Genomic DNA, 72,089 nt, shown 5'->3' on the forward strand with positions numbered 1-72,089 from the left:
AACTGTCCGGGCCTTATTTCTAAATTGTAGTTCCGTATTCATTGAAATAATGAAATGATATGTTATCTTTCAATAGTAAAACCATCATAACTACTTGAAATAAGTAATTCATTCTCTCAATTTTCATATATGGATCTAGGAAGTTATTCGACATTTTTTTCGATGGCAAACTTCCAAAGTTTATAATTCAATGGAATATAAAAAAGTAGTTTATTTGTGACAGGAAATACGAATTAGACCCGAATCCGAGTCAAACATTTAATTACTAGTCACTGGCGCTTAGAATTAGTCTCTAATTTCAGTTCATTTTTCCATTCGACTTTACTCGTACTGTGGGTCCTGGGAGACAGGGTCTTTTATAGGCTCATTTCATGCACAAGATTAAAACCGACCTTCGGGATCTGGGTCTCTGGTTCGTTAGGACCCTATAACACTGGGTCTCCAGACTGCGGGGACCCTGGAACACTGAGGTCTCGGGTTCGCTGGGGAACTGGAACATTGGGTCTCTGGTTTAATGGGACCCTGAATCACTGGGTCTCTGGTACGCTGGGACCCTGGAACACTGGTTTCCTGGCTCGCTAGGACCCTGGAACACTGGGTCTCTGGTTCGCTGGGACCCTGGGAACCTATACCCTTGATATGTCAACAGCGTACAGACAAGCTAGAATTTTACAACTTTGAAATTTTACACCCCATCGTCAGACAAAAAAATTCGAGTATATGACACTATCTAATTTCATAAACAAACTTTATTTATTTTACAAAACGAACTTAAAACTGTAAACATGAACTCGATACAAGCAGTGAATATCAAGGACGACACACACGAACAAAACCAGACATAATAAAACTAGTAAATGTTGATAAACTTATGAATGAAAGAGAGATTAATGGTAACTATCGGCTCTCAGTATATTTGAACTTTAAGACATAGAGATAATCGCGATGAAGCAATCCGAGCCCGTGTTGTCAAGATAACAGAGTCCGAAAAGCTTCCTTGAGCTAGTAGTTCATTTCAACGTTTCGACACTAACTTAATAGTATTCCTGAACCTAAATCCTTCTAAAATTGATTAAACACTCTGAGTCTGTGTTGTAACGATAACATATAAAACAAGTAAAAGAGTGAAATTTGATTGCAACGTTCTTGTTATCTTCTGATTTTCAGAAAGGCGTCGAAACTTCGAAATACACTACCAGCTCAGGGAAAAATTTCGACTCGTTTTTCTTTTATATTGTGGGCTTATCGTACGTAGATATTGAACTTCGGGTGGCCTTCATTACTCTTAAACCCGTGAAGACCAGCAGCCTAGTGATATATCGAATTATTGAAGATATCTACTACGTAGTTGATGATACATCACTGAACTGATGAATTCCACAGGTTTGAGATTCTATCCGCTGTGCGTATGAGATAATATCACTACAGCCATGAAATGATAATGAAATCTCACTTGTATCAAAGAAACGTGTATATACTAAACGAAATGGCAAAATATAATATATCTTTTTACAGCATGCCACCCACGCAATGAGGGAAGCAATGTTTTTAGAACTATTCTAGAACTTTTAATCTCATAACTTTGATCCCACTGTAACTACGGTTCATGGCCAGGTTGCACAATGAGGACTCAGATTTAAGACCAGTCTTTGACAATAATTATTAGTTATATGGCCAATCCGACAAGTTGGGACCAGGCAGTCTTAAATTACAAATGCAAACCTTGGCACAGGGTATGGCTGTCTTGACCGATGGACTCCGTTGTTGAGGCCAACTGTGTAACGAAGACTTTACCTAATGCAATATTATAATCAAATCTATTTACAAACAATCCTTAAGTTGAGAATTCTACCTTATCTCTTTACAGTAGCCTTATCCTTATCTGATAGCACGGTTTTCAGAGTCAGTATATGTCCAAAGATGTCATGTCCGGGTGAAGGCTTTTTCTTGGCCATAAGATTGATGAGCTGATGAGCCAATAAAAGTCTGTTATGTTGATGTCATATCTGAGTGAATGCTTTTACATCCTAAAATTGGTCAAAGGCGTCTTCGTAAAACAGGCCTCCTGTCCAAGAGGACCAATCTTATAAGTACTAAAAACAACCTTTCTATAAAAGACGGCCATAACCATAAATTCCTATAAAGAGATCGATAAGATGTCTTTTCACGCGACCCTTCTGATAGGGTGGCTTATCTTTTCACAGGGGTATTTGATGGTTTTGGATTTCCGGAAATTTTGGAGAATATGAACGCATAGGGGAACCTATGGAGTTAGCCACCTTTTTTAGATATTCCTGATGAAATGCTGCATTGTCTACGTATATTTTGAACGTGTTTCACCTCATAGACCAGTTCACAAAACATGAGTTCAGTTGTTCATACGCGATGACAGCTGATTCCTTCGCTTTCAGATAAAGTTTGTTTTCAAAACATAGAATATATACAATATTTAGATCTAAAGACTAAACTACGAGTTGACGATGATTAATACGTCGTTTGGGAGGGGGGGGGGGGTGGTGGGTAATTCGCAACTTTAAAGATAACACTAAATGATATGGGTGTTGGTGTGTTAAAATGATGAAACGTTGTGTGATTAAAGACTTTCTATTCCGATTAACAAGATTTTAACTGTTGTTTTTGCTTTGTATTTTCTCTAGGAGTGGGACGACAGGTTGGCTGAAACGGCTCAGAGTTGGGCGGATAACTGCACAGGTTGGCACGATACAAACAATAACAGACGAATTCAACCGTTTACTAACGTCGGGCAAAATTACGCGGGTAATTATGGAATTGAAAAGTACGTAATGCCTTATTCGTTAAAATAAAACCCTCAAAAGAAACATCTATTCTTATAGAATATGGCGGTAACATCCAGCTAAAATTACTATTCTTCTTTGAGCAAATACGTATGTAACAAACAGCAAATTCAGAAATGAAAATACTTGTCCAGATCCGTTTGAGGTACCGGTGATCACCAGTACAAAATAATTGATATTTTGAAGTTCCCAGGGCCGAGTTGCACATTTATGACTTAGGTCAAATGTAGAACCAAAATGAGCCAGAAGCTTAGACTGGTCTCAAGTTGTTAGATCGTTTATGGATCTAAAATCAGTTTAGACTGGTCCTAAGTTGTTATAGAACCAAATTAAGCTTAGACTGGTCTCAAGTTTTAAAATGAGCTTAGTTTGGTCTTAAAGTTGTTACATTGGCTATAGAACCAAAATGAGCTTAGGCTGGTCTTACGTTGTTAAATTGGCTATGCAACTAGCCCCATGACGCCCCGTGTATTAGACTAAATTTTAGTAGATAATTTCTATTCGGTTTTTCCAATAGAGCCATCGAATTATGGTTTGAAGAGGGGAAGTCATATCAATACAATTCAACAGGACTCGGGGAATGTCTGGGTGCAGCTTGTAATCAGTATTTACAGGTAAGAATAATAACTAACAAAACCTAAACTACACGAATTCTACATTAACAACTCGAACTCGTTGGAAGTCTGTCGTATATACGTAAGTTATAATAGTGGTCATGTTTAAAGCCGTCTAACTGAAGTCAATTACGTGACCGTTATCATCCTAACAATAAGGCACCTTCTAGGTAAAAACAGAAAGTAAAAAGATAAAAACCTAGCCCGCCTCGCCTACCCGTGACCTCCAGCCCCGCGCGATAACCATCAGAGCACTTGATTGTAGTGACTGATAACGTGTGTGTGGCCCAATCGGTGCGGTGACCACTCTGAAGCGTATATTTATTAACCGTATCATTCCAATGATAAAATGCTTCCTGTTTTAATGACTATTTCCTGTGTAGCTGATTTGGTCCGGAACGAGTAGAGTTGGGTGTGGTTGGAACGTCTGTCCGGACAGGAAGATATCAATGTTGATATGTAACTACGCACCAGGGTGAGTATTACATCAGTATCAGTTTTACCAATTGAAAAGTGAATCCAAAGGAAACTCGGGGAAAAAAGTTTGAGGCACACCCAGTTGCACAAACCCACACACACATAGAAAAAATTCCAAAAAGGTCATATTTATTTTTTTGAGTTGTGGTATCGTTTATCGACTATACTAGTGCCACTAGTTTACCGAGTTTATCAGAATATCGAGAAAGCTAAATTCTTGATCCAGTTCCACAGTGTTGTTGGCTAAGATTTGTTTGAAGGCTTTTAAAACATCGGAAGTCGGTTTCCCATGGAGTCAAACTTGTTTTCACTGCTCGCTGGTTCCACAGTCTGGCGAAGACTCATCAGTTAACTCATTGAAAATAAACAGAAATGTGTAACTGAGTCCAGAACTGAGTAACCGAGTCCAGAAATGTGTGACTGAGTCGATAACTGTGGAACTGAGTCCAGTTACTGTGGAACTGATACTTACTGATTCATCTCCAAATTATAATCTTCCTTACAGAAGTCATACGGGTTACGCCGGAAGTGGAGATCCACCATTTTTAGAAGGAGAAGCGTGTTCGGAATGTCCCGAAGGGCACCCGTACTGTTTAGGGAATGCACTCTGCGGTAAAAGAATAATCTAGTGACATTTTTATCAATGTTCCGAAAAAAGCCCGAAAATCTAGAACAGTTTTTTATCCTTGATAAATATTTATATTTTTATAAGCGCTGAGAGTTTATTTTTCCTTGATCGTAAAAGTTTTAGAATATTTTTAAAATGATTTCATTTGACAGATGTTTCGGTTCTCAGATTTATGATGATGATTTATTCTAAAACCTGTTGTTTATATTTTTTTTGCAAAATTTTATTCCAGCTTCTAAAAGTGCTGTGAAAAATACTGACACTAAATCAGGTATGACTTCATTATTACCAACCCAGTTAACTTAAGAGTCAAAGTCTGATCGGAACTGTGTCCTATTTCACAAAAAGCACCATCAAGAGAGACTCATCGAGGCTGTAAGTTTGAAACCCACTTTATACAGAATCTGAAATATTAGAATCGAATTTCATTTACGTATCAAGAATTAGAATCAAAATATACGACGTGATAGTGGGTTTTAAACTTTTTGTCTGTTCTGCTCGTCTGATTGAGGCTATTCTACAATTGAGCCAAATTAACTGCAAAACTTTATTTAACATTTGAACGCTATCCGGGAACACTATGGCCCTCATAATTCAAGAGGACGTAATCTTATAACTGTAGCATGTGAAGCTAAATCTGATTTTTTTTTTGTTTGTAGAATGTAAAGTGATTCCTTGTTTAAACGGAGCTGTTTTTGATGATGAAAGCTGTTCATGTTTGTGTCCACCTGGAACTGGAGGGGTTTACTGCGAAGGTAAATTCGAGCTCGAATCATCCGAATAATCCCGATGTGTTATCTCAGCCGTTCGGATGAACTCGGAATACCGGAATGATCACTATGTTTACTCTCAGCCGTTCGGATGAACTTGCATATCCCGAACAATCCCGATGTAAAATCGTATTTTGCTAATTTGATTTCATCATCTTGTTTTATAGAATCGTGTAAAGATCTAAGTGATAAATGTATTGAACTGAAAGATAAACAATGTTCCTGGGATTCGCAACTTTATACATTCATGTCTATAAACTGTAGGGTATCGTGTGGTTTGTGTGGTCAGTATCGTCACCTGCTCTACCCCAACTCCCTGCCCTCCTCACTCCTCACCTGCCCTACCCCAACTCCCTGCCCTCCTCACTCCTCACCTGCCCTACCCCAACTCCCTGCCCTCCTCACTCCTCACCTGCCCTATTTCAACTCCTTGCCCTCACAGACTCCTCATCTGCCTTCCCCGACTTCTCATCTGTCCCACTCCCTTCGCATGCCACCACCAACCCAACACCCCCTTCAAAATAATAACTAAATTTTAAGCTGTTATAGTTCATTCAAAATTGTTACAAGAACTCAATTCATAAATATCTTCGTCGATACGTCTAATCGTCGATTCACTTGACTTCCTGTAAACTATATGTTGTTGCTTTTAAAAAGGTAAAGTGAACGGTGAATTCGATTCTGTCAACGCTGACAAGATTAAAACCAATGTCCGCCTTATCAATAAAAGTAAGTGTAAATGGAGACACGTTCTCATGACGGGTTCTCAATCTGGGTTTAATATGACTCAGTTAACGTATTGAAGATGAACTGAGTTTACTTCTGAGCTGAATCTCAATCACTTATAACCGGGTTACGGGTGTTGGGAAATATGGAATTGGGTCCTAAACTGCAGATCTGGGTCCTAAACTGTGGAACGGGGTCTGAGTCCTGCTGTGTATACAATATTTTGAGCCTGATTTTATGAATTTGTGTTTCAGCTGGAGATTTTGATTTTGCGGAAGCCATTAAGAACGCTAAGGGTAGGTGAACTAGACGTTGAATTAAGATAACAACCAAATCACTAGACTAAGTTAAGATGTTTGAAGTTTAAAGCTTACGCTCATTCCTGATTGTCACCTCTTTCATGTTATATTCATATTCAGATGAATGCATTGATAAGTTTCCTGGTAGTTTCTGTTCTCGTTGGACCGAACGTGGACTGTGTAAAAGTGCCTCGATATTCATGGACTTCCATTGTTCTAAGTCGTGTAAACGATGTAAACTGATGCGCGAACCTTCTGTCGTCAATTACGGTAAGAGAGAGATTAAAGTGCGCGTTAGAACTGGTTTCGTAATCCATAATTATTAAAGGTGAAGATTTCTAACCACGTGATTTCATGAAATATAACACTTTATCTCAGTCACGAATCGTGATGGGTTAACCAACGCCAGTTACTGTGTTATGTCTCCCAGAATTCTAACGATCAAGGCCTGCCACATTGAAGACAAAATTCACAGTGATGAAGATAATGGCTTTTAGATGGCTCATCACATTGAAACGTCATTATTCTCTTAGTTTTGAAAATGGCCCATAGAATTGAGTCTGAACGTCAAAAACACCCTTAGTTTTGAAAATGACTAGAATAGTCAAAACATCACTACTCTCTTAGCATTTGAAAATGGCTCTGAAATTTACACAGAATGAATAATATTACCACGATAAAACTCTGCCCATCGATGATATTGATTGAACTTATTGTTTAACCATTTCCTAAAGGTGAATGCAAGAATAAACATGATAACGATAGACAGTGTGATGAATGGGCTTACTACGGACATTGTGATAAGAGTCCAACATGGATGAGAATATTCTGTTCCAGATCGTGTAATTCATGTCAAAGTTAGTAGAATTTAACTATCAATTCTCTGGGATATCAAACCAGGTCTTAACAATCGACCGGTTATCAAACAACTATCTGAGATATCCTACACACTTATCCGAGATATCAAACCAATTATGTGAGATATGAACCGTTCTCTGAGATATTATGATTTGATATCATGTCGTGAAAATTTGGTTCATAATAGCGCAAGTTTTATTCATTATCGTAGAACTTGGGAAATTATGGATAGATTTTATTTTAATCTGAGTAGATATCCGAAAATTGCAAAATCTCAGTTTCTATTGCACTTGTTGTCTTACTGTCGCATTAGTGGATCCACAGCGGGGAAACCTCGATTGCCACAGTTGACTGTTAAGTCTTTGGTCCAGTTCCGCAGTTCCGAGTTAACATTTGACTCTGAGTTAACTTATTGAAAATATACTATGTTAAACTCACAGTTAACTCTAACTCACAACTGTGGAAGTGGGTCCTGATTATTTTATTCTGGAATTTCAGCTTACAAAGTCGGATCGTGTGACAACCAGTACGGTAACGATGCATATTGTAACGCATGGGCGCTGCGGGGAGACTGCGACACTAGTGAATACTGGATGAAAACATTCTGTGCTTCAGCTTGCGATAGCTGCAGCTGGAAAAAACCACAAGCAACAACAAGACCCGCCGCTGCGGTGACATCTGGGCAAAATAGGGGAGGCTCCGAAAAAGCTACTTCACTCGAAAGCGCTGACATTATGTCGATGAAGGAGCTCAAAGCGGAAGTTGGAAATGAAGTCGACGTCGCTGAAGACAAAAAAGGAAATGACATTGCTATTGACACCGGGGATGAAACGGAAAAACAGGAACCGGAAGCTCTTACGAGCGAAAATCAAGAGAAGGCATTTGTACCGACGATAGAAGAAAAAACAAGAGATTCGAATAAAAATGTTGATAAAATCAAATCTTCGTAATAATCACATTGTATTAGTTTTTGTAGTTTTGTAATTGATAATTTTCTACAGTTTTTTACAAACTTGGAGAAAGTTTCGTAGCGAATTTTACCTAAGTATACACGATATATTATACTAGCTGTATAGATGTATAGTTAGATATCATAACTCAGGATCCAGTTCGACAGTTCTCGTTTGACTCTAATAGAGCTAAAACATCCGGGAAATGAACTTATGTGTAATGAAATCTGTGGGACTGGATCCAGCACTGTGGAAATAGACCCAGAACTGTTGAACTGGGTCTTGAATTGTGAACTGGATCCAGATTGTGGAAATGGATCAAGAACTATCGGACTGGGTCCAGAACAATGGTACTGGATGCAGAACAAACTGTAGAACGGAATTATTAGAATTAGATTATCATGTAAAAATTGATAATTCGGGTTACAAATCATCCCTTAAGATAACATTTTGTTATCATGAATTTCAGTGAAAATATTCACGAGATTATGTAATGCGATAGTCCGAAGTGTTTTTACAGTGGAACCTCGTTATAACGAATTCGGATACAACGATTCATCGGATATAACAAATATAGAATTTTGTCCAAAGTAAGACGATTTGGCTAATTTCATACTGGATATAACGAACTATCGGTTATAACGAATATATTTTCTGGTCCTGTGAAGTTCGCTGTAACGAGGTTTCCACCGTACGGAGCCCCGGAGGTGACGTGGTGAGAAATAAATAAATATTTGTTTCGTTCGAACGAAAAGGTTATTGCGTTCCCACGAAAATTATTTCGTTCGAAAGAAAAAAAATAAATATTTTTCACCTCGTCACCTCCGGGGCTCCGTACCACCGTATTCGGCTCGACATATACGTTTATCAAAACCGACCACATATAAAATAGTCCCATTTGATTCACTTCTTTCCATCCGGTGAAATATTTCGAGAAGCATAATTTGTACATATATGATACTGTTAATGTGTAGACATTTTTAACTTTTGTACGAATAGTAATCAAGTAATCGAATTTATGAATTTTTTTTATTTTCCAAGTCGTTGTTCAGAGGGCCTAAGGATTGTTTGAAAACGGATTTTGTAATTTCAGCTAAACAAACGACGTTTAACTAAATAGGATCCATGCTCAAGGAATACCGGAGACAACTTGATGCGATGTTTCATGAGCTTAAATCAGTGACAACGACGATAATACATAAAACAAAGGATGGGCCAGAACATGCATAGAGATGAGTTAGCTTGGTATCAAATTAGATGTGAAAACAGGTAGCGCTTTATATGTTTACAGATTTTATTCGAAATTTCGAAATTTCGCTTCTAGAGCATAGTAGCCTCGGTCCATCGGGTAAATGGGATAAGATACTCGTTTACCCGATGAACTTACTACGCACAAGTAGCGAAAACTCGTAATACAATCTAATCTGCCTACTATACAGTGCTGCGTGTTTTCACGTTTGATTTTAAAACCAACACACCTCCTCTTCGGAATCTTCCGAGAAATTGATACAGTTCGTGATAACGCCCCGACCATGCTTAATGCCACTGCTCACTTAACAACAACATGTTCAGAGACCAAATTTGCTCAATCTAACTCAAATTCAATGAAAATACCATTCTTTATGACGCCATATTGTTCATCGGTCTCAACGGTGGCGTTAAAAAGGACTTTTACCGTAGATAGCTCGAGAATGGAATTGATTCGAAACGTCCCTAATAAAGGTTGATCACACGCTACTGTCTGAATGCTTCAAGTACCGGTAAGAAATGCCACGACCAGACTGCCATCTCTTACCCAGTCATCAAAAATACCCATTACCATACCCATTCTACTCCTTACTGGAAATCATAACGGTTTTCTGTAGACATATTGACGTATTTACCAAATCACGGTCAAGATATTGATTACATAATTTTGCGCGTAGACTCGGGGGCTATCGCAGTCACTGGTCAAATTAATAAATATTAGATTGGTTTTAGTTGTTTGTTTAAGAGCAATAAAGCGAACCCGGTCGCGACAGACGCATTAATATTGAAGAACATCAACAAATCACTAGTGGAAGAAATGCAGAAATGTCTTCTCACAGCAGACTGGCAGAAAGTTGTAATTGCCATCTGGGATATCAAATATTTACAAGACGAAAAATCACTGACACTGAAATGAAATCAAGATTATATCCAGGGGCCAGTTGCACAGTCGTGACTTAAGTCCAAAAGTGGTCTTAAATCTTAAAACTGGTCTTAAATTGTTAGATTAGCTATAGAACAAAGTTGGTCTTAGACTGGTCTTAAGTCTAAGCCATGACTATGCAACCGGCCCCTGGGTTTATATCCAGTCGGTTCGGGAATCTAGGGTTTTTATTCAACTCTAATTAACTAAACATAAGGTCTCCGACCCAGTTCCTCAGTTCGAGGATCCAATTCCACAGTAAGGTTCAGGATCCTGTTCCACAGTCTGAGATCCAGTTCCAAAATTCTGGAATCAGTTCCACAATCCTAGTATTCACCATCTGGAATATTGTATTCTTTGAGTTTGTAGTTTATTTCAACGTTTCGACTCTATCCCATTAAAAGTCATTTAGTCATCTTCAGGAATACTGATATCTAGAAATTAAACTAATAAACTGTATATAGCTCTAGGAAACCTTTTTATGCTCGTTTTTCGTATTGTATTGTGGAATTTTACCGTTGATATGGACATTAGTTAGAATTTGGTTTTATTCGAAATCATTCTCGGTCAATATTTCATCGTCTTCGGCGGAAGTGAAAATATTGACGTCGCGCCATCGAAACATTATTTACGCGAACGATTAGCGGCACTCAGCAGCAGACGGCAGGTCACGTGATGTCACCATCATCCACAAATGGGACCCGATCACTCTGAGTTTAAACGGGACAGACGACAGATGAACATGTTAACCGACGCGATTGTTGTAACGGTATTGCTACTGTTACCTGCGGTAACAATGGCTCAAACGTTGCACAGAGGTTTCACAACGCAAGAAAAACAAAGGTTACTTGATTTACATAATCTGCTGAGAGCTAAGGTGGCCACAGGAAGACAAGCTGGTCAACCGCAGGCGGCTAATATGATGGCTATGGTAAGTGTCATTAACTTTCTCGTGATAACTTTTCCAACTTTTCCAATAAAACTATTCGATTGATTCAAATCATACAAATTCTAAGATCGTAAAGATTTTCACCAAACATTTCCCTAAAAAAATAGAATAAAAACAAAAAATTGAGCTCTGAATAAAATGTGAAAAGAAAATATGAAATGAAAAAAGAAATTTACAGTTATCTGAATATAAACCAAGATATAATAATAACCTGATTAGCTTAAACTTCATGGAATAAACTGATTAAAAAACTCATATTCAACTATATATATTTAGGTTCTACAAAATTCGTATTACCTTTTTAAATATAGATTGATAGAGGCAGGATAAAAATGATCCCGAATAAGCAAATTTATGGGAAAATTGATGTCTACTTGGGTTCATCAATGGGTTCGAATCAAAAATGGTCGAAAACCATGAACACGTAGATATGAAAAATCTATAGAAAAATCAGAAATCGCTAAATATGTCCCTAATTAGTACTGTTGATTGCAGTACATAATTTGTCATCATCAAAACATCGCATCAATGCATCGGAAACAAAATGATGACATTACGAATACTGTTAACTTGACCTTTTTGACTTAATTCCAAAATTACCCATTTATTCGTCGCTATTTGGCCTTGTATCGAGGTTTTGACCCCTTTGATTATTTTATGATGTATTGTACTCTCTGCTCTACGGGACTCGAGCCCTTTTGTTGATAGAAATGGGTGGGTCATCAGTTCAAAGTTTCCCTATCTTGAAATAATGATGACTGTCCCTTTTATCGTCTTGTTTATTTGATTGATTTATTTGGAATTTCGGTTCCACTCGGGGTTACAAAATCAAATTTGAAACAATCAAATTTGCACTTAAAACGGCACTCTATTCAAAAGCATTTTAGTTAAGTTGTCATTTCTGTAGGCCCTATGCATATTCTGAGTCATCTTCACCCGTCAAGGGATTCGAACCCACTACGCTAAAGCTGTTCCCCAAACAAGCTGGTGGAAGCGAGTTCGGGAGTGATACCGGACTCCTGGCAAGCGAGGATGATTGTGAGTTGAGAATAGGAAAATAGATGGTACAATACGTAGTCTGACTTGGCGGTTAACTGAGTTGACTACTCCTACCGAGTAAGGAGATATTCTTCCATATCTCTAAATTACGTTGATCCGACATCTAGAAGATCTACGTTTCTAATTTAAGAAAGGAGTTTCCAGTGTATTTCCAGTGTTTTATCATTCTTTATTTCAACAACGAATTGAAAATTAGAAAAATACGATGGTTTTTCCAAATAAAACTATAGTAAGGAACTAAAACCGGGTCGGTTAACCGAATTGACGGGTACAGAGTAGGGGTAGGAGTCTTCTGTAACATCGTATCTTGGCCAGTGCATAAAGATTCTGTATTTAGAGATCTATCTATAATGCAGGAATGGGATGATCGTCTGGTCAGATCGTCACAGAACTGGGCGACCCAATGTCAAGGTTGGCACAATGATAATCGCGACAGAATGTTCAAACCTTACCCTCACGTCGGACAGAACTATGCTGGCAACTATGGCATCGTCAAGTAAGTCTGTTTTACTGTTAAATCCTTCCGAAAAGATGGCTGCTTGCATAAATCCCCATATGACATCATCAATCAACCATGAATTGACTTAATTTTGAAAATATTTAATGTCAGATTCTATGTTCATGACTGCGGATCTAGTTCCGGATTGATGAGGAAATTTCTTATTGGGTTGTGAAGTTTTATGAGTTTTTGAGGGAATTTTACACCTATCATGAAAGAAACATCGAAATAGTTTTTTAAAAATCAAATCGTCCATATTCCATCAGACAAATATTATGATTATCAAACAGCATTAAGTCAGTCAAACAAAATCCAATCAATTTAGAACCATTAAAATTCCCCAATGCGCAGAATAGATTCTTCATCTTCTGCTGTTGTATGAATTTATCGGATATTTCCGTGACTAATCGGGCATTTTCGTGATACAACTCTTTCCAACTGTTAGATGAGAAATAGATTATTATCGAACTCAGGATGATTTAAGCATTTTTCTAAATTCACTTTGGTTCCGTTTATCGGAATCATTAGTACATAAATTAGTGTATCCCGGGGTGATTAATCCGAATTACACCCTGGACATTAGATTTAATGTTAGCTTTATTAACCCCAGGAGTAGACTTTGGAATATGTTTATTACCATTAATTACAATTGATAAAATTAACGGGATTAGATGAAATTATCAAAATCGTTGGCAGATTGTGCTTAAGTGCTCTTTATTGTATGTTTTAGGAGTATGAAAGTGTGGTTTGAGGAGGTGAAATATTTCCATTATAACACGGGTTATTGCAGTAAGAGTCCGTGTGGACATTATACACAAGTACGTATCGTATCTTACCCTGTAGGACTATCACATTCATAAGAATCCCAGTTGTCTGTTTAATACGAGACTTATTCTACTGAGAACTATGATAATCGACACAGAATAACAGTCCACGTGGGTCCCCAGTTAACAATTGTTATCCAGTTCCACAGTTCCCCGTTTGGGAGACCTCGATGGTAAGGCAGGGGCCCTAAATCCCCCCTGCAACAAACCCCTATACATTCACCAAACTAAACCCTCCGAAATTTCTATATTTTGTTTATGTTTGTATACAGTTGATTTGGTGGAATTCGGCACTGGTCGGCTGCGGTTATGATGACTGTAAGGGAAGAAGAGATATGACAACACTTTATTGTGACTATGCACCGGGGTATGTAACAGAAATAATATGGACTTTCTCAACTGTTCAACGACCGTGTTAGAGCCAGGCTTAGATCATTTTGCTATAACCAGTCTACGTAACAGCTCACGACCAGTTCTATAACCAATCTAACAGTTTGAAACCAGTCTAAGCTCGTTGGTTTCCAAGACAAGTGTCTGTCTGATATCAGTAAAGTGAAAAACCCACAATAAAATGAAAAGAAATACTATATACATGCAATAGAATCTGACGTTGCTATGAGAATTCTATGAGCCATTTTCAAAATCTGATTTTTGAGCCGAAACGTCAGATTCTCTTATCGTGTTTTTTTTTCATTTCATTGTGAGTTTTGACTTTGCAGTCTTTACAGCCCAGTTTGGTTCTATAATCAATCTAACCCCTTTAAGACCAGTCTAAAGTTAAGCACACTTTGATTAGGGCAAGGGATTTAAAGGAAATTTAACAACTCAACATGAATTGATATTCGAATTAACTGAAGTTGTTGCTAATGTTGTTCAGAGGTAACGTGATGGTTGTCGGGAAGAGTCAACAAGAGAAGCCATACATTGAAGGACCACCTTGTAGTAAATGCCCGGATGGTTACGGTTTATGTATGGCTGGAGCTTTGTGTGGTAAGATATTCCTCAAAATTCAAAAATCCTGCATCCGCCCCCAAGGGTTCCCCGTGGTAAAAGTCTCCAAAGAATGCTTGCCGAAATGTTGTTTAAAATATTGATAATATTTTGAGTATGGTATATTTGTCTGTTTTGTAGCATCAGCTAAAGCTTGTCAATCATCGAAAACTGGTTGCGGTAAGTGAGTTTGATATCTCATTTTATAACCGGCATCACCTACTTAAAATATCAATTATCATTTCATTCGAAATATCAAATATAATAGAATTTTCATTTTGATATTTTCACACAGAATGTGGAATTAAATCGTGTCGAAACGGCGGAGTCTTAGATTCCGTGAATTGTAAATGTAAATGTTCGGAGAAATGGCAGGGAAACCGCTGTGAAAGTAAGTTTAGAATATTTTGCGCCCTGTGGCCTCTTTTCATGGCGTATTTGACCCACATGCTAAGATCTAGTTCGAACTCAATGAAAGTCCGTGTCATAAATTGATTGTTTGATGTGAAGTATAGTCTAATTCTGATCGCAATTTGAAATCTCGCTTTTATGTTTTTTGACGCACTTTTACTAGTTAAAATGATTTCATTCAGAATTCTATCGTCCGTAATTAAATACTTTATGCTGTAAAGTGCAGTGTTTCTTAATGTTGTAGAAATTAGCGCTTTGAAACATAAAATTTATAACTATTATGATGCGTGTATTTCACAGTACCGTGTGAAGATAAGATCACGTATTGCGATCAGTACACTCACCAGTGCAGCTGGAATGCTAATATGTGGCTATGGATGGGACAAAGTTGTCAGAAAACATGTCACAAATGCGGTAAGATAGAGAGTTATCCTTCCAAGGGTCACCTCCTGGGTCCGGTTTCATGAAAAATTTCAAGTATAATGGTTAAGTCTGAATTGTTATTCTCAATAAAAACACGAACTTTCTCGTCAATTTAAACCCTGTTCGTCCAGAGATATATAATGTACGTGGTGTATACTGAGCTCAAACCGTCGGGGTAGGGGTGTCTCAAACCCCATCTTCACCCGTCAAGGGATTTGAACCCACTACGCTAAAGCTGTTCCCCGAACCCCTTGACCTCACGAGTCGTTGGAGTCGTTACTAGCCGACCAGAATCCGGTCGTACCAATCACAGCGCTTGTAACAAACCGTCAGTAGACTTTTTTTGGTTTTCCCGTTAAATTGACCAATCAGCGAACGTTTTACCGAACAAGGAAGTATTTCGCAAATCGATATATGACGTCACGCGCAACAGCGCCAGTAATAAAATCACGCTTCGTGAGGCCAGGGGGCTGGTGGAAGCGAGTGCGGGAGTGATACCGGACCCGTGGCAAGCGAGGATGCTCAAACCCGCTCGGAACTCAAGTCTCCCCATCACCCTCGCTTAACCAAAGAAAAATGGCCAACCAAATGCTGGTGAGCGAGGATGCTATCTTTTATACAGAACTTCAGTCACTTTATTTAGAAACGACTGTTCTGTTGTAAATTCATCTTATGAACCATAATTTTGTATGAATTGAGCCAAATATAAAGTGATACGCCTGTAACATGTTATGCTGGTAGACGCACACATGCATATATTGAATTACTATTGATGTCTCAATTTTGAAGGATTTCTATTTGTTGTTTGATATTTTCTAGGCCCAGTCAAGGACGACAATACTTCAAATAGAGATGGAATCAAAACTAATGTCATCAAATATTCAGGTAGTTGTCCCAAGCATTTTGTAAAATGGATCTGTAGTCTGTCGTTATCAATGTTCAACAGAATTTGATATGATGACGAACCATCCAGAAAAAAAACATTATGGAAGCCAAATTTTCTGTTTGCCTTTGAATTTCTTACATTTTTTTTGTAGGATCTGGAACCGGACAAAGCACAGATACAGACACTACAGAGGACAATAAACGTAAATATAATGCATATACTGATCTTATTACTGTATATAGGATAACTCTAGGTTAAAAGAACTGAAATCGTTTTCGATTTCTTATGATATCTGAAAAGTTTGGAGGAGCCGTGTTAACCTGATAAACAATTTGATAAAGAAAAAGCAGCTAGTTCTGAAGGTTAACTGATTTTATTTGAAAGACGAGCTTTAGCTACATTAGAAGCTTAAGTGTTGTCATTTTAGCGATTTTGGCCTAATATTATCCGCGTGATCGCGGCTCTAGTCCCTCAGGTAAACAAGATCTGTCCTAATGAAGCTACTCTCTAGATTTTAGTTCATCCGGAGGTCTCACTCGCTAAACTACCGGGTATACAGTAACTAAACCAAAAATTTCCAGATTTAAACATTTTCGTGAAACTGGACCCTCTAGTAAATGAACTTGATTCTAATTTACCCGATGAAGCCAAAATGCAGCATAGTAGCGAAAGCTCGTTAGTTTCGAATAAAATCGGTTACTCAACACTGTAATTACCCGCGTGCTCTTCGCGGTAGTCGTTATCATTATGATAACTGCTGATTTTCGCACCGTTTCAGCGACAACTGGTGGAACCGAAAACTGCAAGAATACATATTCAAATAGCAGAAAATGCGACGATTGGGCTAAAACAGGAGAATGTCAGAAAAATCCAGTCTGGATGAAAACAAACTGCGCAAAATCGTGTAAATCTTGTAAAACAGACAGCGACAAATCTAACGGTAAAAACTGCAACATCATCTCCAGTCTCTAAATCTATATTAGTTCATTACGCGATCGATCAATTTATTTCGTAACAGAGATGGATAGAGGGCGATGACAATGTCTGTGTCTATAAATAAGGTTCATATAGTCTTGTCCTCGATCTACTTTCTTACAATCTTAGCTCGCGCAAGAAATTTTTATGTTACCCCTGCATGCCCGGTAGACCACACACGTTTGATCAGAAAATACGAGATCTGCGAAATCCAAAATGGCCTACAAGGACACTTTACACACGTGGTACGGGCCCAGTGTCTGATGTTATAGCTTTAGAATCAGTGGATCATGGCCACGAAAAGAGAGTCTTTTTGACGTGTCGCATGGTTACCCTGCCATTAATTACATCACATTTCACGCTCCACGTGCGCATAGAACGCAAGACTGGTTGCCTCAATTCTGCGCCACCTGCATTCGCAGTCAGAATAACTGAGACCGAGGTAGAGACAAGGCAACCAGTCTTATAGAACTCGAATTGACCATTTTGAGGGTCGTATGGTGTCCGATACAATCAACTAACTATTTATTTATCGACAAATTGTAGGACGAGTTTGCATCAACAGATAATTCCAGTGTCACCGTTTAACTATGTTGATCAGTATGACTTATATTTTACAGGTTGCACCGATATTCACAATTCATCTGCTTGTTCCGCCTGGGCTGCTGATGGTGAATGCGATGCTAATCCAATCTGGATGAAAAAGAATTGCGCGTCGGCTTGTAACTCGTGCTAAACCAATTCCCGATAGAGGTCGTACATGTGACGTCATAGTTTGTTTTCCAACCGGGGTTGAAGATTACAAAATCGAAAAGGGGATTTACAAATTTCGGGGATTTGTCAGATTGTAAATCGCTACCATTGTGTTTTCCAAGCAATATGGCGGTAACATTGATGAAAGAACATGTATTGCTATACGACCCCTATACTGCTGCGTCTCACACAGCAAGGTGCCTTGTGTATCTTGATAATCATGGACAGATTCATGTTGAGTTTAAACTGTAATCGGTTTAAAATGCAATTAATTGTGTCCATTAAAAATTACTTGTGAGACATTGTCAATTGCTTTTTCTTTATAAATTCGTTCTAACGTTTTAAGGAATCGGTAAAAAAGGGATATTTTAGGACAAAATGGCCATTTTACCCAGTAGCTGTCATCTTACACAAATCAGAAATTTTTCGATTTGGACAAATAAACAATAAAATATTATTTACTGAATGTAACTGGCCCACAGTTAATACGGGTTAAAGTTGTATGAAGTGAATCAAACCATCAAGAAATCAATGGTTATTTGACAGTATTTCGGCAGCGGATTTTCACACAGAAATATGGACGGAAGTGTAAATATTGCAAATGCGAGAGAAACTGTTACAAGCATAATTGTTGTACGTTTCGATTTTGTAGTTTTCTTATCAGACGAAACCATTTTTGAACCCCTGAATAACTGAAATAACATAATTTGATATAATGATCAACGTTAGGTATAACGATAATGCTATGATTATGGTAGAAAATGTTCCTTGGTGATTATAGTAATATCCGAAATATTGGTCGGTAAAATGGTGTACCTACAAGTCATTTCAGGTGAGAAATAAACAAACAGTGAATTCACTGCAGTAATTATGATTGTAGTGAATCTAGCAAATCTCAATGTACATATCAAACGAGATGTGATCGGGAAGAACACAACTTCTGCACGTTCTAGAGATATTGCTACTATCAACCACGTAATTGCAGCCAACGAGCACCATTATAATTTCACAACTGATCAGTGAATTAATGATGAATATAATTCTATGTCCATCTTTAACGTGCAAGAGAAAAAAACTGTTAAACAGGCATCAGTGTATAATTGATGCCAAAACGTCGAAGTAAGTACAAAGTGAATGAAAATTGAAATCAATGTTTATTTGTCTGAACTATTAGCGTGGATTTTCATACAGAAATATACACGAATTTCTCGTCCCAGTAAAAGATAAATGTAGAAATTCACCACATAGTTACACACATGAATTTGATGAAAAATGTCATAAAGAAATTCTTTCTGTTCCGGTGAGATTGGTAAATATGTAGTAACCGTGGATGGAAGTGTGATATTGCAAATGCAAGTGAAACTGTTACAAGCATTATCGTTGTGCGTTTTGATTTTGTAGTTTCTGATCAGACGAAACCATTTTTGAACCTCTGAATAACTGAATTATTATCACCGAATTAGATGTTATAATTGAAGTTAATGGTATGATAGTATGGTAGGTATCGATAATTGAGAAAAATGTCATTTGGTCAAATAAGTCATAGTAACATCCGAAAAACTGGTCGGTAAAATGTATCGACATAGCAGGTGTGAGATTTGTAAGCAGTACATTTACTGCAGTAATTATCAATATAACAAATCTAGCGAAACTCGGTGTACATATCAAACGAGATGTGAACGGAAAGAGGACTACTGCCGCACGTTCTAGAGTTATAGCTATGATCAACCACGAACTATTGCTGACCGCGAGTATCATTACAGATCCATGTATTTGACAACTGACCAGTGAATTCATGATGAATATAGGACCGTCTTTAACGTGCAAGAGAACAAACTGTAAAACAGGCAACAGCGTAAAATTGATGCAGAACGTGAAATCACTGAGAGACAAAACGATAAGATAGTTAGCGTAAGATAAACTGCGGAATCTGCGACTTATCATTATCAGGAAAGTGGCTGAATTTCCGAAGGCTCCAAAAAGGAACAAGATAGGCAAAATGACCAGTGACACTGTACGGTAGATTCCAGACTTGTTCACCACAGACATAAGAACCATGTAACTGCAATAGGTTCGACCGATTTGCCGTCTAGTAGAATTCATGATTTACCGTTGAAGGTGTGGACTGACTTGTCCCAACGGACTGATGCTTAATCAAAAATCTGCGCACACAGGGAAATTGTCTTGTTTATTGAAGCCAAGAATTTATTTATTGCATTGAAAAATCAATTCTCAGAAATCAAACACAGTTTACTAAGATTTGTGAAAGTTATTGTTGCATGAAATTCAAATGTAGCTGAAATCACATATCAATATTCGTTATACAAGAATTCACACGCAATGTAAATGGCGAAATTGTGCATACAGTAGAAATTTCTTACAGTAGTATACCAGAATAGGTTGGAAAATCTTTTCACTAATTCAGTACGTTCAGAATGGAGGTCAGAATCTTCCAGAAGTGAGGTCAGATTGATATCACAATGAACTCCCACCAGAAGCAACGAGATCACACAGTCATATACGTAGTAGACTTATGCGATAATTATCAATCTGCAGCCTTTACCTCCTGAGACATTAAAACATTGCATACTGTAATCATCATTATACCAATTTGTCATCGTCCACACTTCATATTCAGAACTTAACCTGAGAAATTATGTTTGGAAATGAACTAGAAACGCCAGATACATTAGATAGGACAAAATAGTAGTCACACTCGTAAGCTCTCTTAGTATTTGACAGATAGCAGATTTTTCAATTTTTTTATAGATGAATTAACAATAAATGTACAAATGTATAAATTTACTAAATTTCACCGTAACCATTACACAGTGAATACGGGCCAAAGTTGTATGAAGCGAATCACACTTGAAATCAATTCTTATTTGACTGAATTTCTACGGCGAAATTTCATATAGAAAATTTCACGAATTTCTCGTCCCAGTAAAATATATGTAGAAATTAACCACTAGTTACAAACAGGAAATTGATTGAAAATGCTATATAGAAATTCTCTTTGTTTCGGTGAAATTTGTAAAAACATATTGATAGTGGATGGAAGTGTAGATATTGCAAATGCGAGTGAAACTGTTGAACTGTTGAACTGTTGAACTGCCTTATTGTTGTACGTTTTGACTTTGTAGTTTTATGATCAGACGAAACCATTTTCAAACCTCTCAATAACTGAATTATCTTAACAAGATTTGATGCAATAATCAAAGTTGATGTAATGGTGAACGTCAACAATGAAAAAAGAAATCTTTTTTGGTCAATTAATTGATACTAACGTCTAATGAACTAGTCGATCAAATGTATGGAAAAACCAAGCGTGAGATGCATAAACAGTGCGCATTTACTGCAGTTATTATCAATATAGTAAATCTAGCGAATCTCGGTGTACATATCAAACGAGATGTGAACGCGAAGAGCACAACTGCCGCACGTTCTAGAGATATTGCTACTGCTATCAACCACGAAATATTGCCGGCTGCAAGTACCATTACAGATCCATGTATTTGACAACTGATCGATGAATTCAACAAGGTTATAGGATCAACTCTAATGTGCAAAAAACAAACTGTAAAACGGGCATCGTATAATTGATGCAGAAAGTGAAAGTTGTGTTAAGTGAATCGTACTTGAAATCAATCCTTATTTGACTGAATTTCTACAGCGAATTTTTATACAAAAATATTCACGAATTTCTCGTCCCAGTAAAAGATATATGTAGAAATTAACAACAAAGTTGCAAACATGAACTTGATTGAAAATGTTATAAAGAAGTTCTTTCTGTTCCGGTGAGATTGATAAATATGTAGTAATAGTGGATGGAAGTGTGAATATTGCAAATGCGAGTGAAACTGTTACAAGCATTATTGTTGTACGTTTTGATTTTGTAGTTTTCTGATCAGACGAAACAATTTTCGAACCTCTGAATAACTGAATTATTATAACAGAATTTGATGTTATAATTAAGGTTAATGGTATGATAGTATGGTAAGTGTCGATAATTGAGAAAAATGTTATTTGGTCAAATAAATCATAGAAACATCCGAAAAACTGGTCGGTAAAATGTATCGACAAAGTTGGTGTAAGATAAAGAACCAGTGCATTCACTGCAGTAATTATCAATATAGCAAATCTAGCGAATCTCGGTGTACATATCAAACGAGATGTGAACGGGAAGAGCACAACTGCTGCACGTTCTAGAGATAGCGCTATTATGAACCACGAACTACTACTGCCTGCAAGTATCATTACAAATTCGTAGATTTGACAACTGATCACTGAATTCATGATGAATATAGGACCGTCTTTTACGTGTAAGAGAACGAACTGTAAAACAGGCATCAGTGTATAATTGATGCACACCGTGAAATCACTGAGAGACAAAACGATAAGATAGTTAGCGTAAGATAAACTGCGGAATCTGCGACTTATCATTACCAGGAAAGTAGCTGAATTTCCGAAGACTCCTAACAGGAACACGATAGGCAAAATGACCAATAGCACATTACGGTAAATTCCAGACTTGTTCACCACAGACATGAGAACCATGTAACTGCAATAGGTACGACCGATTTTCATCTGAGTAGAATTCATGATTCACGATGATTTGCTGTTGAAGGCGTGGACTGACTTGTCTCGATTGACTGATGCCAATCGCTAAATCTGTGCACACGTAATGTCTTATTTATTGAAGCCAAAAATTATTGATTGCATTAAATCAAGAATCAATTCTCAGAAATCTAACACAATGTACTCAGATTTTTTAAGTTTATTGTTGCGTTAAATAAAGTTTATTGTTGCGTAAAATATAAACGTCACTAAATGAAATTTCAATCTTTTACATCGCGGTCGCAGGGCAATCACATCCGACCCGTGGCTCAATGTAGTTGGAAAAATATTTAGGTTACTAGAAATTCTGAATTCGAACCCAGTACACGCATGTTGATATTTTCCAATTTCAATTCGATGAAAATGAATTTGAAGAAAACGAATAAATTAATTCTTTAGGCCATTCAACATTTATACAGTGTTCCTCATCACATTAGTTTCACAAAAGTGAAGAGGGACGCAGATTTTTTCATTCAGGTTAAAAAAACAACCTTGAAATAAAATATTTAAAGGATACTTGAAGAAGAGCATAAGGGGATCAGTTTTTTGAATTCTTATTTAGGTAGAAAATGCAGCAAAGATGGCATGAGGGATCCAAGTTTTTACTTTTGGACAGTGGTTACCTAAATCACAGCATGCTAGAGCATGGCATGCTCCCCCGGCTGGGATTCGAACCTGACGGCATCGAGATCGAAGCAACACGCGCACCTTAGATGATGTCATTATCAGCCAAACAGAAATCCCGTTTGATTTTAGCCCGGGTTTTACCATTTATAGTTCTTCCGTGAAATCTACCTCAGTGATTGTACAACGAGCAATCTGATTGGTACCGCCAGTTTTCGCGCAGCAAAGCTGCGCATGTACCTGCGCACCCGGTCTACTGTGGCAGGGGTTCATGCCGTGGCTGAGTGTAGCGATACCATCAGGTTTGAATCCCCGCCGTGGGAAGATGGATTATGGTAGCTTCAAACCCCGGTCCGCACAAATTCCAATCACCTGATTCATTGCCGTCAGAGCACATTTCATCTCTAAAAGCCCTTGCTTTTCCTTTTTCTCTCAAAGACTCGCTCCTCCCTTTTATATCGTTTACCGTTTAGTAACGTGTACGGGCCCTTTACCACACATGATTTGGTATCCACGGATTGTGACGCATTCATACGTCACAGCCGACAGTATCTACGCACGTCACAATATTCTAAAAATACATTTTGCACAAAAAATAACTATTTATTGTTTTTTTTTTGTGTGACGCAAATATCAACGCAGCTACTCTGATGATAGCAACACTGTCCATGAACTCCAGCTTTCGTTCATTCCTGATTGCTATTGTTCAACCGCTGATAACTGAAAGTTCAATAATATATTTCCTGAAAGCACAATAGTATATTCGTTAAAAGCCCAACAATATCTTCCCTAAAAGCCCAAAACAAGCACGGTAAAAAGAAAAAATTATATGAACAAAGATTCATCGACGAGTATTTTATTTCTTTTTTTTTTAAACCTAACATGAATTTTTACACTAGCTCTTTAACCGGCAAGTATTTTTCGGCCTGTGAGTGATTTAGGACCTTACAAGGGGAAAACTGAATAACTCAGTAGATATGAGGGATAATTGCATGTATTTTATAAAAGCTCTTTTCATAAGCTTTCGAATGGTACCAAGTTTGCGAACTTTGGTGGTCACCTTCAGGGTTTGACCCCAAGGTCACAGATCCCAAGGTCATCCAGATTTTAGGGCCATCCATAATCAAGCACTGTCATCAGATTCATCCCAATGCGAATTATCATCAGAATCTTTCATTTCTATGTCCAAAATATCAGCCAAACTCACTAGAGAACGTATTTAGTGCATTGGCCATTACTACTAACGATGTTTTCAACTTCGGAAATCTGACCCACGTCACACTCGGTTTCTATACCCCCTACTATATGCCAAATGTATGATATATCGCTTTCCTGCTTTGTTAGACATTGTAGGCCGTCTGGTGTCGCCATCTGCTCACAGCAAAATGAGTCAGAATGCTTCACTGAAATCAATACTTGTCTATATCCACTTTAGCTGGTCTATTAAAATCGGTCGCTAGCGACCGATTGCCGGTTAAAGGGCTAGCGGAAGCACTGATTTTATTCTTACCCAAATTTCGTTAGTGATTTCTCCGATGCGCGCGGGGATGAGAAACACGGTTTTCTACCTCTGTGTATTTGCATGTGGTGTGTTGCGTACAAAAATTAGCAATTCAATGGCTTATGACAAAGAATTTTGATGGTCCAAAGTTTGAATATTTTTGATTTGTTGATATTAACAACAAATGTATTTCACTGAATGCCACTGTAGCCAGTCCCAGTGATACTGGTCGTTCTTACTGTTCCCTTTTTGCAAATATACGTAATAAATGAAACAACAAACACGGTGAAATAACAATCGACGAAAAACTATGAAGCCATGAAACCACTTAGTGCAAACTGTAAAACAGGCATCAGTGTTAATCTGATGCAGAACGTGCAAGTTAGTGCGAAGTGCGGCGAACTCAATTAATGGTTAAGAAATCAATGGTTATTACTTGACTGAATTTCTACATCGGATTTTCATACAGAAATATTCGCGAATTTCTCGTCCCAGTAAAAGATATATGTAGAAATTTGCCACGTAGTTACAGACATGAATTTCATTAAAAATGTTGTAAAGAAGTTCTTTCTGTTCTGGTGAGATTGGTAAATATGTAGTTATGGTCGATGGGAGTGTGAATATTGCAAATGCAAGTGAAACTGTTACAAGCATTATTGTTGTACGTTTTGATTTTGTAGTTTTCTGATCAGACGAAACCATTTTAGAACCTCTGAATAACTGAATTATTATCCCCGAATTTGATGTTATAATTAAAGTTAATGGTATAAAAGTGTGGTAGGTGTCGATAATTGAGAAAAATGTTATTTGGTCGAATAAATTATAGTAACATCCGAAAAACTGATCCGTAAAATGAATCGATAAGACAGGTGTGAGAAGTAGAACCAGTGAATTCACTCCAGTAATTATCAATACAGCAAATCTAGCAAATCTCGGTGTACATATCAAACGAGATGTGAACGGGAAGAGCACTACTGCCGCACGTTCTAGAGATATTGCTACTATCAACCACGAACTATTGCTGATTGCAAGTATCATTACAAATTCGTAGATTTGACAACTGATCAGTGAATTCATGATGAATATAGGACCATATTTAACGTGCAAGAGAACAAACTGTAAAACAGGGATCAATGTATAATTGATAGAGAACGTGAAATCACAGAGAGACAAAACGATAAGATAGTTAGCGTAAGATAAACTGCGGAATCTACGACTTATCATTATCAGGAAAGTAGCTGAATTTCCAAACGCTCCAAACATGAACAAGATAGGCAAAATGACCAGTAGCACAATACGGTAGATTCCAGACTTGTTCACCACAGACATAAGAACCATGTAACTACAATAGGTTCGACCGATTTGCATCTGAGTAGAATTCATGATTCACGATGATTTTCTGTTGACTGACTTGTCTAACGGACTGACGTTAAATTCAAAATCCATGCACACGGTCATAACGTCTTATTCATTGAAGCCAGAAATGCATTGAAAAAATCGATTCTAAAACAATTTAGTCATATTTTGTGAAAGTTTACTACTGCATGAAATATAAACGGAACTCAAATTAAATATCAATAATCGTCGTAAAAAATGTATTGTGATTTATGTGAAATATCGTATAGTAAAACATCTGAGCAGGTTTGAAAATGTTTGCGCAAGTTCAATTCGTTCTAGTGAGGCCAAAATGATATTACAACTAATTCCGGCCACATGTAAGCAGGCCAATCGCATAGCCACGTTTGACTTATGTAATCATCAATCTCTATCCTGGAACGCCTGAGACATCCTTACTCACCATTTTACCCCTGCGATCGTTTAGACTTCACCTGTATTCAGAACTTCGCCTGGGACATATTCAATTGAAAATGAACCACAAACACCGGACATTGGACATTTCATCAACACACTTTCAAAATCTTCCACACTGTACTTTACGTTATAACGGGGGAAAATTATCTTTTTCCGCTTCCAGAAGTGCTTTTTGATAACTGTTAGCGAATGGCAATGAACTGTTTAATGAAGTGTTTAAATCACAGGAACTTACTCTTTTTCACAAATCGATCCTGAACATGTGGAAGAATTGCTCCAGAGTTTTATTCTATAACGGTTCTCACGAACCGGAAGTGGTTTAATGGCTTCATAGTTTTTCTTTGATTGTTATTTCTCCGTGTTTGTTATTTCTGTTATTATGTCGCAAGAGAGAACAGTTGTACCGTCATAGTTCAGATTTAAAACCAGTCTAAGACCGTCTTAGTTCCATAATTCCTTAGTGCCAATTTAACAAAGACCAGTCTTAAGTCAGGAGCGTGCAACTGGGTCCTTGGCCAAAAGCATCGTGAATGATCTTAAGTTCTTAGATTGGCCATACAAACCAGTCATAGGCTTAATCTACCCTTGCTGGACAACTGGGCCCAAAGGTGCATTGTCATTTTTGTTTTTTTTTAAGTATCGATCTTGAAATAGGGTGAGTTTCCTTCTTATTGATTTGTTGACTAATTTGAAGTTGTGCTCATTTTTGTTTGCCCCCCCCTTCCTTTTCGAACGGGCCACCAGTCACGCCTACCGTTTGTCTTCAATCGAAGAATCACATATGGAAATTCCGCGGCGTATCAATCATCCAACAATCTTCCCCAGCCTGAACCGGCAAGCAATCTTTATTATTGATGGCTACCTGATTTAAAACATCGAGATTTGGCTTAAGATGGTGCATGGTTTAAGCCAAGGGCAGTAAGGCCGAATTGAACAATCTAAAACTGAAATTTACAACCAACAAAAATTAGATTACTGAATCTCGAAGTTTTTATCGATTTATTTTCAAACAATAATTGGCGGTCGCTAAGCATCATCTCGTTAGTTACCACTAGATGACGCTTTTTACTGAGAACTTTTAGCAGAACGGGTTTTTGTAACCGCGTGTGGCACAAGAAGAATCAATGTTTAATACCACAGCTATCGCATCCATCATCACTGAATGATGCGTACGTGTCCGCTACGTACTTGACGAGGAATTTGTCTTGATCAATAATATGGAAATTGAGCTGTAAATCAATCGAAAAGTAACGTTTTTTTTTGTGCCGCGCATTGCTAGGATACTCGATTTTCAGCTTTTCATGTGACACTTTCTTGAAAGACAATAAATGCAAATATGGCGTTGATGTATAGACTCATAGTGCATATTGCGGTCTTGCTGTCAGTTTCCTTGGTAGATTTTACGGATGGAATGGATAGAAATTACAAACGAATTAAACAGCGAAATAAAATTTTGTGCGGACTTTTGAACGAAGTAACAGGAATTACTCAACTTCATTGCGCCAATTTGTGTTTCACATATTATCCAAATTGTACGGATTTTGTCTACAGTAACGATTTGACAGTCAAAAAGTGTTCTCTTTGTAACAGATACGGAACAACGAACGTAATTGATACAAGCGGAAGTAAAGCGTACGGTTTACCCATGGGTAGGTTATAGATTTAGACCCAGTTCCAAAGTCCAGTACCCGATTCTAGAGACATATTGACAGTTGGCTCTTTAAGTTGAAATGTTGGAAACTTATCGATTTAATTTATCCGGTAACTGTAGATGGGTCCAAGATCCTGGATTCAGTTCTACAGTTGACGGCCATTTGATGGCTAATGACGTGACGTCTCTGAATAAGAGAACATTACACATACGCGACTACATTATTAAGCCCGCCGCACACGGCACCGAAAAAACGTTTTTTCGGTGCCGTGTGCGTTGGGCTTTCGAGTTGTCTGCTGTTTGGAAATATTGTATAGATAACTGCTCAGGTTCTATAGCGTTTGAGCTTAGAAGTTTTATATTGTTATGAGCTCGATTAGAATTAATTTTTTTTTGCATTATGATATCAGTTCATATTGCTCAGTACTGATTATGGTCTTTTAGTATAAGAGGTTTGGCGGATTTTCACGTAATCTTTGATCTGTAGTCTGTGTAGCACTATCATGATGCTAATATCCTGAGTGTTGTATCAAAGGAGACCATGGTCACTACAGAATCGTCAAAAAACGTATTCGGGTCAAATAATACATAGTGTCAAAAATACACCCTCTTTATTGTAATGTTAGTAACTCGCAATACATGTATCTCGGTGATATTTTCCCACATGGATTCTACCCGTAGACTCGTAGCAGGAATTGAAAAAGTGGTGGGGCCATTTTTCGATTGTGGCACCCTCTATTAGAGAAAAATACTAAAAATAAGGAATCTTGTGGGTTTCAAAGTAAAATTAATATTCGTCCCAATTTTCCACAAAATAGTACCAGTTAGAAGTGGTACGGCCATGTAGCCGTAGCGGCAGTACCGCTAACTTCAGCCTTGAGCTACGAAAATATCTCAAATAACTTTCATGTCCGACTGTGCGAGTCATCATTGGTTTCGAATTCCAAAGAAATAGAAATTTTAGGTTCCACTCCAATAAATTAGAAATCACCGTTTTGTGTTTGAATCCGGCTTAGTTAACTTTTATTGAATAGTCCTATAATGCCTGTTAATAGTAAAAGTAATTTGTACATATTATGAGAATGTACCAGTCATATCAGGTTCGAAACCCCGACAATAAACGATTTTTTATTTCTATCTATAATTTCCAAAGATTTGCATATTAATGATACGTGCAAGACAGAAAATCCGTTATCGCTGAAGCTATATGTTTTGTTATTGTACATAACTTATCTAGGTTGTGTATAGGTAAGCTGCATCCAGTTCCACATGTTCCATAGGAATACGTCTAGTGAATCCCTGATATCCCGCCCTCCAATATACCGCCACCGCTACCGCCAGGTTTTCCCAATATACATCTCTATACAAATACATAGTAAAGCACCCATCCCCCTCCCGATATTCCGCCATACTCTCTATACCGCCAAAATCGTTCTGCACCAATGTGGGTTGTAAATCGGTGGTTGACTGTATATTCTAACCAAGAACTGTGAACCTATGGAAATGGCTGCCCAAATAGCAACGTTCAACAATGATTGTCGGCATGGACAGTTTGATTTTAGAGTTATAGCCTAATGCAGTGCATTTCTGATGGCTCAACTGAATTATTAATGACTTTTTGTTTTTTCAAAGTGACCTGGCCTGTAGGGCGTTACGGATTACCTAAATCGCTTGACGGATGTCCCAACACAGAAAGTGATGGTTTTCTTTGGGAAGAAGGTTGGAGTAAACAGTTTGCGCATCATGTTTACAATGATTTTAATCACGCCAGCCCCGGGTTTCATTGGCCCCCGGGACATTTACAGTGGAATTGGTCCAATCAGACTTTCTGTATGAAGACCGTCGACAACGAAACCAACAGCGCCCCCGTGTGGCCGGATGGGAAATACTGTATCTTCAGATATGGCGGCTCTTGTCCAAGTACGTATTCCTTAAATGCAATGAGTATAAAAAGAAATTTTCTGTGACAGGTATAGAAGATCTGCTTTCGTATACAAGAATACAAGAATAAGAAATACAAGAATATAGTCTATTGAATAAATGTCCATGTCCATTGATAAACATGTATAATAAAATATATTTGAGCGCCATGAATATTGGGGATAGCCAATGCACAATAGTTGCCGGTCATTTCAAAACAATTACCGATATATTCAAGTTCAAAATAGCCAGTTCCATTGGATAAACAATGTTTACAAAAAGGGCACTTTTCGAAAATTTCTAGGGGGCAGCTACCCCCTGCCTCCCGTTGGATAGGCTGCATTATGTGCTTTCTTTCTTAAAATGATTTAATATTGATTTTCGTAAACACAACATATGTGTACAATATAAAGAATAATTCGTTATTCGTTATTCGTTAATTACATGATATGGTATGATGACGAGGGCATCAAGGCGTCAACAAAATGTCAAGTTAGTTTTCCTGTTTTGTAGTTGGTCTAGAAATCGGAAGCATACATTTCGACGATGACGACAGAGACAGTAAGGTAACTGGACAACACGGTGGTGTCGTACCCGATGAGGTTGAACAGCGCTGGTACAACGTGCGTCTCTACTACTGCTGTAAAAACACCGGTAATATCGTTCAGCCGATTGAATTACCCTACGATAAACCGTTCTATCTGTTCAGAAAGGACCCGACCGGCTGTCAGCAAGTGAGGGGTATGACCGCTGCCGAGGAGTTCGTACATTTCAATACTCATGACGGAAATGATAATTCGGATTCGTCAACTGGCAGTATTCCGTATACATCTACTCCACCGGCTAGGATAACCGCCTGGGAGATTCATTACTGTTACTATTGTCCGATATAGCGCCATCTATTCATCTTCACTCGTCAAGGGATTCGAACCCACTAAACTAGCCGTGCCTCGAAGCGAGTTCGGGGAGCGATACCGGACCCCTTAATAAGCGAGGATGCATATATTGGGCGAAACGAAAGCGAGGATGCGTATATTGGGCGAAACGATTTGTGAAACAACAGCAAAATCGCGACAATTAAAAACTTCACTAATAACATGTATATCGTTGTAATAATGGAGATATTACTCAATGAAAATTTCGAGAACTGTAATGAGTTTAAATCAGTTGATTTTCGAAGAGTTTCACTCTGAGTAAAATCTTTACTCGCACGTGAGCGTCGGTAGAGGCGATCCAACACTGGCAAGCGAGGATGGTACTCACGGGTAGAACTGATCCAGAATAAATCGCGAATAACGACTGTAGAACCTCCGTCAGTTTCCCGACAGATGGCGTGAGATTTCCAACGACAATTAAATCAACGCGTCCTCATATATGGATTGGTTTAGCAATATTCCGATAGAGGGCGACGTGTATTTTTTGGAACGTTGATGATAAGCGGTGATTGAATGTAATTACAGAAATTACAGCGTAATTAATTTGCGTAATCGCTGTAATCCTCTCTTCACAGATAGTGAAATCGCGTTCGAATAGGATCTGCCATCAGTGATTGAAATGTGAGTCTCCACTCGACCTTCGGTCACGTCTTAACCGAAAACGTGTCTTACAATAACAACTACATTAACGAAATGAAAACGACTCTTTCTCGCGCTCGTTTCCGCTCCATCGGATTGGGTATCTTAGTAATTACATCTCAGCTCGTGTAACATTCTACTGTGCGCTAGGAATGGAGAGTAATAATCCCTGAGACGAGAAATTAATTCCTAAATCTCCATTAACAAAAAAATGATCATGATTTGTAAAACTGCCCCACGCGGTGAGTTCGAAACGGCGGCTCTGTCAGACCTTGGATCCAGTTCTATTACTTACTGGTGGATTCAGTTCCACAATTATCGAGTTTGACTAGAGATTTAGTTTCACATTTCTATAGCAGTTCCACTGATCTCGAGTTTAGGATATCGAAAATGAAGTCATAGTTAACTCAAGCACAGGGTCCAGTAGTTCCACAGATCCGAGTTCAGATTTGACTCAAAGTTAACTCATTGAAATGAACTAACAGTAAATCCCAACTGTGGAACTGGGCCTAGGAGTGAAGAATTGGATCCTGATTGTAAATGAACTCAACCGACTAGTGTAGAACTGGATCCTGGCGATATTGTTATAATTAAGGTGCTGGAATAAATCCGGGCGTAGGCCGACTTAACAGGCGGCGTTTTTACTTGAATCGACTGTTCGCATTGTATGACCCAATCTATTTCCATGGATACAAAAAATTATGAAAAAATTGATACTTTATAGATACCGTTAAATGCATTTTTTATCAATTGAAATATTTTTTGTCATCGATAATGCGACGCGTTTAAGAGATTCCAATATCATAATTGGACAATTTTACGACGCTCGCGAATATCAAATTATTTTCTATAAAGAAATGAAAAAATAGTGGAATCGACATTTCCTTCGGTCGATAGTGAGACTGTATATATGGATATTCAAACCTATGAAATATCGTTAAAAAAAAAAAATAAATATCATAAAAATCATGAAAATAATTTTCTGCCTTCGTGTGTTTATGTTTGAAATTCGATACTGTCACTGTTAGACTTACTCAACCGATGCTGAATAGGTTTTATTTGAAGATATGTTTTTTTGTGCTCCTTATCGATAAAACTGCAATATCGCACGTAAATTAACGATAGTAACAGCTTCTAACGGAGCTGATCTACTCGCTGATATATCAATTTCACACAAATTCGACCCCGCCGACACCAGAAAACACTTCTCGATATTTGGTTACCATCGACGCCATAGAAAAATATCGATTACGTTAAACGAGAGAGTTTGCGCGAGATTTCGCGAGAACGCAGTTGAAATAGTTACGTCTGGTATTGTAAGATATCCTCGGGGCTTAATACGGTGAAGTTGCGTTTGTCTTTCTTTACGGGGGAAAAAAGGAAATCGCTTCGGGGTTGATTATCGAGGATGGGTTTTTGTTGTTGGGGTGATATCAGCCCTGTTGAAATTTAATCAACGCGATATATTTCACTAAACTCCGCGTGATTAGTCGTTTTTGATAGAATTCTGTTTACCACGACGACGATAGACTTGAAGTCTCTCTCACCTTTTGAGCGTAGTTCGCGTTATAACCGTTAGAACCTGATACATCTCTAACGGACTTCGGCAACCGTCAGCTAAATGGCAATAACTAGAAATCGATTGCTTCGTTTTGGTGAATGCGACACGCGAAATATAATCTCAAATCGAATCGTTCCCGCGGCCGGGGTAGAGGTAAGAATCTGTGAGCATCTCTCGCGAGGGTATCGGGTTTATGACGGCTAAATTATAGCATGCTGTAGTTCGGCGCGTTTAAATCCGTGAGACAAAACATAATTTCAGAAGATTATAGTGAAAATAATTGATTTTCATGACTGAGATTTACCGGTAACCCTGTGGCTACCTGCCCTAGTCCTGAGGCGCAGAAATAATGACGTATTTCCTATAGTCGGATTCGGGTCGGTAATTCATCATCGATTCAGATAAAAACGCGAAGAATGTAGACATAAAGATGTTTATAATAACGATATTTCATTTACGAATTAACTTACAATAAAGAAGTATAGTATAATAGGAAATGCAAAATTAAGCAGGGGACGACTGGTGAAGTTGAAAAAAAGATAACTTATGACCTGAAAGGCCCAGTCGCCCATCACACTCGCGTTCACACCCCATTCATTCACACCTATACGAGATCAAGTAAATAAACATTAAACAATGTAAGCGTGGACGGAATAAAATTTGCAGGATTTTTCTTATAAATCACATCACCCGGACTCTCGATCAAAACGGGAAAACACGAGTTTTGCGTCATAGACAGAGAAAACTAATCATTTTCAAACGATCAAGATGAGTACCCTTCCCCGTGGATTTCAGTTGGTTCGATATTCGAAATAATTTGAGTCTTGACCGAATGAATTTTATATCATAATCGTAATCTCGAGCTGCAGGAGACACACCTGTGTGAATTGGATTTGTTGCAATAACTAATTTACAAGTGAAAGTAAGGACTAAATAGATATATCAAATTTGTTTCGCAACAACGCAGGGGGTTTGCCTTAGTTAGAGATGTTGCATGTGGCGTCATAGCTTGTTTATGAACCAATGCTGGAGACCTGCCATACATAACAACAAAAATTAATCAGGGCCAGTTCCACAATTGTTAAAAAGCCTGGGTTGAGTTCATTCTTAATTATTCCCAACTCCTGAGAGTAAATAAAAACTAACTCATAATCGTAGAACTGGGTCCAGAAGATTTGCGAACTTTGAGTGTGTTTTGCCAGCCGATGTAGCATGGTCACATGTGGAAAATGCTCTTGACTGTAAGAACTCGACAGGTGATAATGATACAGGTGATCGAAACCCTTTTCAAAGGCTGTTTAGCAACTTTCATTTCTAAATGAAGATTTATTTCTCGGGAATGAAGTGGAGAGATGGGAGAGGGAAGAGAAGGGAGAGGGTACAGGGAGAGAGGCGGGAGAGAAGGGGATAGGGAAAAGGGAGGGCATGGGAAGAGGGAGGGAAGGGGATAGGGAGAGAGGAGAGAGAGAGGGCGAGTGGAGGGAACGGAGAGGGTGTAGGGAGAGAGAGGGGAGGTGTGGAAAATGGAAAGGGGAAAGAGTGGAGACAGAAGGGCGAGGGGAGAGAAGGGAGAGGGAGGAGAGTGGTGTGGGTGAGTATTTAATATTAAGCGTGTAATGTTTAACAGCTACACGCATGTTGACGCTTGCTGCTCACGCCCGATCACAGTAAGTTGTTCATCTTTTAAAAGACGTCTCCAATAACTACATAAAACCCTCCAGTAATTAGACATGTATGAATGGCGCGTAGTCACGATTTTACAGTAATTAGTTCTTCTAAGTTGATCGTGCCGTTAATAGATGATGTTGGACGGTTAGTTCTCATCTTTAACGCTAACGTCAATCGCTGCAACTCTCTCGGAGACTGACAGATGAGATGTTTAATAATCATACTAATTGATGCTTTTTCCCGCGAGGGTTTCAGAATAGTGGATGGATGGATTGATGCCGGAGTCTTACTGTGTAACATCTACAGTGTATCGCACACATATTCACCAGATTCAAAGAAAAACCCATTTATTACGTGTCACGTGGTCGTTGATGCGTTCTCGAGCGTAAAGCCCGTTGTTGAGTTAAGCGGATTTTAGACGCTCGTCATCAACTCCTATTAAATCGACTAAAGAGAGTCAGCGAGAGAGAGAGAGTGTGAGAGGGCTCTCGTCGATCGAGTCCTAGTACACGACATAAAGAGAAAACCGACGAGTTGATTTATCTGAAACCAGTGGCTAATTAGCTCCCAGGGAACTCTCGGCGGTGACTTGACAAACAAGAACGCCGAGTTGAGTAAGAAAAACAGCGGATAATTTTTTGTAATTGTGCTGCCATCCATCAAACCAATACTGGGATTCGAACCCGATAGACCCCGAGGAGCAGCAGATTGGATGAGTATGCCCGAACAGCGGAATTCTGAGGAAGCTTTGCACAACCATCTCGCAAACCATAACTGGGATTCAAATCTGATGACATCGAAGACCCTACATTGAATGATATCTGGTTTTTGTCCAAAAATAAAAACAAAAACAACGATTGGCCGTTGTGCTGTCATCTAGTGGACCGTCGTCCAAGTTATTACTGGGATTCAAACCTGATTACTTGGCGGACTAAGCTCGGATGATGCCAGATATTCAACCAACTGAGGTCCTATTGAGTGCCAACTCTCGAATGTCTGATGTCCATGTCTGATGCTTCCATCGACTCGTTTTGATTATACGATTTCGATTATTCATTTCTATATTTGTCCAAAAGTCGCAACAGAACGAGAACAGAAAATCGATCAATTGAATATTCAAATTTATCGAATTTACATAAAAGATCTAATTGCGCCGCCCTATTGGCGATCAATAGAATTAAACCGATTCGTCTGTGATGGTTCTAAAAGGCATACATATTTCATAGAGCGATGCTGTACTGGTTTTTACCCAGACTCGTCGTTCGATGTGATTCCATCGTCGCGTAGTTTATTCAAAGTGAATCCCAGGGCAATTTAACAGCTATATGAGCGCATACAACGCAAACCCATCAGTTTGAGTGGAGAGGGAGGGGAAAGAGGAGAGAGATTTTACTCGACAATTCAATAAAGATAAACCTGACTGACTGTTTGAAAACAGACACCCCGTAAAGTGTGCACTGACAGACGAGAATATTTGTCTGATGAACAGCGAGCAAGATGATTTACTAAAACCATGGAACCAGTTCTATTACCGATAGTTGTTATATTTTCGGGAATAGGGAATTAGCGGAATTACTTGCATTGCTCTTTCGTTTTGATATGAGACTTATTTTGTGATATCCCGGTGTATCATACTGGAATTTATTGAATGAATTTGATGATATGATAGAGGGAATTTGGATGCGGCTGTCCATCTTTTCTGTACGGAGCGTCAAGGGGCGGATCTTCCATTGTATTCTAGAATAAATTTTAGTCAGAAAAATGTGAATACAATATTTTCTAGTACCTTATCTAACAGGTCCAGAATGCCTTAAGATACAATGAAAAGGAATCATTTTTAAAATCGTTCAAACCCGCCTTTAATGAGATTCGCCACCGGCGTATCATTAATCAGCAATAATTCCTAGGGATATAGTCAAATTCACCGGCTGGATCGGCCCCTGCATCAGAAGAATTTAATGAAGTCATAGGGTGACAAATCGTATGGTTCTACTAAGTAAAGTACCGGATAACATCAATTGTACAGTACAGTATCAATACTGTATCATATACTGTATCAATACTGTCACTATGTCTAAATGAAGCAGTTGTTAAGGTTTAATTGCTGCTGTGTATGTCAGCATATACCGTGTGTGATTGTCTTTTGGGACCGAGCTAGAAAAGAACCATTTTGTACAAGTGTCTGAGCTGACAGATCGCCTGGTCTCATAGCTATTTACCGAGTCGTTACCTGCAAATGGTGCACGCATACAAAACATCAGCAATCAGGATAAAATAGGAAGAACACGCCACTGTCTAATTTACCTAAATGAAGGTCTATTTGCTAAGACAACTGGCGCTATTTGCATTTATATGGATTTTGTCGCTTCATTGCCAGTAGAGTCTAATTACCGTCGAACATAGTCTGAAGATTGGTGGATGTTAGTTGTAACTGATTTGTTAACCAAAGAAACGCAATCTACCATTCTAGTTCTGCCAATTACTTTGTTTCGTGATGCTACCATTTGCTCTATGGACCCCGGTTGATAAATATTTATAGGTTTTCGGATAAATCCTGAACATTCAAATGATTTTCATTGCCCCAATGCGCACGCGTAGGAGCAATGAAATATAGCAATTATTCCTAGGTTGGGTCGAGTGCACAGCATGCGGCACTATCAAGGTCGGCGTATATGAGTTGGAAATCTTATTCCAGATCATTTTTACGATCTAATCTTGTCTGAGGCGGACGACATTTCTGTTTTGTTATGTGTACAATGTAACATTACTTTCTAAAATCATTCTCATTTTCCAGAAGTTTCTTTGGTTCCGTCAAATATTTCAAATATTCCCACTTGACGCACCTATTCTTTTGCAAAAGGCGCTATCATTTCTGAGAAAATTATTTTCTTAATATGACCAATATGACCATATGAATAAGCTTGCATGAAAAGATATGTTTTCGGAGAACTTTCATAAGGAATTCCTTAAAAGGAGGCTGAGAAGAAACTCTAGTAATAAGAGAATGATAGTGGGTATTGTTAGTCATTATGGGTAATTACACACGACTGGTCAGCAGTTACTACACTGACTGGTCAGCAGTTACTAAACCTCACTGGTCACCAGTTACTACACCTGACTGGTCACCAGTTTCTACACTAACTGGTCACCAGTAACTACACTGACTGGTCACCCGTTACTATAACTGACTGGTCACCAGCTACTACACCTGACTGGTCACTGGTTACTACACTGACTGGTCACCAGTTACTACACCTGATTGGTCACCAGTCACCGCACCTAAAAATGCTGGCTTATCTAATGGAGGTCCTAGTTAATCCATCAATCCCGAAATAGCTATGGGTTTACAAGATCCCCTTCGAGTCACTGCACCCGTTGAATCTAGAGTTGTTATCAAATCAGATTTCATTTTGAGATTTTAGATGACATAACGAGATTATAACAGATTCTAAGAATTTGAGGCCTATAAGTGCGTCATACGTTGTCAGACCTTGGAATTAAACCATGTTTCATAACAATTTGATAATTAAGATTTCCTAAAACCCTCCAACGTTAGATGATCTCTTTAAGGGAGAGGAGGGAGTGGCAGAGGCAGGGAAAATGTGAGGCAGGGGCAGGACCAGCAGAGGAGAGGCAGGGGCGGGGCAGAGGAGAGGCAGGGGCAAGGGCAGAGGAGAGGCAGGGATATGAGCAGGGAAGAGGAGAGGCAGGGGCAGGAGCAGGGAAGAGAAGAGAAGAGGAGAGGCAGAGGCAGGGACAGGGGCAGGGGCAGGGGCAGGGGCAGGGGCGGGGGCGGGGGCAGGGGCAGGGGCAGGGGCAGGGGCAGGGACAGGGACAGGGACAGGGACAGGGACAGGGACAGGGACAGGGACAGGGACAGGGACAGGGACAAGGACAGGGACAGTGGGCTGAGTAGTTGTATTACTCATATAGCTGGTCTCATGCTTCAGTTGTAACTCGATACCTCACTCCACTCCGAGCGAGTGACGTGAAACTCTTTCAATAAAAGACGATTTTCTATTTCATCTTTTAACGTCGTCAGAGATCGTCGAAGAACCGGTTGTTAAGGGTAATAACAGCCATTATTGTTGAAACCTGTCGTCTGTCAGTGTTCGGTGTCGTTTAGCGCTGCAGCAGCAGCGGCAGCAGCAGCAGCAGCTGAGAGAGGAGAGGGGAGAGAGAGCGAGCCAATTAAACCCTTTCGATAGATGTCACATCTTTGAACGGATGCGCAGGAAAACACGGGCGACTTATGATTAACCAGCATCAGCAACCGAAACCATCATCTTAATTAGTGACTCTTTACCGGAAAGGCAGAGCGAACACGGGCCGCTAAAGTCGTCTTGTTGCTAAGGATAATAGACCCACTTCGGCGTTAATTTTAAGCAATCATCAAATAATGCAAATTACTCTCTCAATTACCGTCTAGTGCAATTTGCAGATTTGCTTTGATTTGCTTCTCCAAAGAGCAACGATTTGCTTAGCATAGCATCATCTTCTACTATCGTAAATTGCCTTTCATCCTCGGGGGACGCGATGAGACTACAAGAAAAACCACCCATTTCATCCGTCTTATTGGGGAACAAAAATAATTCATGATTGCAACAATTTGAGCTCGTGATATCGCTCCGCGTGCGCAGTGTAATACACAACTACGCGTATGTATACGTTTAAAGGTGATAGAGTAGTTAGGCTAATGGCGGACGCACCGGAAATGGTATTAACGCGTACGTGACGCAGAGGCTGGCGAATTAACGGTGACCATATCCATAAAATAACGCCAGAAATTAGGGTTATTACTAGAGATAAAAGAACTGACTGCGATGGAGTTCGGGTACTAAAGGGATAGTGGGAAACAACTTACGTATGTCTATTTCAACTTTGCTTGAATGCCGAGTGGCCGAAGTCAGTTTTGGAAGTAAATTTATTACCAGGCATTTAAATGCCTGATAGTATAATAACCGGATAAGTCTCAATTGGGGAACAAATTGACTTGATTATCAAAGAGAAATAGAACGATTAAGTTTTTGAAATGTAGGTCTTTAAAACCTGGGAGTTCAGTACCGAATTGGTTTCAGGACATTCAATCGATCCTTCATAATAGTGAAGGAAAAATTCATATCCTGTCGGTATAATATGATTACCAGTGCGAAAGGAGAGTGAATGATGATTAACGAACGATTTTGCTAGTTATATGTTTGATCCCTATCAATACAGCGTTGATAGTCAGTACATGGACATGTACACATTGAATATGTACATCGCGAGTTATAACGATCCCGCCAATGCTTGTTTATAATGACCATCAGTATCTGTTCTTATCGCTGATAATTGCCTCAACTTTGCTTCCAAACTCATCTTCTAATCAACACTAAAACGACAGTCCATCGGAAATCATTACTTCGACTTCCGGCGCCACCTGGTGGCTTTAATTAGTAAACAATACGTAGTGTCACGTTGTAAGAGCTAATGATACAATTATCGATGTGGAAACGTCTAGTGTTTATTGATCCAATGTTCAGTAACCAGTTATTTACTCTCTCTCTCTCTCTCTCTCTTACTCGCCTAATTATGGTCAAACGGGTTGGATACAATCTAAATGTTGAATAAACAAAAATGCCTCCAGTAATACCCAGTTTGCAGCCTTGAACCCATCCCTTCAGAGTGGACGATAGGTTTTTGAAATAGCGCTGTTGAAATGTCTAATGTCTGGTGTTTGTTGTTCATTTTCATCTTAGAAATATCTCCGCAGAAGTATGAACACTTGATGATAAATGTCTAACGTCTGGTGTTTGGTCATTTTTAATCAATAATTTGTCAAGTGAACTTCTGAACACGAAGTGTGGACAATCAGTTTTTTGAAAGTGTGCCGATAAAAATGCTTACAACCTTTCGGGTAAAGCCCTGAACGAGTCACGCATAAGTTCTGACTAACCTCCCTGATCAATTCAAAGAAAAAAATCTTAACTGCGATATCGAAACTATCGAAATCTAACTAATCGAAACTATCTTAACTGCAAGAAGGATTTCTTGTCTATAATGTTAATCTTCTGCTATCTTAAGCACCACATTTGATCTGTTTCTGTAAACCTATATCTTAGCGTGCTGTAGTTTTACATCATTTATGACTTGTCTTGAGAAGGGGTAATGTTAACCCAAAAACGTTCGACTTATTCAACATGATTTATTGAAAATGAAACTGTTTGTTCTTTTATGGTTTTTATTAATGTAAGGGTTCGAGATAACTAAAATGTTTCCCATCATCAAAGTCACCATCGACTTAACAACTCTCAGAATCAGCATTTTTTCAATCTCTAAAATCCTCGCTACGCAATTTTCTCAGCGGCAGATTTTTAAACCGTCGACAACAAATCACGTCTTTACGTCGTCAGCGCGCTCGCGGAGCCAGCCAGGGATGATAATAATGACCCGTAACGTATTGACTACGTGATCGTATAAGGGGTTTATTTATCCAAACCACTCAGCAGCAAGAAGGGCTAAGCCTCTAAACACTCTATTCAAATCAACAGCCGACGAGAAAGACTTGACTCTTTATGTTGACAATTATTAAAATAATCTGGCAATCTGTGAATTGCTTCGTTTCTGAGCTTCTATTGTCAACATCTTGGCTCTAATCACCACGCTTTGAGTCTTGCCACCACCGACAGATCAAAAGATTGTAAAGTTAATTATTTTAAGAGCAAGGCGAATATCGGATCCCCTCCCCTGTCTTAACGAGCGTCAATATTTCTTAGTTTTTCTGTACGTTTACCCCTGCAGCGCTAATCACGCGCGCTATAATCCTAAGGAACCGGTATTCCATTAGTGCTGTAAGCGGGAGACTTCGGGATCGCTATCTTCAAAAATACACCGGAAGAGTTCGTAATCACTCACACGAAAGTCACGTGTGCGGCACTTAGAAACCGAAACAAAAGTACCGCAACAATGCGACACGTTGAGTCCGGCTGGTTACAGAGAGTGACCATGAACTTTGATCACTAAGTGCTCGTTCAGGTAATTTTAATGATTAGAAATCTAAAATTTTCATGCAATTTTTTGTTCATAAATCGTTTTTCAATAAAGCCTTGATTTTCGTAATTTCTATTTCAACTTGACTTGAGAGGACATCGGGTGGCCCAGTTCAGTCACACCTTGGTTGCACACCTGAGCCGATTTTAACTGACTGAGCTAGTCGACACCATGTCCCCTCAAGTCAAGTTGAAAAAGATATTAGGTAATATTCAGAAAATAAAATTCAAAAACACGGCCATCTTGGACTAAACGCGAGATTTAACGAGACAACACGAGACTTGACAAAAATTCAAAAATGGCATCCAATATGGCCGTAAAATTGTGGAATATATATGTGTTTAGCGTTTCAAATCTTAAACGCCACCACTATCTATCCACCTCAAAAACCATCCACTCACTCATATAACACTTGACGTGGGCGTTGCCTGTTTATATGAAATAAGAATTTTATCAATTCCAAAACTGAAGTGTTGTTTATTGAAAAAAAAAATTCCCGGAGGCTGAATAAGTATTTATCGTTGACACTTTGATGATTCAAAATTATTCGCTTATACATATATTTATTATATACTAATAGAAATCTATCCAACGTAAATTCAAATAAGGTCACTTAACCTTTGATTTTAAATATGCAAGGCTCTAATTTATCTGAAGTATCATCAGTTCTCCCGTATCGTTTCAGGGGTTTTTAAAACTTTGATGGCGATGAATTTATTTGAACGCCTCCAGCTCTGTGTGTATCTCGTGCGGGTCGATTTTCCACTTAAGCGAACGATCATCTTGAATTCAAATACCTATTTTATTTTTGTCGTTTTTAGCCCACAGACAAATATAATTTATATATAGTCAGTTGTTGTAGCGTTTGGTTTGAAAGCCTGGCAGCTATTTGGTATTGATTGGCGAAATCTTTTGATATCGTCAGCGAATTTTTGCTGATTTCAGCTACGATTTCATGCTCTAACTCACGCGGGTAGATTTTCTGTAGGCCTTGCTTGAAAGATGGCCGCTTACTAAGAAAGACCCTTTGGCTGTTGACAAACCTTTGAAACAGTTCAGCAGTTAAGATTTTAAATTAGTTCTCAATGTCGTACGTTGTCAATGACTTTGGAGTCGAAACTGAGGAATTTGCCACCATGACTGGCTACACTTCCTTTAAGGTTTAATAGTTTCGAATAAATAACCTTTTTTAAACCCTAGACTCTAGAGTCAAATTCAACAGTTCTATAAAGGTAACCTGGGACCGGAATTTAAGTGCTGTCAAGTTACCAAAAATATAGCATTGATAAATTAAATACAGTTGTGTTTCAAAATGCTTTGATCCTATCAGAACACATGTTATTTTTCTTGCATTTCCATACATTCACGTGTTGAGTTGTTTTGCACATCTCCCGAGAAAAATAATCATGAATTCGATGATTCAATATAGTCGCTTTTTTCTAAATCGAAAAATTGAACCCAATTTGTTTCGCTTGAGGTAAAATAAACAAAACATTTATAGATTTATCTAAACAGATTATTGGGTTTGGGCAAAAAAATTCAAATATAAGACACTGGCGGTACAGACAGACAGACAGAAACAGACAGAAAGACGACATCTCTGTTTAGAGTCTCGTGTATCATCATGTAACAGCAGAAGAGAAACACAAACTACGTATCCCGCCAGATGGTGCGAAGAGGACTCGGTCTTATGTGTAGTCATCATCGACCAACTTGATTTGAGCTGAATTCTGAGGTTCAGTTGCACAGTAGTCACTGACGTCCACAAGTGGGTCTTAAAATGCATATTAGATTCATTTTTCTATTCAGCGTTTTCTTTGATAGCTGATCTATTTTAGAGAAATTCAATCAATTCTAACAGAAATATATAGGAAATCGAACGTCACGGAATACTCCCGAGCAACTACCAGCGACACAGGCGGATCCTCACCTGCCAGACTGTCACTGCAGAAGCGACCGAGGTTCCCCATAGGTATACGCAATAGCATTGTTCTCTTGAAAGTCACACAAATAAAATCGTTTCTAATCGATGGATATATCAAATATCAAACTGCAAAAACGCCATCTAAGCGTTAAGAGTTTGCGTCACGATTAAACTCTATATATGTAGATGTATTGTTTTAGCCGCAGGCCTCTAACCATTTGCAGTTTAAAGTATGCAGGGTAAAGTTATGAGTGGAACAACACCTCCACTTCGGGCATCAACCGCCGCCACCGCCGCGCTATTTATTTGATTGATTTCATAGAAATTGAATATGTAAATATGAAGAAGCTGCGACTGAATCGTGATCGCTGAGGGCGCATCCTTAAGCCATCGGGTTCGTATCCTGGATATATCGAAGAATTTTTCTTTGCATGTCGAGCATCGGATATACCCTACATTCATTCCGGGTTCGAATCCTGATTATATTGTAGATTTAATTTTCCGCATTCTGGACATTGGGTTGAATCATAGAAGTATTTTTCTAGATGTCGAACTTTAGATTTGAACCGCGAATTCATCGTTCATCATCATTCGAACATCATTTCAGGTTCGAACCGGGCGTTCATTTTTAGTATACATATAATCATTGATAATGTACTGTAACCTGCGGCACGCAAGGGCTCAGAAATAAGGTATGACTAAGTGATTGTTGAGCAATTTATCTGGCGTTATATCTAAATAGCCGACAGTAGGGAAAGCCGCTCATGATGAGGCATCCATAGTAAATACGTCCTCGTGCCTTTGATTGTATTACATGTTCCGGCCATTAAATATCTCCTTTCCTTCCTCTATTAGTCTCTCCTAATAACATAACTCTTCATCATAATGCTTATTAAACATCTAAGTGCATTATCTCTTCATTTCCTACCAAATTTTCGCTATTGCCGCATTTCTACGGCATCCAATCAGCGAGTCGGTTGTCAGTCATTGCTGATATGGGAAGCTCTTTACACGGAAAGCACGGTTCGCTATCGGAACGCATTAAATTAAGCTGTTTCGTTTGAAACGGCCTTTCAGTGAGAAGTAGGCACGAATAAGTCTAGCAGAAACGAGGAGATACGGAGTGTAGTTAATGGGCTTCTTGTGATCTGAAACGTAACGAAATTTACAAGAAGTGAAGATAAAAAAAGAAACTGCCACAGACTCCGAATCATATTGACATGCGGCCGTCTTGTAAAGTGGCTGGTAGCGACATGTAGTGGTCGAACGGTGACGACACCAGCACCATCTAGTGTTCGAATGGTATGGTTGCTACGTTCATCTAGTGTTCGAATGTAGGCGTATATCAGCGCTAGTGGTCGAATGGTATAGGGAAGTCAGCGTCATCTTACGATGATTGGCGACACCTAGAGGTCGGAAACCAGGTTCCATAGTCGAGATTAAGGTCCAAAAGTGGTCTTAATCTTAAGACTGGTCTAAAGTTGTTCGATTAGCTCAAAAAAACCAAGATAAGCTTAGACTGGTTTTATGTTAGCATGACCATAGCACTTAGTTAGTCTTAAACTGGTCTTTTGTTGTAGTTGGCTATGGTATTAAGATGAGCTTGGACTTGTCCTAAGATTGGTTATGGAACTACGTAAGCAGGTCTTGACCTGGTCTTTAGTAGTAAGATTGGCTATAGAACTGAGATAAGCTTGGGTAATGATTATGGAATCGGCCCTTAGTTTCTATCATATGAATTCAGATTGCTGAATTGTGGTGATATGATATGGAGATGTATGAGAGATGGGTGTCAACCCTATTTCAAAATCAAATTGTCTTTGTTTCTATGTTCGCGTGACTAGGTATCGAATAGACCTCTTGTTATTTAATATGTCATGATTGATTACTGAAATAAAGACCGATAAAATAAATGTAGATAGTTTATAAAGGTGTATGAATCGATAAGTTAGCATTCTAACTGGAAACTTTTCTCTCTGTGATCCCTGTCTTAGCTGTGATCCTGTCTTTTGTTGTTTCGGATAAATCGTTATACCTACCGCGTCTGTACTCGGTTGAAAACGATTTCGATGTATAATTTTGTTGGATAAAGTTTTGGATAGTCACCACGAATGGACACGTAAGCGCTTATTACTAAAACCAATTCGGGGGAAAAACAAACTTTGATGATAGACGAAATTACAGAAAATTGCTTTCGCATTCGACAAATATTTCTGAATTGACATTTTGAAGAACAATAATCTATACATAGTGTGTCTAGTGACCAGGATAATGATAGTTTTATAAAATCCACAGATGCATGAAGCAACTATTTTGTCTAATAAGATCGTAAAATGTTCTACTTTTTGATACAACTGAAATGCATTTTACGCCTTGGTCAATAAAATAACAGTAAACTCTATGGGAAACTATTATGTATGCGTTATATTGTTTACTATCGGGGCGTTTAAAAGCCTCGAGCAAAGCAAGAGAAAAAATACCCAAAAGCTTATCCCCGATTCTGGGATATGTTTCTTGAGAGAAGTCAAAACAGATGTAGAGCCATGGCTCAAATCTGGACCACCAGGACAGAAGCCCAACGCGATGACCGCTAGACCATAGGTAGTGATTGACGCAGTTTATCTGGTCAGTGAGGAGTCAGGTGCAGTGACAGGTGACCAATCAGGTGTGGTGACAGGTGACCAGTCAGGTGTGGTGATTTATGACCAATCAGCTGGTCTGATGACTTAATTCACTAACAATACCCGCTATCATTTTCTTGATTACAAGTTTCTGATCAGGTCCATGCTAGATATGAAGATAACCCTCCCGTGGCTACGTTGTTTTTGATTCTATTCTCTATTGTCGGAGGGAGGGGGATGTAATTGCTACACATCTGACCATTTGAACACTAAACGGGATCCATTCTAGTCCACGGTAGAAAGTTATAGACTGTTCTAGTAACCAATAGCTTTTTCTGAATATGATTTTTCGCCGATCAATAACAATTTTCGAAAATAAAAAACCGTTCGCTACGTATGTCGCTGCGTAAAATTGTATATTGAGTTCATAGATGTGTTTTTTCTTGCAAATGTGTATTTTCAAAGTTACCGGGTAATGCTATATACCTACAGCTCTAATAGAAGAGATGATAGGCACGTGTTTATGTGAAATAGAAACAGTTTGTTTGAAGTTACCTCTCATAAAACGCATTTCTGAATCGACGTTCTCTTTGTACTATTCACAGCCTGAAGTTTGAAAATGATCCAACGATTTCAAATGCTGTGAATAAAAAATCAAATTATGTCAGGAAATTTGTCGGTTGATATGTTCCTGTGGAGATATTGAAACTGCTCCAGTGGCCCCATCTGCAGTGCTTCTGATGTACTACGTACACAGAGCTATTCTATTTTTTTGCTACTTTTCCTTTTGGCAATCGTCCTAATATAATAACAAACAGAGGGTTTCCCAACCATCCCCAGACGGATGGAAACTCAAGATTTTTTTCTTTGCACAATTTTGAACGTATTTCCGGTAGATGGCGCTCTTACGATATTTTGGAATTTCAGGTCACTAGAAGTAAAATTGGATTACTATTGTGGTATTAACATTAAGCAATTCTAGGGCAACTGCTGTCGGTTCAATAGACATGGCTTAGACCAAAGACCAGTTAGCTAATTTTGTTTTCATGGCCAATCTAACAATTAAGACCAGTCTTCAAGCTCATTTCGTGTTTTTTATTACTAATGTAACAACTTAAGACCAGGGTAACACGTAAGTCCAGCTCATCTTGTTTCTATAACCAATCTAACAACTTAAAACCAGTCTAAGCTCCTTTTGGTTCTATAACCAATCTAACAACGTAAGACCAGTCTAAGCACATTTTGTTTCCATGGCCAATCTTACATTTAGACCACATTTTGACTCAAGACTCGACTATGGGACCAGCGTGTCTATATTTGTTTCAATGTAGCGAGGTATTTGCCGAGAAAATATCATAATCATCCACAATGTGTAAAAGTGTAAATATTTTCCGACTAATTTGAAAAGATGCGGAAAAATCTGATGACTAGAGAGAGAGAGAGGGGGGAGAGGGATATATATTATAGACAGACGAGGTGTGATTAGTGTAACACGACACCGTTCTGAACAGGCAATTATCTAGGAATTAAGTCTTATCGCGTAATAATCGTGCAGTAGTTCGACCAGATGATATTAATCCGCAATCAGTATAATATAAGTACGAACTGATTACGCAGCGAATGATATAATGTTCTTAGTCATTCGACAATAGTCATCCGATCTACGTCTTTCTTCGCGTATTAACATCACGGTGAGATTGTGATTAATTCAAGCGGCTAAAAAGGAACTAATTACACGGATGAGGCAGTCACGTGGTCCCGCCGGTCCGTGTGTCGGCGGCCGCGGAATAATCCGATCGCTGGTAATTGAAAAGATTAAATAAATATAACGCATCGATCAAAAGGGTGCAACACGAGAACGGCTGAGATTACTTGTAATAGCTCTATTAACGAGACAAATTAAGCATGAATCCTTTAAGTACCTTATATACTTTTGTTCCACACGTTGGAATCTTTTGGTTCATACTTCACGTGCTGCCAATAGTCGGCAGCGTTTAGTTATTAATGCGTTGACATAAAATCTGAACGTTCTCACAAGCGCGCACCGGTTAACGGAAATTAGACTTATTGATTTTCTAGTTAGGTCTTCTTAGTGGAAAACAGTAATTATTTCGTGCGCGGTGCAGTGATTCTGTGTGTGATACTAGGAGTCGTCCTTCTCAGTTGCGCAGAGGCACAAAACAATGGAGGAGATTGTTAGAATGAAAGCTTTCCCACCCGCGGGTCCGCATCGACTGTGTTACAGAGCTGAAATGTGATCTAAGCTCTTTTTTTTAAAGGGGGGATATCGACGTGAAAATTGTTTGAAATTGGTTTTATGTGGTGATGGTTGGTAATTCAATACATGCTTGTATAATGGATCTCTTATCTATCTACTCACAGATACATGTTTCACAGATTGATAATCTGTCTTTTGATTGCGAGAGCCCTTTAAACTCTAAGCGGTTGTATACAGACTATTTTGCGCCTGAAATAGAATGTATATACATTTATCTGTTTGTACCGACGAATAAATTCACAAGTAGGTGTCGCTGAATTCTCATAAAAAGGCGCCACCTAATGGGAATATTAGAAAATAACGACGTGATTAATCATTCTACTTGTACGAGGTTAACTCTTTAAAATATAACGTTAACTCCGCCAGTAGATGGCGCTCGATTCCTATAGTCAATAAGCGACATCTAGTGGTGATGTCAGGACTTCGATGAAATATCGTCATTTATTTCGGTCATTATCTCGGCGATAAATTCTCGCTTTGTTGTGAAGTTACCGTGAAACGATTCGCTTTTAACGAGACCTGTGAATGTTTTCTCGTAGAAAAACTGTCTCATCATTAAAAACTCACAATAACAACATCGCTTCGCGAATTGTTTTTACCTTTCATGGTTAATTGCCTATTACTGAATGCGTATATGTATATCTGTCTATAGCTGTGAGGCACTGGGGATAGATAAAGGGGGACTGAGAGACACGGATGATATTGTGCTGAGATCAATGAGCCAATAATTACTGTAACGATCAATGAATAATACCCGAGCCTCGTCGCTCGCTCGCTCGTTCGTTCGTCGTCGTCGTATACAACTTTATTTTCTATCAGCTCCAGTTTCAAAGACGATTATCCTTCAAATAAGAGCGATACAGAACTAGAGAATCCGTCTGAGAGCCATGATCGACTGACAGGCCACCGCCGGTCCCAGGTCGAAAACTGTTAATTATTTCTCCTAATTGTAATTCTAACCAGTGCCCGCGGCAGCGATCATCGATTTCGATTGGTTGCCAGAGGATTGTTATAATGAATGGCGGATTTGTGAAAGTTGCTCGACTATCAGCGATGCGAGATGTGGATGATATGTCAAAAGGGTTTTAAATTGTCGACTGATAGAAGTTAATCAGGTGTAGACGCTACATAAATCAACTTGGGAAATACACAATATTGATCGATTTTGATAGAAATGTTGTCAGAAATCCATATCCCTTCCCCCACCCCTCCCTCACTCCCTCTCCCCCTCCGAGATTCTGAACGTTTTAGGATATCATCTTACTTCGGGCTCAAACAAAACAAAATGCAATTTCAATTCAATTCATTATTCACAAATTGATTGAATTTCTGTTTTTAAGAACATTATTTACAAAAAAAGAATAAAGGAAAGGATGATTGATCATTAACGACTATTTACAAACACACAGTACCACTAGGGGGCGCTTCCCATACCACTATATATTTACTTTTATTAACGCACAACCTGAAGAGACATTAATGACACATAACACCACCAGGGGGCGTACCAAGTGACGTAATTTCACGCTATCGAGAATACATGAGAGGATCTCGATTTTATGAGAACACTTCCTTGTGGACTGGTCACCGCTTCTATATCCGCTCCCTCCCCGTGGACTAGAGTTACCACTTCTAGTCTGGAATGTTCTTTTATTCGTGCTACCGGTAACCAGTCTAACTAATAGCCGTATAATTGGCAGCGATCAGTAGTAGCGGCGTCACGTAACCAATCCAACTCGTCAGCACCGGCAGCAGATCGATGAAGTCATCGTTCAGTCACATTAGAGGATAATAACTCTAGATTCCGCCATTAATAGAATTCAATTAGCGCTATGTTCCGTTCTACTCGAACCGCGCGTCTACGCACAAAGGAAGCAACTTCGAAACCTTAGATTTAATGAGATAGACTTCGATAGCGATTTGCTATAAATTGAACGCGCTGGTGTTTCCGGTTGTTTCCGGCTGTTTCCGTGATTTTCCGGCTCGTGTGACGAACTGCTAATAGGGTTCTCAATTCATTCAATTGTGTCGAGAATTTACAAGGATAAAAACCGCTGATAAATGGTTTACTTTGTGTCTCATTATTTCGTGACCTCAAGAGATCGTAAGCGGCTGACACTCGCCACAAAAACCATCAATACCAGCGAACATTCATTTCTATCGCTGATAAAAGAAAAAATGATTTTCATTGACACGATAATTGAACGTTACGCAATGAACATTTTTTCTCTTTTCAAGGTAGAAACTAAATTTTTCTTTGTGATCAAAACCAAAAATAATCGTGAGACTTTTCGTAAAAACGATCACAGACTCGAACCCAGGTCATACTGCTCTGTAGGCGAGCATGTTGCCGAGACCACTGAGCTTTAGCCTGTAAGATCGTCTGGTTAGTATGTTGACGATTTTAGAAGTGGTGACCAGTCATTGTCACTGGTCAAATCACTAACAGAACACTTGAGTTTCTCCAGTAGGTTCGTGGTGACGGATGGGTGCCAGAATGAGCTAAACGCAAACAATTGATATATAATTCATTTCAAAATTAAAAATGATTCGAATATTTTTGAACTCTTTTATCCCAAACAGTATCATCGATCGGCAAGTCATTATAACGTATAATTTCCCCTGATATCACAGAATACGTAACATGCTAGCCTCGAGATGTGCTTCCGGCGAAATGTATCGTCAACTTTGAACACGAAAATATATTTGAGTTCGATCAATTTTTGCTCGATAGATTGTCTCGTCCTGCGGCAGCCAGAGACTTGAATATCTGAATTTTTAAATTGTCAAGAATGCCTAGTGACTTTTAAATCCTAGAATAAAGTTGAACGGTTTAAGTAAGTTCATAGCTAGGCGCGCCCATCCAATTTAGAAACTTTTGTGTTTGATTCAACAATTTAAATTTCAAATTGATCCGGCAGAAATTCCATCTCCTATAGCTACAGGGGGGCGGTATCGACAGAAAATCAGCTGATATAAACACTCTTACCTGGGGGCTGTCACACAAATTTACAGTGCGAAATGTAGATGAACACAATCAATTCAAATATTGCCTGCGAGTTTGAGTATAGTGTTTCACCTCATTAGTATGAAATCAAACGACGCCAGTTAAAATAGCAATGAGTAGTGCTGCAATCGACTGTGGCAATCGAGGATTCAACTTGCTGCAATTGAGGACCCACGTGGTGTCGCACGTGTGCAGTGGGACATCAACTACTGCATCGATAGATGATTCCACTTGTGGCAAGTGAGGATCCAATGAGTGCCGCTATTGTGCAGTAGGACATAAAGCTATTGTAGCGATCAGGGATTCCGCTTGTGGTAACTGAGAATCCACAAGGTGTCGCTTGTGTGCAGTAGGACAATAATGCAGAATTTCTCCTCAGTTTTCTTCCCTAATTTGATGCCGGATTTCTTCTTGGTTTCAAAATCTGACGCTGAGATATGTTCTAATAGTGTATAAGTAGTATCATAGAATTAGTCTGCATCATTTTCGATTTATTTTGCCACAAATACGGGAGCATAATAAAAGATAGCTCCCAGTCAGATCACAACCGTGTCGGACCACAGAGTGTATACGTTATGTACAACCCGAAAACCGACAATAACAAACGACTGTTATTTAGAAAAAATCCCCGCGTGTCACGATAACTATCAAAATAGAGATTAACATCTTTTAAAATGCCTGTAGGGTTTTGTCTAGGTTTGAATGACTGAAGACTCGTATTGTGTCTTTATATTCGCTATACTACTTAGGTTTTTATTAAACGTTATATTCAGGAGTCGGTCTCGGTGTTTCTCGATTATTACAGATCTCAAGATTCGATAAGATACAAATCTTTATCATAACAACAAACCATTAAATATCTAGTCTGAACTTTCGTGTGCGCGGAATAAAAGATCTTTTCATCCGTATGGCGACAGTCGCTTAAAAACCGTATGAATCGAAACAATGAATAAGTATTTCCAATTTAGTTCCCATTATTTATTAGTAAAACGTACAATAAAACGGTTGTACATGTTGGTTACATGTTGGTTGGGTTTTTATAGGTTTTATGGTGTGAAGTCACCATTCACTTGCAGTAAAAGTAACGTGAAAATAAGAATATTAACAACTTCTATTTTGAGGAGTTGTAGAGGAGCCGTGGTATGGAATTAGTAAATGCGAATACAAAACTTACTGTGTAGCGTTAGCTTGATTTTGTTAATCAACTGAAGAAAACTGAAAAAATGAAATATATGAATATGTTGTTTTTATTTCTTTTGATGTTTTTCTCGTGATGAGGGCATAACCTCACCCGATGAGGGGATCAGCTCACCCAATGAAGGGATACCGCCTTTCCTGGTGAGGGGGATATCACCTCAGCTGATTAGAGGATGTCACCTCACCTGATGAAGGGATGTCACCTCACCTCATGAGGGGAATGTGATCTGGAATATGTTCGAAAGTGAACTTTTTGAATTTTTTACTTTTTGTAAAATCAGGTTTATCCATCTATCATTTTTTAAATGGATTTTCGGTTAGCCAAAATAATAATAAAGAAAATATATCATCTTAAAGTTTTTATCTGTAGGCCTGGTCTAATCCAAGGAGTAAATTGATTGATTATACAAAACCGCGTAATGAATCTAATCCGACATAATTACTCCTTGAATAGAAATCTGTTTGTTTTTTACTCATTTACTCATACCGCATTTAAGTCTTGGGGGACTATTTGAGTCAGAGCTGTAGTCGCGCGATGACAGCAGCAGCAGCGGCGGCGGCGTGGTTGGCATTTTAAATGAACACACGGTAAAAACTGAGCATTCTCACTCTCGGAGATAAGTGATTTGTAGTCTAAGCGCAATGAAAGCACGCTAACCGTACGAATTGCCCATACAATATTCAGATAGAGCTATTAGTTTGGGTTGGCCTCTAAGTAAATTCCTATTTCAGCCCGCATTATATAAATTGACGTGGATGTCTTGTGAGGCGTTGTTTCGGTGAATTATTTATGTAATTCGCTGACGGGTTAAGCTATGTTGTAAGATTGTCAGTCGTTTTCGGATAGTCCCCGCGTCTCTCGTTTCTGACGCGTTACGAATACGAAATCACTCATAAAAACGGTCACTTCTCCGATTTATCGTTTGGGTGACCAGATCATGACGTCGATTGGGTTCGAATCCTGGAAATAACTCTTTAAAAGCGGCAATGTCATTGGATTTTCAGGAGGCAATTTGGTTCGAATCCTGAAAATCGTATTCTGTTTTTTCAATGACCTTTTTGAACGTTTGGAAATATTTATCAAGGTTGTTATATCAAAAGATGATATTGAGGTCAAAAGGATTGACAATTGGTTTCGAATTCTGAATTTTGTATTCCATATTTTTCATTGGTGTTGCACGTGGATTTTCTGCTGAGGGTTTTTTTTTCAAGAAGATGGTTTATAGTTATAACTGATTGTTGTGTTATATATAGGAGGTGATGGCTTGTGTAAGGTGACCAAACCAATCCCTCCCGTCCATTTACCAGGTTTTACTATTTCTAAATTGAATATCGTGCATTATTCATTTCCTAAGCGAAAGAAATTGTCTATAAAAATCAATAAACTGCTAAAAAAAGGTTGACTAGAGCATGTCTGTCTGGCTGTATTTGTATACATTCACGCTCGTATGTCTGTTTAGGAAATTTACTGAGTTTAAAGAAAACACGAAACAGCATAGATATAAAAACAGAGAGTACTGTGAAGATTAGAGTTTTCGTTAGAAACTGTTAACTGATTTTATATGAAATCACGAGCATTTTGCCTCTAAGTAGCTTTTCAGGTAAGTAGTCAGGTTAGTAGTCAATGGAAAATCGACTCCACTTATCTAAAAAGACGAACAAGAAAATTGGCAGTTCTTTGTAGGTTCAGACTTTGTTAGAAATTACGAGCTTTCGTTTGATGTGCTCGTAGCTTCATCAGGTAAATGAATAATGTCAATGGGGAAACAACAGTATTCATATGGAGGGTGACAAACCAGTACATATAATGTAGGTAGATATATAAGTATAGAGCTGGGATGGTTTAGAAAAAAAATATATCGCTTGAAAGGAATATTCTATTGATCGAAATAGAATATTGGAACAACAATATAACGATATCGTTCTGGCAGGTTTTATAGCTGGAAGGTTAAAATACCTCGAGCAACAAACATCGGAATTTTCTGTGGAGACAGCAGCAGCAGCAGCAGCAGCAGCAGCAGCAGCAGCAGCAGCAGCAGCAGCAGCAGCAGCAGCAGCAGCAGCAGCAGCAGCAGCAGCAGCAGCAGCAGCAGCAGCAGCAGCAGCAGCAGCAGCAGCAGCAGCAGCAGCAGCAGCAGCAGCAGCAGCAGCAGCAGCAGCAGCAGCAGCAGCAGCAGCAGCAGCAGCAGCAGCAGCAGCAGCAGCAGCAGCAGCAGCAGCAGCAGCAGCAGCAGCAGCAGCAGCAGCAGCAGCAGCAGCAGCAGCAGCAGCAGCAGCAGCAGCAGCAGCAGCAGCAGCAGCAGCAGCAGCAGCAGCAGCACTCAGAGATCTAAACGTTACCCCTCTAGTTATAGAAATGGCGTAGCACGAAACATTTTTCATCACGCGAAAATCGTAACAATTTCAATGGACGTTTGAACTCTTTTCTGCCCTGTAATTGATCATGAATAACGATGATACGGCTGAAATTGTTACCTACGCGACGCAAAAATCAACTGTCGGGAACAATAAAATATATATTCAACACCTTCAAAAAAAACCCACGTTTGTTTCATATATTCGATATGTATATATATATATATATATATAGAAAACCAGGCTTGTAGACAACTCAAACTATATAATCGATATCATGAATATTGGGTTTGATTTATCCGTTTACCCGACGACTTTTAAGAGAAAAGTTTAGAATAAAGTAATATCTAATAAAGGGAAATATTTCATTAGAATCCGACCCCACATAACCATGTATCGTTCATTGGTTCATTGGTCAATCTTTTCACGTTCGTATTCCTTACATGCATTTGTCATACGATTATAGCTCTGATACATTAGTCAATCTTTAATTAATCATTCTTAGTTGAAAAACCGAAAAGCAGAATAGTGGAACTGAGTCCTGAATTGTGGATGAAAACTGGATCCAGTTCCACGGTTTCAGGTAGAATCTTGCATCACAAATGAACAAATTTTGGGTCAAATCTACTCGAAACTATGGAAAAAGATGAATTGTAGATGTAAGGTTACAATACATACATGCATTGTAAATGAATATTTTATATCTACTGTTAGGAGCGTTGTATAGAATAGTGTGCTTCAGTAAGTTGGGTGTGATCTAAGTCGAGTCCTTGTCTCAGGTGTTCCACACTACAATACACCCATTCAACGATACAATCACATCACAAAACGATGTATCATTTTTCACAATTTGATTCCCCATCAAACTCTAATAACATCTATTATACCATTTGCGTTGCTTGTTCTTCCATTGTCGCCGTAAAAGGCTGCAATTATCTGTGACCATTGTCTGAAGAGCGGGCGCAGTCTCGGACGCCTCCGGGGGATATAAAGACGGGTTCCTCCGTCTCCTATTTCATCATAATCATTAACCGCTTATGGTAGAGCTTTAATCGAAGCCATTTTACTCACTGTTCGGCTGCTATCGGCAACATCCGTCAGAAGAACGGCACTCACTTTTCGATCATCTCAAATTTTTGATCGTTCCCGTTTTTTATCTCGTCAACATCTCAAAAACGGTTGCTATGGTTATCGATATAATATGAAGCTCGGCTGTGGAGAGTGTACGGTACGGGTGTTATTGTGTTTGGTCGCTTAATCGCTTCGAGCTGAAAACAACTTGGTCGTTTCGGGTTCGTGCGGATTGGATTATCATAATTATTAATAGGATCAGTCGGCGTCAATACGGGATTTATTGAAAAACACGTTTTTTTCTGTGCATTAGAAATACCGCCATAACTCATCACCTTGGTCAACACTGGGTGGCTTTTGGGTATAATGGATTTACAGGTGGCCCCATCCTCCCCGGGCAGGGATTCGAACCTGATGGCATCGCAACACTCTGCCACGGCACGAACTCTGCCACAGTAGACCGGGTGCGCAGGTACATGCACAGCTTTGCCGCACAAAAACTGGTGGCACCAATCAGATTGTTCGTTGTATAATCACTGAGGGAAATTTGACGGAAGAACCATGAATGGGAAAACCCGGGCTAAAATGAAACGGGATATCTGATTGGCTAATAATGACATCATGTAAGCTACGCATGTAGCTGCGCAATCGGTCTAGTGTGGCAGGGTTTCGTACCGTGGCAATCTCGATACCATCAGGTTCGAATCCCTTCCGGGGGAGGATGAGGCGGAAGCCACATTTATCTCCTCTGAATCTATTTGGTCTCCTCTAGTGGTTCACTGGGGCACCTCTGGGTGAGGTATAATTGGGGTGCCGAGCCTAAGTCTTCTCGCAGAGATCTTCAAATCCTAAATCGATTCAATACCAATTAAATATATGGATAAAGACAATGACGGATCCAGTTTGAGCTAGGATTCTACTCAAGAGCTAACTCATCGAAAATCTTTCACTTAAGGGCTCTATCTCACAACCGTGGAACTGAGTCCAGAACTTTCATCAAACGGCATCAAAACTAAATGATTTGTTTCAATTAGATTTTATTTTTCTATTCACAGTTGTTTTCAATATATTCATATTCGTTCATTTTATTTGTTAATTTATTCATTTATTTACAGAAACACGAATTTTGTCATATTTTTGTTTTTAATGTAATTACAATTTTATAATAATTCGTCATGATAAAGAAGAAAGAAGAAAGAGAGAGAGAGAATACTGCTGTAATCGAGGAGTATCTTACATTATTACAAATCATCATTAGACGGATATAATTTATATTACATGACTATAAGTAATTACATATATAAATAATAATCCAGGAGTAACGTTATGACAAGTCACGCAATGTGTAATAATCCTTGGAGTACGATTATTGCAAGGTTAATCCGTCGAAACCCTCGCCTGTCAGTCGACAGTCCCCGGACATCCGTCCAAACCCTCGATTGACCGTCGACAGTACCCGGACACCCGTCGAAACCCTCGACAGATAGTCGACATACCCGGACACCTGTCCAAACCCTCGACTGACAGCCCCGGTCACTAGTCTATACCCTCGACTGACAGTCTACAGCCCCGGACACCCGTCCAAACAGATATAAATGATAATCGGGAAAGGTAAGAAATAATCAGGGGAATATAGGGAACACCTTATCGAGAAACATAGAAATATCATATATAAATCACAAGTGAAAAATAAAACCAACTAAAGATTTTCTTTTTTTCAAAAGTTTCACTGCGACAGCGACTCACTGTTAATTCAGCCCAACATATATTGTATGATGTCACCAGTGACAGATAGAGATACCCCTCCCCCTCTCCCTCCTCTCCCTCCCCCTCTTCCCTTCCACAACGGAACATAAAGCCCACATTTTAAGTTAAACGAACTACTAACAAAAACATGTATATATACACATAGTCCTATATACAAATTTTACAAATGACTAGATTGATAATGAATTAATGATTTCTGTCGATTCGTTTTTAAACGAATGGAATTGATATGGTTAAACCATAGTAATCGTCTTGATAATCTATCGTAGAAACTGTGTCCCCAGGGCTTGTTATATACATCGCGATAAGTTGAAATACGTGTTTTCTTTGGATTCCAATATAATGTTATAGATTTCGAAGCAGTCTTTCATTATAGGATTCCGCAATCTGCTTCGTTCATTGATTTTGTTTAAAAACTTTTCTATGAAAATAGAATCATATCACATCAAATCAGATACGTACTCCTCTAAACCAAAGAAATTTTAGTTTAAGAACACGTACGTGGGAGTGAGATGAAGGGAACTTAATCGGAATTCCCAATCGTTTGAGCTGTTAATTTCAACACCTAAACCAATCCCTATCTGGATGTCCAGCTCTTAGAACACGTCATTGAATTATCACGTATTTACGTAAGTTTCAGACGAACAGATTACATAAATATCTGAATCCGCGCGCTACGGAAAAATAACTTAATCATGACAATATCTACCGATAAAAAGACTAATATTGCATGACTTGTCATAAACTATTTACTGCTTTACTCTTCACAGGGGTGACGAGATCACTACAATCTATATTATCAAATTTGAGCATTTTACCAGGTCTTCATTGTTTTTTTTTTCATAATTATAAATTAAATGATTATCTAGAATCCACATTTATTTTCACGTATAAAAGCGACGATTAGCAATCGCTCTTTTATTAAACATAACACGAACATAGTCAGTCAAACACACAACGTTCGCTTCGAGACAAAAACGTTTGATTTTAGCACAATAAATCATTTTTAAACACCGTATAACAAAAAAGGTCTCCGTCTTCGTATATTTTAAATAATATCTTTGGCATATAATTTATTATCATAGTTATTTTCGGACTTACATTTACGATCACACAATGCTGGGTAACGAGGGCCTTAGTCCTGATATATGCGAATAAGCCTGCTGATAGTACATCGGATGCAGGGCCGGAACAGTCGACGTGTAAGTCGAATGAGACCCTTCACTAGACGAGTGTCCTCCGTTATCGTGATACAAAATCGGGACTCGAACCATGCGCTGCGCGGCGTGCGCCATATTCGCCGCTTCCAGTTCGGCGGCTAATTGTCGTTTCCATTTATTGCGTCGATTTTGAAACCAGATTTTCACCTGTGTTTCTGTGAGTCGCAGCGACGCGGCCAGACCGGCGCGTTCAGAACTAGATAAATACCGTTTCACGTCGAATGTCGATTCCAACTGGAAAACCTGACTTCGCGAAAAAACCGTCCGCGTTTTCTTCTTGCGGCGATTTTTATTTTTCTCATCGTCTGAAATGTTGCCGCTGTTCGCGCTGTTTTCGTCGTTATTTTTATCGTCCATCTCCTCATCCTGATCGTCCATTAATAAGTCTTTATCGTCGCGTAAGTTCGGGTCTGTGGATGCCGGAGAAAGTGGTCCAGAGCTGGCCGGTGATACGGCCGGTGGCGGGTGATGGGGGTGAGAATGCTGTTGTGTTTGGGAAGATGGAGGCAACGCAGCGACTGCAGCCGGCTGAGGAGGTCCTGAAATATACAATATACAAATAGATATTAAGAGTTTGATAGAAATAAATAACCGTAAAAAATCTCCGATAGAAAATGAAATAAAAATCCACTTCCAAGTTTGTTAAATATACAAGATTTTGAAAGATCTATCAAAGTCAAAGTTATTTAGAGACACGACTTTTCGGACTCTTTCTCTTCAGACCAGTCAGGTGTGAAATACATTAAGTCATGGGTATCTATATTCAGGGTTGAACTGACCAATTGGGCTTTAATTATTTCTTTCCACCTGACGATGGACATCCGAATAAGCGTCTATACTATTTAGGTAAAAATTCAATTGTTTTTTCGTTAAAATGTCCTAATATCTACTTCAGTTGGTCTGCTATTTTTTCGTTATTTAATGTGAGAAGGTTAAGACGGATAGGTCCACTTTTAGGAATACACTTTGTAAGTTTATTTCATGTTTTTCATTTCCACAGCTGAAAAACTTTTCAATCAATTCTCTGCGTCTCCTGTATTTCGCTATTACAATAAAGAAAATTTGCGTGAAACCACGCATAATTTCTTTATCATATGATATATAATTTCTAAATGCAAAATGAATTTTACAGTATTATGATTTACTAATGATAGGCAAACTTCCTTAGTCATTAAAAGAGATAAGGTTAAGACCAGTGAAATCTATGCTAGGGTACGAATTTATGAGTCTTCTTTGTGAAGTCTGAATACTACGGTAATGACGTTTAATTTATCCGAAGTCTATCGGGGATCAATAGCTCGAAGGCGCTATCACTGATCTATTATATCTAATTTGTACCGAATTCGATATTGTAAATTAACTTGACGAGGTCTATATTATCGATTGCGGGCGAATTCATTTATCGCAATTTACTCTAGAAGAAACTGATGAAATTTATAAACAATCCACTGCAGGTTGATTTAACAGCTCCGATACCAAAACAGCGGTTGATAGAAACAGTTTTGTATTTGTTAACGCATCTACCATAACAACACAATGAAATCAATTAAGACAATTAGCAGTCTGTTGTATACACAAAACCCTTAATATTTAAGCTAATATATATGTTACATTGACATTTCGGATATACTTTTATCCATCTTCAGTTATCTATTTGAAAAAGTTTTCACGCTATAAGCTTTTTTTTATGAATATCTGATTTATTTTCAAAAGTTCTTTTTCAAATATATCTGCGAAGGGTGGAAGCATTCAACTTGAAACGTCAGTTTATTTAATTTTCAGTTTTCGATCTTCAATATAATCGGTCGTTTGATAATACAAGAACAAAATATTTGCTGTCATGCAGTTGAAGCCTTGAAAACTAATGAATCGTTTTCATTTATCACGGTAGCAAATTGGTCAATTTATTTCGTTGAAAATCTCTCGAATTTCCACATCGAATTGATACCCAAAAATGTATAATTCTGATGCGGAAATCTTGTATAGAAAGGTTAACCATTTTAAGCGGGGGGGGGGGGGATGAATGATTCCGGGCAAAATAGACATGAGTTCAAATTACCGATTTGATAACGATATGAAATCATTGGAATTGAAATTCGAATCTGTTCGTCTCAGGGCTGCGAGAGAGAGAGAGCGCTTAGCGAAACCGAGGCAAATGACATCCACAAATATTAGAATTGATTTTTAACGAATCGCCTCAAGCAGTATTCCCCAAACTATAAATTACTCAGACATATTACTCAATTTACCGAAATATTAATTTTGTCATATACAATTCTCCTTTGTTTATCGACGTCTCATTCAACGATTTTCGCATGAAATACAATTTACCTAATTGCTAATTACCTACGCGTAATTATGCTTTATTCTACCACCGATAACGGCTTTTCAAAATTCGAAAATAACTCGTATTTCTTTGCGCGTTCGTTCGCTGTGACACGAACCGTCGACGCGACAGAAAAGACGCACAAAAGAACGTTACAAATATTTGTGTCCATAGACAGGTGACTGCTTGAAAAAACCACAAAACAAACTAAGAGAGTGGCGACGATTAGTCTTAATTCTATGAGGCATTTTCGTAACTAAAATTTTTCTTCAAATTCGTTTAAGTGATATCATATATATTTAGTCATAACTGAGGCTGGATAATGTTATTTTGCAGGTTGTCCTGGTAAGGGAAATGCTTGAATGTATTTAGGAGGGTTTTACTGAACATTTTCTCACGCCAAAAGGCCACAATATTTGAGAAAAAACCCAAAATGAATTACTGAGCGAGTTTTGACATTTCGACTCAATTCTATCAGTTTTTAAAACCGCTCTCTTAGTTTTCTTCAATGTAGAACATATTTTTTTTGTAGTTATGATGATTACAAAGAATACTTACGATCGAAGGGTAATTGTAGATAGGGGTTCGGATGAAACCACGGGTACCACGGTGTAGGTTTACCAGGAAGGTGTCGGGTCGCTTCTAGATACTGAGCGTGAAGAGCTGAATGAAGTCCCGGGTGTAACGCCAAACCAGCCGCCGCGGCCGCCGTCTCCACCTTTAACGGGTTAAATCTTTCCGCCCGATCCGATTCTGAATCTTTTATCGGCGATATTTTCTCGCGATGGTGATGATGATCAGGTTTACTCAAAATCGAACTGATCGAAAACGACGATTTCGCCGTTGACGCCGGTTTCTGCGGCGTTGTCGGCGATATTTTGAGCGCCGATTTTGTCGTATCCGTCCCGACCGGGGTGGGACTGTGTCCTCTTTTACTATCACTAGAATCCGACATATTCCGCTTGACCACCAGCGTGTAGAGTTATCGAGAGAAAGTTCTGACTAGTCAAATGTAGTCTCTATTAAATCAAATATCTAGTCCGCAATTTTTCAAAGTTTATAGTCCTGAGATTATGAAATCATCTGCTATCTCAGTTGATTTGTTGTTAGTCGGTGTGCAGTTGTTGCAATAAATGACTCTTGTTGACACCTGGTATTTAAACAACCCACTCGAAGCAGCGAGTTGTCCACGAGTTTTGTGTCGTGTCTATTAAAACTACCCTAAAATACGTCGGCGATGATTTGTCAACTCGGGTGACGATTGGTTACAGGTAAGTAGCCGCTCATGAAGCCACGCCCATTCAATTACGTTCAATAGAAAAGCGACTGTCGTGATTGGATGAATGGCTTCTATTCGTCGTTCTAACCACCTGAGTCTATTACGGGCTATTCACTTCAAATTATCTTCTCTCGTTTACTGGAAAACGACTATCCTTTTGATTTATTGTCGTTTATATCATACGTATGTTTATAGATTCATTCAAATATATAGGCCTATAATGTAAAATCCATGCAAATTCAGAATGGAGAATATGAGTTTGAAATGTTTCCTTGAGCTAATAGTTATTTCGACGTTTCGACTTTATCTTAATTTAGTCATCTTCAGGAATATTACTTTGGAGACCATTTTGACGAGTCCCTGTTGTTAAGATGATATAAAATCGCTGCACACTAAAAGTAAAAACGGTCTTAATCATTGAATTCATCTTAAGCAATACTATAGTTTCATGACTCAATTATCAGATATATATGTAATCCAGAACAAAGAGACTAATCATGAAGCAGTTACAAACTAAACAAAGCTAAAGCAGAGCCAGTAAATTTCTGACTTCATTTTCATTCTTGTATGCAGGGATTTCATACTATCTTGACAACACGCACTCGGGGTGTTTCGATCCCCGAAAAACTTATTCCTGAAGATGTCTATTAAGGCAACTTTGGATAAACTACTAGCTCAAGGACAAATTTAGGACTCTTCTTTTATTGTTAGCGTGCTGTGATTTCATATTTTCTTTACAACACGGACTCCGAGTGTTTCATCGATGGCCGCCATGAAATACATGTGTTTAAATTGGAAAACAGTTTGTAACTACTTAAAAAAAATAACACGCTGTCTCTACATACACGGTATGATCTTCTGCTTATGAGTAAATTGGGTATATATTATCTATTGACTGGAGGCAGAGCCGCGGGATTTGAAATGAATACACGACAAGCGAAAAAGCGCTGGCAGTGGAATAGTTGTGTCTCGCAGCTATCTAATATAAAACCACTATTAGAAGTAGATACTGATTTATCATTATATTGTATCGCATTGCCCGCGGGGCACCCTCGCAATTCTTTACAACGGCATTTTTTTCTTCTTTAGCAAAACTGGTTGGTGTTGGCAGTGTAGTTTACTGAGTGTAACTAGCAGCATCAAACAAGGCCTCGCAATCAGCGGCGTGTAGGAAATTTGAAACTGTCTATTGAACGATTCTTGATGAGGCCCTTCAAGCGATTTTAATAAACTAACTTAACTAAACCAGACAAGTGATTCTATATATATATATGTATATGTATATATGTACACGCGCACGAGTTGTATATTGATATGGATACGATTCAGAAACCAGTTTTTATGAAAATGATATGTTGAACGTAGTCGTCTGACTATTATCGCGAATTAAAAAAAGAATCCCAACTACAACCGCCCGCCGACACACAAACGACGAAAAGATTACAAAATCAATTTTAAATCGAGTGTCTGTCTAGCTTATTATTTCTCTTTCTCTCTCGACAGAGAGAACAACAAAGGATTTTGACAAACGGAACATAAAGAATTTCGTTAAAAATGTAATAATTCGTTAGAAAAATTCATTGATTTCGACGTTCTATTGAATAGATATCACATTTTCAAATCAAATGATTTACAAGAAATCATATTAACATGTACCTTAGATAGACACATTTTCAGAGAGAGAGTGAGAGATTTACAAAAAAAATCATTGTTCGAAATTTTTGGTTCTATTAATGATTAATTCGATTTATTTTAATTCTATGCACAACGTCTTAGATGCTTATTGGCGCTGGATACAAGTTCGTAGTATAATCATAATAGAAAAACTGCCTGCTCCAAAGAAAAGACAATATACCTTATAACCAAAACTATACCCCATCCAAAACAATCAAGCATTTATCCAACTTATTTGCAAATTTATGACGATGTGAGTCGAGTAGATACACAATGTCCGTGTTGAATGAATATTAGAAAGAAATCACACAATAAATTCAGTATAAGGTTAGTGTATAGACGTCTGATGATGGCTGATAGTCTTTAGCCGAAAATCAGAAAATGAACCTTCATTGTAAAATTCATATAACTATCCTTCGTCCATATCTCCATATTCCGCAGTCCTCAGTACTCTGCCATCTGAAAAATCATTTTGTAAGATTATATTTCCCATCAGACCAGTTTGTATTATCATCATTATTATTATCTTTATCGCTCCATATTTTCACAAAATTTCGAGCACAGAAAAAGAAATACATTATTATCACATACACGTATATTACACACATAACAGCATTACAGGGGTTCGGATTAAAAATTTACTTCGAGTTGATAAAGCTCATTCAGTTTGTACGACTGCGATAAAATACGAATTATCTATTTTATATTATATTTATATCTATTCAAGAACTGTTCTTCTTTGGCTGAATTTATTGCGGCATTTCTCTCTAATATCTGTTGTATTCTATGAGCTCAGTTACATCGAACTCATGCTGATTGATAATTAATGCGTGATATTCATATGAAATAGATATGATTAGGAAATGCGCTGATGTTTAATTACTAATTCATCAAACATTATTCGTGATATTTCACTATCGGACGAATTCATCTTTAAATCACGTACGTTCTACGTTAATCAATACAACTATCTATACCGTTAACTAGTACTGTATGTACTACGCAATAATGAAAGGTTTGCTGCAATACGATGTCGCTCATTAATATATCTGTGCAATTAAGTGTGATATGTTAATCACGTCGAGAACGCTGCGTTAATTATCAGTGATTAGTTTTAAAGACGTTGCTCGTTATCTGCGTCTAATGCTGCGGCAGCATTGTCTCGCCGCTGATGCTAGGTAACAGCGTGTCCGCTGACAGTCACATGGCAACCAACAGCTGGCCGCCGACCGATCTATATCTCCACTTCTCGCCAATCGACGTCCACAAGTTTAAAGAGTTTATTCTTAAACGTTTTGAAGACATTTTATGAATGTCATATACAAGCAATGTAATACTTAAACAAATAAAGAAATATCAAATTAAGGCATAAATACGGAGCAGGCGCCTGTAAAGTGGCTTGTGGCTTAAGTGGTGTTTAATCTGTTTTCATAAAGGACAAGTCGAACTTAACCGTTTTAAGCTTTGGATTTCTCATCAAACTCCACCATGGTTAACTTAAACCAATCTTAATTGTTACTTTGCTAATTATACACCGCGGATTTACATCAATCGGTTTTTGAGCAAGGTGACCCCTGGGATATGATAATTTGTATATGCAAAATACCCGTAGTCAGTTCTATAGACCAAACTCAAATACCTGGCAGGGTTAACTTAACTAATACTCTACTGAGTTATCAACCCTTAAGGGCTAAAATTGAGACTTGTCTCTAAAACCGTCCCTTGGTATTACTGACAAGCATCAACACAACAACAGCGAGACTTTATAATAGAGACAATGTCTGATTTGTGGTGACACGTTCTAGGCAGCCGGTCCACCGTATAGAAGACCCGTCGTGAATCGAAATTCTATCCCTGACCAACGTCCGAAACAAAATTGTATCCATAATTATGCGGCTATAGTTTTGGAAAACAACGAAATCAAATGAAAGTATTGAATAACAAACAATCTTCCGAATAATGGACGCGATTTCAAATCGTATCTTCATGATCTGTGTAATTATGCGGTAGCCAGAGACATCAGACGACTTTCTCTTAGTAACCAGCGACTGAATATATCATACATATCTCAATTATCAATATCATATTAAATATCATCGATACGGAGCGTCAGAAAATATCAAATATCAAATAGGCCTACGTGATACCTGTGCGAGAGAGCTGTATGGAATTGAAATGCTTCAGGCTGTACGCATAAAGGCAATAGATCAATTTACTTTGATTTTCATTGCAATTGTCGAAACGTATTTTGTACTAGAGCAAAAACAAAGGACTAGTTGTGAATTAGAGTTGAATTAGTTAGTTTTCAATTACATTTCGGATATTCTAAAACTTTAAATTCCAGCTCCACAGTATTTATAGGTTGATTGATTCCGAGTGAAAATCAGTTCATTTTCAATGTTTCCAAGGCCTGCAAAAAGTTAATAACTAGAAAGGTGATGACAAAAGGTCTGTAGTCACCCCTGTCACCCCTGTATTTGTTTATCTTTTTTTCAAAGTCAGTTGTGAAAATCTTATAAAAAGGCTTAATAGATTTAGGCGCAAAGTTATAGATTAAAAGACCACGCCGATAGAGTCGATTGTGATTTCTTTTACTGTAATTTGTCCGTTTGTGTCATGGTGTAAAAAGTCCGTTGTTACCACTGTATTTATAAGTACTCAGTTTCAAAAGTTGTTTAAGTCTGACATGCCCCTTATCGGCATCTGGTCCCCGACATTAAGAGCCATTTCTGAAAACACATCGAAGGTTCACTCCGGTCTTTTGCGCCGCTGACATCGGGGTGTAATTTTAACACAAGCATTTCCAGTAAATCCTGATCCGCTAGACGAGGTTGGGAAATGGCGCGTGGCTTTATTCAACTCGCTCCTGCACTAATCGACATTTCCAGACCAACGCAAACAGAATCGCTGATCCTGACAAAAAAAGACGTTGTTAATATTTTGCAGAAAATCTGCAGTCTTTTCCAGGTGCAAAAATATTGATCATCTCTTCATGTCTAATCCCCGCAATGGAAGAAGCAATATCCAACAAGTTATTACACTGAAGACCGACACCAAAGAAAAATAGAAACCATCCACGATCTTACAATTCTGAATTTTTATTGTATACTTCATCTACATTCAAACTCGGCTATGTCGTCATTTAGACATCTCGATTTTCATTCCTTATTAGTGTATTTGTAATTAAACGTACTAAAATTTTAAGGATGAGGATATATCATTCGGATAAGCAGTCACATTACTGAAATCGTCTTTATTCTTGGGTCCTAATTTGTATGCGCAATTCATTTTACTCATTGTCGCCACATTACTGACGTCATCTTCATTTTAGTGCCAATTTGTATTTCCAAATCAGTTTCCTAAGTCTTAATTTGGATAAGTCGTCACATTACTGACATTGTGTCTATTTTTAAGTTCCAATTCAAATTTCCAATTCAATTTGCAAAGTGTAAGTCGTCACTGAAGTCATCTTTTACAATTTTTTGTCCTAATTTGTATTTCTAAGTATAAGTCAGGATTTGGATAAGTCGTCACACTGCTGAAGTCGTCCCTATTTTACTATCATTTTTCCAATTCAACTAACTATGTGTAAGTCTTCATTTGGATAAATCGTCAGCATAATGATCATCACAGCTTCGACGACTTCAGTGCGATCAAAGTAAATCTTTACTTTATCCATAATATGTTTATTGAAGAGAAGTCAAGATGGATTTTCTTTGCTGACCACAAGTGCCGACTGAAAGAAAACTGGTGGCGCCGAGCACTTCCGGCATCAAATACTGAACAATTGAACATAAGAAATATTTCTTGTAAGCAACAAAAAACCTTCATTTCATTGTTGAAAGGAATTACACAGACTTTTAGCGTTAACCAGCGAGCGAGCGTAATTACCGGTAAAATCGGGCGAATAGTTGCAAAAAGCTTGTAATTTGTGATTGTATCGTTTTAAGTACAATAGTAAATTGGCTGCGAATACAGAACCAGGTCCGCGATCCTAAAACACAACTCAATGATTAAGTGCAGCCGGCAGCTCATCGGGGGATCTACTTCATTGTGACAATAGTTATCAGCTTGTCGTCCTCCTCGACGTATACAATCAACTAGCGTTTGTTGTTGATCTGAAGTCGTCTGGCACCGGGTCCATCGACCGCAACCCATTTCGCACATCGACCGCCGGCTAGTTTGCACCGAGCATCGGCCAGTCCACACCGTCCGTGACCCAGTCCGTGCCGTACTGCTACTGAATAGTGCATTTTTGACAATCATTCACCACACCTGCCTGGTCACCACCATACTGACTTGACTAACGTATAAATCTTATCCACCACTAGAGCTCAGTGGTGTTGTGATTAGGCTAGAGGCTGGGCTTATCGATTAGCCAGATAAATAGTTGACCTAATTTTGCATTTTTCTCGTGAAAAATTGCCCTTTTTAAATGACAAACTGCTGCTGTAAATTGCTGCCTACGGGTTTGAACCCAGTAATTAGTCTGATTGAGTTTCAAGCCCTTCCGCAGCTTGTGCTAGACCTATCAGGGGATATGAAGTTCATAGCCCAAAGCAACACAATGAATTCGGGAAAAAAGTTAATCATAGAAAATGATTAAAAAGATCAGAATCTTTGTCTAGATGTCTAAGACGAGGTCGAGTGTAGGGTAAGATTTATAACCTGGTCCCAGTTGCACAGTCGTGACTGTTTTTACGTCCAAAATGTTCTTAGATCTTACATGACCTCGGGGCTAGTCTTAATCTGTTAGATTATCTATAGACCCAAAACGGCCCTAGACTGGTCTTAAGTTTCTATAACTAAGTTCTTAAAACTAAGCGGTGACCGCGAAACTGGCCCTTCGGCCAGTAATAAATATACTGGAATGACAAAGTGAGATTTGAAAAATGAAGTCAAGATTCGAAAATTGTTTAAACATTGAACTCGTAGAGAATCAAGCTCTACAAAATATGGCATGGTTTTGGACAACAATGCCACCCGAGTTCAGATAACGATCAGCGTGAATTCCTAATTATCAATTATCCATCATCAATTATGCAATTCAAAACTTAACGGATATAAGAAACATCGGGTAGCGTATAATTCTAGGCCCGTCTCTCACCTGGCCTCCACCGCCCTGTCTATTGGTACCAGGGCCAGGGCAGCTGATCCTATCGTCTCCTAGATAATGAACTCGATTAATTAGACATTACACGATGCTCAGTGTGCGCCATTGTTATCTTGTCAATTCAATTTCAAGTTTACCAACAGTCGTGATTGTTGAATATAGTTACTCTTATTAACGGCGACAATTGTTGAATAATAATCGATAATGAATTGAAGTCGCGTGTAACAAGAAACCAAATTCATTTCCATTGACGGTGACGTAATCATAATTTGCGTGGTCGGTATTCAATTTGCATGCACCATTTGCAGTTTTACAGTCGCGAGATACGATTTCTAAGGTTGTCAGATTGAAATTATGGGGTATCGTAAGATTTGAGGAATGGTGTCATATAATTATGCTTAACCGGAAGGGAGGTTTGTCAGAGTGGTCAATCAAGTTATGGCACCCTGTGCATACCTCCTCCCAACATGATCAAGATTTGACTCGGTGATCATTTGAGAGGCTTCTCTTTTGTTGTAAGCGTGTACAAGATACATTGCTAACCTCCATTGAATTTGGAATTCGAAGTTTAAATGCAGCTGGCACGTGCATTTTTCGCAAAAAAACAATGACATAATTTTTGAGTTAACGGGAAGACAGGTTCTAAGGTTCGTTTTAGAGTCCATGGGTTACCTAAATTTGTTTAAAGTACGAGCTTTCGCTACTGTGCATACGTCATCTGGTAAATGATTTTACACATCCAGTCATTTACCTGATGAAGCTGGAAGAGTTCACTAATGTACATTTCAACTTGACTTTGAAAATGATAATGTAAACTTATCAATTTAACTTCAAATCACAACTGTGGAACTGGTTACCTATTAACTCCACGAGTCTCCAAGATTTTTTGTTTTTGTTTTAAGTTTATTTACGGTGATTTCAGGATTTATTTTGTGATTTCCTACATGTATTTGATACATGGGGAGTGCGCCAGGGAGATGGGACCAGGATATATTCTTTCCTATTGATTCGATAGGCCTGGAGAGATGCACCAGGGAGATGGATGAAGTCCCCGGCAATCCAAGGATGTTGTGGTTTTCGGATTTGATGATCTTTCAGGGAGTGCGACTGGGAGATAAGTGAAGCCATCCGGTGAACACTCTGGGCCATATTCTGTGTTATTTCCTATTGATTCCATAAGCCTGGGGGTGCGCCAGGGAGATTGCAAAGTTCCTCTGGTGAACACATTGGGCCAGGGACACATTGTGTGATTTTCTACATTTATTTGATAAGCTTGCAGGGAATCTGCCAGGGAGGCGGATAGGGCTTCTCTATACGCAATGGCAAAGGCACATTTATTCTCCCACTATATGAACATGAACGTACGCTCCGAGTTCAACGGTAGATATTTAATTACGTTACATTAAATACTTTATGAATACTCGAAGGTATTGTAGAGAACATTTAAAACAAGATCAAATGTAAATGCGTTTTTAGTCGCTATCGAGACGTGTTGAAAGTTCGACTTGGCTCTTAATGTCTTACACTGTTTTCACATCGGAGTACTCCCGGCGGACTGCTCCGGGTCGCGATCTATCGGTTCCGTCCTCGTTTCATTACTTTTGTAAATGACTTAATTACAAACTCGGCGTTAAATTTGCATGGAATAAAAGATCTTGTCAATTCCGAGTCGTGTCCCTTGTTAGTAATTTTCACGCGATATGCTCCTGTCGTCATTTCAGGTGATGTTTTACCGTTGATAGATACAGATCAGTTTTGTCGTCGTATGCAAAAACAATATACCCGCCGAGCCCGACGACTTCGACCCGCGGGACTATCATCCATTTTACTGCCGAACTATATTCCGCAATCTAATACAATTCAATCCGTCTATCACTTAATGTCTTTTTGCCTTAAATTAGGTATCTGCAATGCGCGCGCGCTCTCTCACTTACTCACTCACTCCCCGACACTGCTAAATACCACTCGGGAGTTGGATGTAATTTCTAGAAGTTGATAAACCCTTCCTTGCATCTCCGCTGTGACCGCCTTTTGTTGTATTCTATTTGATTTATAATGGTTCGGGCGACTGTTTAAAAAGCCGTATCAGGTTCTATCGCTGGAGTTAGTAGCTATACCGAATTTGACGAATACAAAGTGTCATGTGTAAATGGGCCTAAAAGTGTCATCGTTTCGCCTCAAGCAGCCGAGCCGCCAGTCATCACTAGCTGTCTGCTTGTCGTA

General features: G+C 38.6%; 4 protein-coding genes across 4 annotated transcripts; 3 read left to right on the forward strand and 1 right to left on the reverse strand.

Moving 5' to 3' along the window:
* Positions 1–3,879: 3,879 nt before the first annotated feature.
* LOC141898348 (uncharacterized) lies at positions 3,880–8,138 on the forward strand. Its single transcript, XM_074784201.1, has 10 exons — positions 3,880–3,905; positions 4,413–4,519; positions 4,768–4,806; positions 5,195–5,290; positions 5,473–5,589; positions 5,963–6,034; positions 6,286–6,327; positions 6,451–6,600; positions 7,065–7,187; positions 7,687–8,138. The coding sequence occupies exons 1-10, from the start codon at positions 3,880–3,882 to the stop codon at positions 8,136–8,138; spliced, it is 1,224 nt and encodes a 407-aa protein (XP_074640302.1).
* Positions 8,139–10,993: 2,855 nt separating this feature from the next.
* Positions 10,994–18,366, forward strand: LOC141899857 (cysteine-rich secretory protein 3-like). The gene is made up of 12 exons (XM_074786437.1): positions 10,994–11,239; positions 12,673–12,812; positions 13,546–13,633; positions 13,912–14,006; positions 14,517–14,629; positions 14,771–14,809; positions 14,925–15,020; positions 15,341–15,454; positions 16,283–16,348; positions 16,501–16,551; positions 17,128–17,289; positions 17,945–18,366. Exons 1-12 carry the CDS (start codon positions 11,003–11,005, stop codon positions 18,058–18,060), a joined length of 1,317 nt encoding a protein of 438 aa, XP_074642538.1. The 5' UTR covers positions 10,994–11,002; the 3' UTR covers positions 18,061–18,366.
* An 11,748-nt stretch (positions 18,367–30,114) lies between these two features.
* On the forward strand, positions 30,115–31,095 carry LOC141898350 (uncharacterized). The gene is made up of 2 exons (XM_074784204.1): positions 30,115–30,202; positions 30,716–31,095. The coding sequence occupies exons 1-2, from the start codon at positions 30,115–30,117 to the stop codon at positions 31,093–31,095; spliced, it is 468 nt and encodes a 155-aa protein (XP_074640305.1).
* A 28,268-nt stretch (positions 31,096–59,363) lies between these two features.
* LOC141898351 (uncharacterized) lies at positions 59,364–62,755 on the reverse strand. The gene is made up of 2 exons (XM_074784205.1): positions 62,359–62,755; positions 59,364–60,013 (listed from the first exon to the last, which is right to left on the reverse strand). Exons 1-2 carry the CDS (start codon positions 62,753–62,755, stop codon positions 59,364–59,366), a joined length of 1,047 nt encoding a protein of 348 aa, XP_074640306.1.
* Between the last annotated feature and the right edge of the window lie 9,334 nt (positions 62,756–72,089).

This window comes from Tubulanus polymorphus, chromosome 2 (genome assembly GCF_964204645.1).
Source record: "Tubulanus polymorphus chromosome 2, tnTubPoly1.2, whole genome shotgun sequence".
NCBI lineage: Eukaryota > Metazoa > Nemertea > Palaeonemertea > Tubulaniformes > Tubulanidae > Tubulanus > Tubulanus polymorphus.

Excerpts from the sequence above, each read along its gene's own strand:
- LOC141898348 (XM_074784201.1), top strand. The coding sequence starts at position 3,880 with ATGTTGATATGTAACTACGCACCAGG. Across the intron at positions 4,520-4,767 it reads TTTAGGGAATGCACTCTGCG|CTTCTAAAAGTGCTGTGAAA; the intron begins GTAAAAGAATAA and ends ATTTTATTCCAG. Across the intron at positions 5,590-5,962 it reads GGTATCGTGTGGTTTGTGTG|GTAAAGTGAACGGTGAATTC; the intron begins GTCAGTATCGTC and ends GCTTTTAAAAAG.
- LOC141899857 (XM_074786437.1), top strand. The coding sequence starts at position 11,003 with ATGGGACCCGATCACTCTGAGTTTAAACGGGACAGACGACAGATGAAC. Across the intron at positions 13,634-13,911 it reads CGTGTGGACATTATACACAA|TTGATTTGGTGGAATTCGGC; the intron begins GTACGTATCGTA and ends GTTTGTATACAG. Across the intron at positions 14,630-14,770 it reads TATGGCTGGAGCTTTGTGTG|CATCAGCTAAAGCTTGTCAA; the intron begins GTAAGATATTCC and ends TCTGTTTTGTAG.
- LOC141898350 (XM_074784204.1), top strand. The coding sequence starts at position 30,115 with ATGAAGACCGTCGACAACGAAACCAACAGCGCCCCCGTGTGGCCGGAT. Across the intron at positions 30,203-30,715 it reads ATATGGCGGCTCTTGTCCAA|TTGGTCTAGAAATCGGAAGC; the intron begins GTACGTATTCCT and ends CCTGTTTTGTAG.
- LOC141898351 (XM_074784205.1), bottom strand. The coding sequence starts at position 62,755 with ATGTCGGATTCTAGTGATAGTAAAAGAGGACACAGTCCCACCCCGGTC. Across the intron at positions 60,014-62,358 it reads TCTACAATTACCCTTCGATC|GACCTCCTCAGCCGGCTGCA; the intron begins GTAAGTATTCTT and ends TGTATATTTCAG.